At 39.7% G+C, this 72,089-nt stretch overlaps 1 protein-coding gene and 2 pseudogenes across 5 annotated transcripts; 1 reads left to right on the top strand and 2 right to left on the bottom strand.

Moving 5' to 3' along the window:
• Positions 1-13,508: 13,508 nt before the first annotated feature.
• Positions 13,509-51,515, top strand: LOC149232958 (2-alkenal reductase (NADP(+)-dependent)-like). 5 transcript variants are annotated; one of them, XM_089376616.1, is made up of 6 exons: positions 13,509-13,731; positions 31,176-31,325; positions 32,117-32,294; positions 47,327-47,493; positions 48,849-48,931; positions 50,969-51,515. In XM_089376616.1, exons 2-6 carry the CDS (start codon positions 31,191-31,193, stop codon positions 51,345-51,347), a joined length of 942 nt encoding a protein of 313 aa, XP_089232742.1. In that variant the 5' UTR covers positions 13,509-13,731; positions 31,176-31,190; the 3' UTR covers positions 51,348-51,515. The 5 variants fall into 5 exon arrangements, with proteins under 5 accessions (XP_089232742.1, XP_089232738.1, XP_089232740.1 ...); XM_089376612.1 differs by having other exon boundaries at positions 31,176-31,418; XM_089376614.1 differs by lacking the exon at positions 13,509-13,731 and adding an exon at positions 14,174-14,411 and having other exon boundaries at positions 31,176-31,418.
• LOC149232959 (U4 spliceosomal RNA) lies at positions 33,459-33,586 on the bottom strand (annotated as a pseudogene).
• A 1,303-nt stretch (positions 51,516-52,818) lies between the features above and the next one.
• On the bottom strand, positions 52,819-53,148 carry LOC149232957 (large ribosomal subunit protein uL22 pseudogene; annotated as a pseudogene).
• Positions 53,149-72,089: the final 18,941 nt, after the last annotated feature.

Raw genomic sequence — 72,089 nt, 5'->3', positions numbered from 1 at the left:
ACTTGTCAGTTCTGTCCGAAATCTAGACAAAGTACGAGCGATAGAATGAGGTATGGGATCCATAGATTGATCTATTGCGTAATTGTTTGATCCAGATCAAAAAAATATCCTCGGGAAAAAAGTAAAAGGTTTGTTCAAAATGGGTGAGACGGAGCATAAGGAGATCATTCCAAATCATTTATATTTGGACCAATTATCTATTCATTTTTTTCATCTTCTTCTTTTTTAGAAGAATAACTTGAAGTAACATAAGTCTTATTCATTGCCAAGATCCTTTGAATCCTGATCACTAGATCCTTTACGAATATTTCCCCAGTTATCTCCAAAGATGACAAATGCTCTTGAAAAATGAGAGAACGACAAAAAGTCATAATTGGATCGTGATGAGAGGAAAAAAGCGTTTTAGTTTTAGGGAAACTGGACCACTCTAGTAATTGTTTTTGATACATCATATTCATCTACTGGTACCAGTTCTATTTTAACTTATTGTTTTTTCTATATTACCTCTTTCTATACTATTTCATAAAAATAGTATATTGTTCGTAAAGATCCTATATCGTTCCATTTTCATACAATGAAATTTCAATAAATATTTCATTGTATGAAAATGGAATATTTATTGAAATTTCCTGATTGGATATTTATTCATGTTCCTTTATCCTCGACATATATTCAAATGTTTTTACATTTGAATGTATGTCGAGGATAAAGACACCCCCGATTTCAAAACCCTTCAATGGATACACGCAAGAAACGGGCTGATTCAGCGGCTTTCTGTTCGATCTCCCTTAGGTTCACATTATCACCAGTACGAGTTAAAGGAATGTCTTGTTGGCCCTTTATTTCCATATAAAGAACACGACGAGGGGAAATACCTTCTTGAATTTCCATTTTGATCATCTGAATATCCTTCATAAGAAATCGTGGGAAAATACGACGATTTATTCCGGGAAATCCCCAACGAAAAAGACATACAATTCCTTTTTTTTTTATCGAACTTATTATAGCCACTACCCACATTGAACAAAATTGTGCACCACAGATAAGAGCTAATGAACAGACCTGCAATACCATAAAAACACATTACAATTCCTTGTGGAACAAAGAGTATTTGCTGAGATGACAATAGGGGTATCAGGTTCTCACCAAAATAACTCGAGATATCGACTAGGAAAAATCCTAGTTAACCCAGAAAGAGGATACAAGCCCAAAAGAAATTACTTCATTTTCGAGACCCTATTATAGGTTCTATCCAGAGCCATTTGGATCGACGATTCATAAAAAATTGTATTCAATTCCATCCTATTGAAGTTGAGGGAATAGCCAACTTTTTTATCCTTTGGTTCCCAAACTCTTATGAACTATCTATATAGATAGATAAATTTTCAGTTAAGTCAGCCAAGTTTGTCTTCTTGTCCATTCTTACCATCCATTTCAAATGGTTCCTTCCCTAATTTCTCAATTTTAGAAACAACATTGGATCAGTGGAGTATAAATATCTCCTGGAATAGATATCTATACCGTATGAAAAAAGAAAACCAACCACATTAACATATTGACCCATACCTATTTATTGACATATGTGTAGATCCTATCTGTATATGTATATGAATATGAATATGAATAAATATCCATATTCATATATATATAATTTGGATATTTATACCTATTTTGTGTCTATAAGAGTTCTATCTTATATCATCTAAAATAGATATAGATATCCTATCTGTTCTGCAATTGAAAGATCTAAACCCATTTATTAAATCTGATTTGATTAGATTCATAAAATCTCGTCATTCTGAATATACAGATGAGAAAGAACCATTGTAATTGCCGGAAGTAATAAGCCGACTAAAGGCACCAAAATAGAGGGTAGGATAGGGAGTAGGTTAGGAATTATCATAGAATGAGAACCTTACTTAATCAATGCAATGTTTATCCATATTACAAAGAATAATTATAAGGTCAAATAAGTGATGGGACCAAATAAGTGGTCCCATTCGTCCTTCTTCATAGAAGGGTATCATCCACAAATTGTTGGTGTGTTAATGTTGGAGCATAGGCATGGGGCTAGAGACCAAATAGCTTATTATCATGCAGGGCAGCAGAGATAGAGCGGCTTATCCCTTCAGCGATAATGACAAAGAGGAAGGTAGAGATTGGATCCCCTTTCCTGATACCCCTAGAAGGATTAAAGAGCTGCGAAGGGGATCGATTCATGAGGATGGAGAAAAAAGCTCCCAACACCATAGCCATGATCCACTTGATGCTTTCTTTGTGGAACCCAAACGCTGCTAGGACCTGTCTCATATAGTTCTATCTAATTTTGTCAAAGGCTTTAAACATATCTAGCTGAATCATCACACCGAGTTTTTTTTAGGATTTAAGAGAGTGGATAAGCTCATGAGAGAGGATGATACTATCCATGATTTTCCTTCCTTCCACATAACCAGATTGTTAATGGGAGATGAGGAGAGGGAGGATGAATTTAATTCGATTGGCGAGAACTTTGGAGATTATTTTGTAGATGACATTGCAAAGGGTTATGGGCCTAAATTTGTCTGGGGAATCAGCAAAAATACCCATGGGAATCAGAGTTAGGAAGGTGGAGTTAAGGGCTTTAAGGACAGACTTCTGAATTTGAGATTCTTCCACAAGGGCATGCACTTCCAAATTGATAATAGGCCAAAAAGCTTTGTAAAAATCAATGGTGAAACCATTCGGACCTGGTGCTTTACCATTGGGCATTCCCATGACCACATCTTCCACTTCCTTAAGGGAGACTTTCCTTGGGAGTATTTTGCTATGGTTCTCCGTGAAGATTTTGGGGATATGCTTGGTGATTTTTTTTATGTCTTGATCCTAGTCATTCCTTGGCTCTGTGAGAAGAGAGCTGAAATAGTGATTGAGCTAGGTTTCCAACTCCTCTTGAGAGTGAATGAGATGACCATCTTGGTTCTTCAAAGCCAGAATTATGTTGTTTCTCTTATGCTGTATCATTGTTTTATGGAAAAAAATCGTGTTCCTTTCCCCACATTTCAACCAATTTATTATGGATTTTTGTTGCAACAACTTTTATTCCTAGATGGCTCTTTCCTCCCAGCTTTGTTGTAGTCGTTGTTCCTTTTGCTTACTATTCTTCGTTAGCCCTTCTTCAATTATGTTTTGTTGGAGAAGTTCTAGTTGATGCTCCAAGTTTTTTTTATCTGTGATGATGTTGCCAAATGTTTCTCTATTCCATTTTTTGATTTCCTCTTTGATATGTTTTAACTTTTGTTGGAAAGTGTACATTTTGTTTCCAGTTCTGATGTGAGTGTAAGTCCACCATTGTTTCATTTTTTCCATGAAGTCTTGGTGATCCAACCAGAATGCCTCGAATATGAAAGGATTATTTTTCAGACCATTGGAAATTTATATCTTGAGGGAGATTGGCCAATGATTAGAGCTTGCTTGCGGTAGGATTCTCACCTCTGTTTCCCAGCAGGTGAGATAAGTTGCCTCGGATAAAAGGAAGCAGTCTAAATGGGAGGCAATTTGACGGTCTCCTCCTCTTTTGTTATTCCAGGTGAAAATACCATTGTTGGTGGGAATGTCGATGAGGTTGAGGTTTTCAATGGTGGTGAGGAAAGCCTCAGAGTCCTTATCAAGCTACCTTCTTTCTTCTCAGACAAGTTATGATCCGGATTTAAACAGGAACGCAACAATTTACAGAGATAACCATATACACAAAGATGCAGCGGAAATAATACTTCATTTCATTAATGGAAAATACTGAAATATGCTTACAACCAGAAATGGAAATAAACCAGCTAAGGCGATGGTAGCTTATCTCTGAGAAGAGATGTGGTGGCTACATGCCTCTGAACTGTGTTACAATGAGGCTCGAAGGCCTATTTATTGTTGAGAAACAATGGAAAACCCTTAACATTCCAAAACCTAACCCTAGGAGATGAAACGCCAAACTGTGGGCCCCGTTTGGGGTAAATTGGTACATCAACTTCCCGGGGTCGTAACTTTGGCATACGATCTCCGTTTGACACGTACAATAGCTCGTTAGAAAGATCTATCCGAGCACTACCATTGTTGGAACGGGCAACATCGGTCCATTCCTGGACCCTTGTTGCCCCCGAATTCCCCAAAAAACGTCGTTTAGGGCCTCAAAACGGCTCCGGAAGTTCAGGACCCGAAAAACTGCTAAAAATAGTAAGTTGTGCTATAATTAAGGAAACTGAAAATGCTGAGAAAGACAATGGTGGGGGTCCAGGTGGACTTGGCAGGTGGCCACCAATATCCACCTGGATCATTCCTCCCCCCTTAGGAAGCAATGGTCCCCATTGCGTTGAGCTCCTCCATGAGATGAGGAAACTTTTGCTGAACTTGTTCCCTGGTGAGCCACTTGCCCTGCTGAAGGAGTTGGCCTGCTTTGACAACTCGATACAGTTGGATATTCTGTTGGCGAGTGTTCTTGATCTGTGTGTCCATGATCCGATCAGTTGCAGCTTGTTCCATGCAATCTGGATTTAATTCTGTGGGTTTGAGCTGTTCTGCAATGTCGGATGTGTCTAGCAATGGTGGAAAGTATGGCCAAAGGCGGTCCACATTGAACACTGGGTGCAGGCCAAGGAATGGAGGAATGCTAAGCTCAAATGCATTGTCTCCCATAGCCTTAGTAATGGTGTAAGGACCATATCGGAGTGGTCTCAATTTCCGATAGGCTCCAGTAAGGCGTTCCTTTTACAAATGCAACCAGACTTTGTCGCCCACCTGAAACTTGTGTGGCACCCGATGTTGATCATGTTGCTGCTTGTACTTGGCATTTGATTTCTCAAGAATGTCATGGACCTGCTGGCGAATATGTTGGATGCGCTCAATGAAGCTGGTGGCCTTATCTGTTTCGGACTGGACATGAGCTGAATTTATGTGAGTAGCTGCAAGTGGCATGGCCACATCAATGGGGCATAGTGGCTGGAATCCCAAACCCACCTGAAAAGGACTATGGCCAGTGGAGCTGTGAAGAGCTCGGTTGTAGCTGTGCTGAACATAGGGGAGGCTCTCGTCCCATGTGCGTGGATGCTTTGAGTTATACATGCGCAGAATGTGCACAATCATCCTATTGACAACCTCTGTCTGGCCATCAGTTTGAGGATGGAAGGCAGTGGACTTCGTGAGTTTGGTGTCCAGCATTGACCAGAGACTAGACCAAAATGTGCTGAGAAACCGACTGTCCCGATCTGAGATGATAGACTGTGGGATCCCAAAGTGCACCCACACTCGTTCAAAGAAGAGTTTAGCAGTGGCTTCTGCTGTGATATTCTTCTTGCAGGCCACCATAATGGCCATCTTCGAGAACCTGTCGACTACCACAAAAACACAGTCATTTCCATGCTTAGTGGAAGGAAGGCCTGACATGTAATCCATGGAGATGGATTCCCAAGGTCGACTAGGGGTAGGCAACGGGGTATAGAGGCCGTGCTTCTTAATGATCGGTTTGGCAATGGCACAGGCAGTACATGATCTGATGTACTTCCCAACATCCTGTCGAAGATTCGGCCAATAGAAATAATTTTGCAGTACTGCCACTGTTTTCTCAACCCCGAAATGCCCAGCAGCCCGACTGTAGTGTGCTTCCCAAATCATCTTGGCACGCTCGCTTGAAGGAACACAAAGGTGACCGAGGTGGCAAAATAGGGCATCCTAGAGGTGAAAATCTGGAACATGTCGACCCTCCAAGAGTGTCTGGTATGTGTGGCCGAATTCTGGCTCGCTTTTGTAGAGAAGTGGCCAATCAAAAGTCTCGTGCCCACAAGAGTTGAGCACAGTGGTTAACGCCATGATCGGTGGTCGACTGAGGCAATCTGCAACATTATTGGTGCTGCCCTTCTTATACTTGATATTCAAGTGGAACTGTTGCAGGTATGTAGACCACTTCTGATGGCGATCATTCTGCAATTTCCCTTGGGTCTGTATGAACTGCAAGGGTCGGTGGTCTGTGTGGATGACCGTTTCCTTCCCCAAAATGTAATGCTTCCATTGTCGGTAGGCCTGTACAATGGAATACATCTCTTTATCATAAGTGGGGTACTTCCGGACTGTGTCTGAAAGTGTTTCACTGTGATATGCCACTGGATGTCCATGTTGAGTAAGGACTGCCCCAATAGCATAGTCAGAGGCATCTGTCTCGACCTCAAATGGTTGTTGTAAATTTGGTAACGCGAGCACTGGTGCCGTGCAGAGGCGATCCTTCAACTCCATGAATGCCTTCTGTTGAGATTCAGACCAAAAGAATTTTGCTTTCGCCCCTCCCTTGGTGACTTGACTCAAGGGCCAAGAAATATGAGAAAACCCCAACACAAACCTGCGGTAGAAGTTGGCAAGACCTAGAAAGCTGCGGAGCTCTGTTAGAGTGGTTGGAGAGGGCCAATCCCGAATGACTTGGATCTTGGCTGGATCGACATGCACCCCCTGTTCATCAATGATGTATCCCAGATACTGAACCTGGGTCATACCAAAAGTGCATTTCTCCAAATTGGCACATAGCTTGTGTTGCTGCAGTGTTTGGAGAACCTGTCGGATGTGGTGGAGGTGCTCTTCCCAACTCTGGCTGAAGATCAGAATGTCATCCAAGTATACTACTACAAAGGAGTTGGTGAATGGCCGCAAGATGTCATCCATTAGCCTCATGAAGGTTGCAGGAGCATTCGTCAATCCGAAAGGCATAACCAACCATTCGAAAAGGCCCTCCTTGGATTTGAAGGCAGTCTTCCACACATCAGAGGGTTCGATTGGTACCTGGTGATATCCTGACTTCAGATCGATCTTGCTGAAATATTTCGCCCCCTTTAGTTGGTCTAGGAGGTCATCAATCCGCGGGATCGGGTACCTATTACGGACAGTGATCTTGTTCAGCGCCCGATAGTCAATACAGAGTCTCCACGTCCCATCCTTCTCCTGTACCAACACGATCGGGCTCCCACAAGGCGATGAACTCGGACGGATGTGACCTTTTTGCAGGAGCTCCTGAATCTGCCTCTTGATTTCATTGTTCTCCAGAACGGAGCGCCGATAAATTGGTCCATTAGGTAGCGGCGCACCTGGGGTCAGATCGATGGAGTGCTTGACTTGACAGTGCAGAGGAACCCCTGCAGGGGAGGTGAAGATGTCCTCGTACTCCTCCACAACCTTGTCCATCTGTAGTTGTCGTGCAGAGGGACCCCGTCTGGATGCCGCGGCCACTGTCTTCTTCTTTCCTTTAGGGCGTATCATCAGGAAAACAAATTTCCTGGTTTTGGAAATGATCTTACTGCATTGTTTTGCAGTAATCAAAGAGATGGCGGAAAGTATGGCCGAAGGTGGTCCACATTGAACATTGGGTGCAGGCCAAGGAATGGAGGAATGCTGAGCTCAAATGCATTGTCTCCCATAGCCTTAGTAATGGTGTAAGGACCATATTGGAGTGGTCTCAATTTCCGATAGGCTCCAGTAAGGCGTTCCTTTTGCAAATGCAACCAGACTTTGTCGCCCACCTGAAACTTGTGTGGCACCCGATGTTGATCATGTCGCTGCTTGTACTTGGCATTTGATTTCTCAAGAATGTCATGGACCTGCTGGCGAATATGTTGTAGCTACTCACATAAATTCAACTCATGTCCAGTCCGAAACAGATAAGGCCACCAGCTTCATTGAGCGCATCCACTGATCTGGATTTAAACAGGAACGCAACAAATTACAGAGATAACCATATATACAAAGATGCAGCGGAAATAATACTTCATTTCATTAATGGAAAATACTGAAATATGCTTACAACCAGAAATGGAAACAAACCAGCTAGGGCGATGGTAGCTTAACTCTGAGAAGAGATGTGGTGGCTACATGCCTCTGAACTGTGTTACAATGAGGCTCGAAGGCCTATTTATTGTTGAGAAACAATGGAAAACCCTTAACATTCCAAAACCTAACCCTAGGAGATGAAACGCCAAACTGTGGGCCCCGTTTGGGGTAAATTGGTACATCAACTTCCCGGGGTCGTAACTTTGGCATACGATCTCCGTTTGACGCGTATAATAGCTCGTTAGAAAGATCTATCCGAGCACTACCATTGTTGGAACGGGCAACATCGGTCCATTCCATGGACCCTTGTTGCCCCCGGATTCCCCAAAAAACGTCGTTTAGGGCCTCAAAACGGCTCCGGAAGTTCAGGACCCGAAAAACTGCTAAAAATAGTAAGTTGTGCTATAATTAAGGAAATTGAAAATGCTGAGAAAGACAATGGTGGGGGTCCAGGTGGACTTGGCAGGTGGCCACCAATATCCACCTGGATCAAGTTATTTATCATATTAAAATCACCTGCTATGATTTTGAGAGGATAGTGAAGAGGGTCAAGGAGATTGGAGATGTTTTGGAGCATTTTGATACGGTCTGTCACCTTGTGCGAGGCATAAATATTAGTTATGAAAATGCTCTCGTTGGTACCTATGATTCTCAGGATCACTGTTATGGAATGATGAGTGGCTAGAGAGGATATGAGGTTGAATTTGGAGTTTTTCCAAAAGGTCATTATGCCCCCCGCCGTACCTGTAGCCAAGTTGGCCAAGGAGCTGTATGGCTTGAAGCAAGAGTTGAGAAGGAGGGAGGGGGGTGAGTCGAATCAAGTTTAGTTTCTTGAATTAGCAGGATGTCAGGATGACCAGACAAGATTCTGTTTTTTAAGATACATTTCTTCCTAGGATTGTTCAGTCCTATAATATTCCAAGAGATGCAATTCATTGAGATGGACATGGGTATAAAGCCAGATCCTTTACCTTTCCTTTGTTGATTGATTTGGCGCCCAGTTCTTGGAGGAGCTAATTGGTGGTATTTCGACCTCGGATTCAGCTTGATCCTTTGAGGTTGAGTCCTTCTACTGGAATACTTGCTAATATGCCCTTTGAAACAGTGCTTTTTCTTGTGCTGTATGGTGAGATTTGAGTTTTAGTTATTCCTAGAGGAGATAAGCTTCTTCAATTTTTTGTAATTTTTTTTCTGATATGGCTTTTATTCCTTTCTGTTTCCATTCCTCTGCAATTGTTGCAAGGTCTACCCCCTCCAGAGCTTCCTCTTTGGCATTTTCCTCTAGTGTTTCCTCTATTTCTATTTGCTCCATTTTTGTATCCTCTTGCGCATGCTCCTTTCCTATGTTGGTATAACCTGTATCCCTATCATCGTGTTCGATGTCTACTGGGATCATTTTTTCCTCTCCTGCTTCATCTCCTATCAGTTTGTTAGGATCCATTTGCTCTTGGGTACTGTTCAATATATTGAACTGGTTCTGGCCTACTTCTTTAAATTGGGTCTTCTTGGGGATAACCTTTTTCCTGTTGTTCTTATTCCTGGAGATGACTTTAGTAAATCCTTCGCTATATTTTCATTTACTTGCTTGCTCTTGCGATTGAGGGGTTTTATTCATTGGACAATCTCGAAAGAGATGCCCATGCTCATGACACTTCCTGCATTAGAAGGGCATGTGTTCATAGTCTATACTTTGCAGCCAGACTTCATCCCTGAAGATTAATTTAATTGCTTTTGGCAGGGCACCAGAGACGTCTATATATACACAAATTCGGGCGTAGGAAACATATTGACCCGTTCTGGTGCCTTTAGAAATTTTGATGTACTCCCCCAGCTAGTCTCCTATACCTTTTAAGGCTAAAGGAGCCTAATAATTTGTTGGTAAGGAGTAGAGGCGTACCCAGATTGGAACCCTCGTAAAATCCTCTTTTTCTTTTGTGGAGTTCTCCCTCCAAAATCTCACGGATAAACTGCCTGAATTGTAGAAACAGGGTCCTCCTTCAAATATTATGTCTCTATCTCCTAGGAGGTCAAATATTATTGTGAAGAATCCTTTGGAGCCCAACTGAAGTCTGATCTCCCCTTTGGGTGTCCATTTGCTTTGAATCCACTAGTTCAGGGCTTTTTTAGTTGGCAAAATGCCCATGAACTTGCATATCACTGCATGTTCTTGCATGTATTCTTTGTATACTGCTACCCCGGGGTCCTGGATTTCTAGTTCTGGGATTTTCTTGGCTTTGGGGTTGTAGTTATTCTTAGTCTTTTTCCCCTAATCCTACAGTTGCTCCTGAGTTTTTGAAGGATTTACGTTAGCAGGGAAGGGTGTGTCTGCAGCCTTACCTTTTTCTGCCTGAGTATCCTTGGTTATCCTTTTCGTTGTGTCTTTGTTCCTCTTCAACAACTCTTTTGTTGTGGATGTGTTGTTTCTTCTTTGTCAGATTTTCCTCCTGGTGGCGTACATAAGGCAGAATTGGAGGCAAACTTGGTGAAGAATGAAGCCTAGTCTGGCGGTTGACCACAGGTCATATCCTTGAAGGAGTGAGTGCCCAGATGTTGTTGCGGATCCGCCATGGCAGACAAGGCTCCAAAGCCCTGAACCAGAGGCGCGAGGGGAGGCCATAGAGAGTGCTCAAACCCTAACCTCAAGTCAAACAAAAAAATCAAATCACGCACTATCCACATTATCTTTTTTATATCAGTAGTCAGTAATATTAAATATAATATTCGAGCACATAAGCGTCCCAAAAGTAGCCATCAAATAGTACTATTTTGCTACACAAAAGTAGCCATCAAATAGTACTCTTTTGCCACTACTTATGAGAATAAGATGCATTATAAATAGAATATCTGAGCACATAAGCGTCCCAAAAGTAGCCATCAAATAGTACTCTTTTGCCACACAAAAGTAGCCATCAAATAGTACTCTTTTGCCACTGCTTATGAGAATAAGATGCATTATGGTTGGTATTTGTTTTGAAATTAAATTAATAATGGTTTATAGTAAATGAATGATATTTTTAATGTCCATAAGACTACAAATAATTTATGGGACTAAAACTTGTTTTATATAGTTTTTCTCACAATTTTATCTAAATAGAGCATTTTTTGAGAGATTTGAACCCTCCACGATGAGAAACACAATATATTTCTACTACCGCTTGAAACACAATATATTCCTACTACAGCTTGAGCTCAACTCCTTAGACAAATAAACACAAATTTAGTCATCAAATAGTTTACAAAAATGGTGTAAAATTAATTAAACTTAAACCCAATTTTTTTTTTTCTCGGTAAAACTATACTAATATATTATATACAGAAGTCAAAATTTACGTCAGATCAAAACAGAAAGAACCAGGCACCTGATGTGTCAACCTGGAACAGCTGAGACTGCAAGGTCCAAAGGACTAGACCATTCAAAAGTGCTAGCCCTCGCAGGGGCGCCAACCAAAAATCCAAATTATCCCGCACAGGGGAGACTGACATAACCCAGACCATCAACAAAGTTTCTTGAACACAAACAAAAAGCACAGATGATGAAACTAAGCTAATACAGACAGCATTAGAGACCAAAAGACCAGACAAAAGAGCCATGTAGACCTTGAGCTAGGGCGTCTCTATTCTTCCAGTTGCACCTCCTCTACCCGGCACCATCCGTAAGCCTCCCTCTCCACAGCAGTGGGGGCAGTGTCCATATGGATGTCTTCTGTTTCGCTGGTCCTCGCCTTCTGATCCAGCATGCTTTTCGAGACATTCTCCAGGTCTGTGGCAGGATCCTTTATTTCTTTCTCTGGGCCTGCAGCAGGATCCTTTGTTTCTTTCACTGTGCTGTCAGCATTCTCTTGCCCACGATCGTCCAGAGAGTCATTGTCTTCCTGGGGAGTTTCAATGAACAGAACCGAAACGTGCGCACTGATCTGGGGGCTGTTCATAGAACTACTGAAGTTAAAAATAACAGAGCCAAAGGCGGGCAAGGAAGCTGAGCTCGAAGCACCAGCATCCATGAACTGACTAGATTGAAGGGGATTAGCTCTAGTAGAGTGAATGCCATGGCAATGACAACAGTGGGCGGAAGTATCAGCAACGGGAGTGCGTGAAGTTCCTCCCCTGGAGGTGCCTCGACGACTAAACATGCACTGTCGAGGCCTGACCATTCTCGCAGGGACCGAAGGGATGAGACCCAGCTCCCGAGCGTGATACAACTCCTTTCTATGAGGAGAGTGAACAGACTGCGGAATAACCCAGACAGACAGCGTGAGGACCCCGACGGAGACGGAGAGGCAGGGCATCTGAGGTTACAGAGAGCTGCTTGAAGGAAAAACCAGAAACATTCCCTGACCCGACACAGTGACATGGTTTATAACCTCAGCGACCTCACCTTGGAATGCGCCCGCCATAATTGCAACCTCCAAGCGAGCCGAATAGCCGTGCAGGGCATTAACTCTGCTCTGCTGAATGACCTTATACCAGCTTCCCCTTATGCATGTACAAGCTTGAGCCCCAACGTTTGCCACGTGATGGCACATGGCCGGCATGTGGGCAGCGGCATACTCCCGTCCCATCCTAACTATCACCCACATCCGGGGAACTTAAACCCAATTAAAGTATATTATATAATATATTTATTTAAATTTTCATCAATTTACAAAAATGGTAGAAGAAGAAGAATAAATTATTTTAACGTCCACGAGGCTAATGCTAGCTTATGGGACAGATTGCATCTTCATCTGCTTGATGTATTCAGCCATTTTTCTGTGAAGCTTCAAAATAAATGCTCCCAGCTTCTCGACAAACCCCTCACTAAATAGATTATCCCAAGAGCTCGCTGCTAGCGTATCTACATAACTTTCCCTAGCGTATCTACATAACTTTCCCTATTGTCTTTGAAAGCCTCGCATTCTAAAATGAAATGTTTTTCTATTTCCACTTTTCTGGAAGAACAAAAAATACATGTTCTTTCCTCCCACACTTCCTTTGGCCTTTTCCAGCGCCCTGTTTCACAACACAGTTGATGAGAATTAATCATTAATTGAGCAATACGAATTTTGGCTCTCTAAGAGATATTGGCCTCTATGTATGCTTTTGGTTGATGACTATGAGTGAGATTAAACACTTCAATATAGTAATTTTTCTTTCTTCCTAGCTCCTTATCCCAAGTACACTTGTGGAACTTTTCCATAACAAAAGTTTTTATCTCTTTGTTGTTTATGGGACACATGTTCAAGCAAATACCCCATTTACTAAACCATTTGTTATTTCGCTGCATCCAAGTTTTTTTGCTCTTGCACAATCTATCATTGAAGACAACCTTATGTCATCTACCTTCTTCCATTTGCTCAATTTTTTTTAAATACCTTATGACTCGCACCATAGCAATTGCTTCAATACGAGCAGTCCCTGTTTCACTTAGCAATTGATTCAATAAAAACAGTCCCTCTTTCACTTAACAAGATATCATAAGAAACTGCACTTTTAATCTTAAATTTATTTGTAATCAAATGTTTACATGAATCAATCTAATTTGATTATATCAAATATTTTTTAAAATTAAATGATCAAATCCAACTGGTCTCTATTTTTCGAAATTTTAACTGACCTGACAATGTGTGTACAATTTATAACGAAAAGTCCATAACACGCTCTCTGGACCCGTTCTCTCAGGTCAAGAAACACGAATTGTGGACAATTGGCCAAGAATATCGAAAACTGAATATTATAAAACGAAAATAATTGCGCAACCGACGGCTCACTGACAACCATGTAAGGATTTTTGTGGCAGAAGAAGAGCACAGCCTACAAACAGAGAAACATACACTCTGTTGTTCAAACAATTTCGCGTGAATATTGCGGTGGGAAGCTTCAATTTCATTGCAGACCAGGCTTCTCCTCTGTCTCTGTGTTATAGTATGTCCTGCTGTTTCACATTTGCTTAATATTTGAAAAATGGTAGACGGGAGTTAATTTTTTTTGGGGGTAGTGGCAAGAATTGCAGCAATTTGCATAACTATATGAATATTTATACTGAAAATAACGACGCAGCGTTGATTTAAATGCAAATTTAGTACCCAGATCATTGCAACTTCTTCCCTGATATTGAGTTGATATTAGCATTTAGGCAGTACTTTTTCCTCTTTGCTTATAGTCAATATAGTAATTAGAGAATATGATTTTAGTTTAGTGGAAGTTCTGTCATTAGCTTGTTTTTATATGGTTTATTGTAATAATATTGTTTTTATATGGTTTATTGTAATAATATTGGAAAAGAAGACAACTATCCACCCCACTCTTAACTGCCATTAACTGCCCTGAGGTTTAAACTCCACTGAGTTACCCTTCACGCTTCGCGTATTTCATTCCTAAGACATAACAAGCAGATCCCCACATCTGCAACGCTCAGGACGCAGACGATGCAAAGTTGCAGACGCTACAGTATTCCTCTCAGAAACAATTACGCCGATTAGAGTACCAAAAATATCACTAGAATGGATCCGCGGGAACGAACATCTGAGAGTTCACCAGCTGTTGCAAAGGAGAAAGGAAGAATCTTTTTTTGCCTGAAGATTATTTTTTCAGTAACATAAACGGTAGGAAAATGAACAGAGATACCTGGAGGTAACTTAATGTTTAAGATGTATTTTCTTGGAACCGTTTTTAGAGAACAAACTTTTGTTGGCACAATAAGAAATTATAAAAGGGAAACAGTCCAGTCTACACCCAAAAATGAAAAAGATAGACCTGAAACTTAATTCTTTTCAAAATGAGGGGTACCCGATTCTTTTAAGTTGGGAAAATCGCAACTATTATCGTATCAAGTTGGGAGAATCGTAACTGTATTGTATCATACCTTTTTGTTTGGGAAAGAAGTAACTGTTGTAATGTCAGGCTTTCCATACTTGATGGAACCATTCCCGCCAGAAATTCAAGATTTTTTGATTATGTGAGATGATCCACTTACAAAAACAAAACAATGACGGCCTTCAGAAGCATTGCTGAGGCCTGCATCTATATTGGTATACTTCGATGCATGGCAAGAGTTTATGCCAAAGAAAGCCATCGAAAGTCCTGAATTGCCCAGGAATCATCAATGTACTACAGTTACTGGATTAACTGGAATGATAGCTGCACGGGTTGCTTTATAGTCACCCCATCTCTTAGTTTTTTCACCCCCAATGCCTGGTTTTGGACTCTTTGTGACGCAGAGCCGAGAGGAACAATGTTTTTTTAACAAGATCGGCTATTGTGTTTTCTATTCCAAAAGAAAATTGGAGCAAGCTCCCATTACATATAGAATATTGGAGATTGTCTCACTATTGGAAAAAGTAGAGGAAGCGCAGTCCCGATTACCCCGGGCATTGAAGCCAAAATAGCCTGAGCTTCCAACTACATTCTGTTTGGAGAGGAAAAATTTAATAAACAAACAATTCATTAATTAAATTCTCTCCAAAAACTTGAGTTTGCAATTACATGGCTATTTATTCTGAAGGAGCAATTACATGGCTATTTATTCTGAAGGAGGAAAACTCTAGAATTTCTCAAAGAGATAACTCCTTCCTAGGAAATTGAGAAAAATCCTCTCAATTTTAGGAATCTATCCTAACTACTTAATCTCTAGCAATTTCTAGAAGTCTCCACCAAATTTAAAATTTTCTAAAATTCTCTAAATTAAATACAAAATAGAAGATGCTCCTGCATCACTTTGCCAGCATCCCGTTAATTCTTTCGCATGATATGAATAAAATTGATAAACTTGAAGGAGAGCGCGCGGTCCTTTTCTCTCCTTATAACCTCTGTCAGCCCCAGATTCCTAACTTCTGCTGACCCTTTCATCCACGAAATGACCGACTGAGAGTCCCGAACAAGTGTGAACGTTGAGCCCCCAAATTCTAAAGCAAGTGCCATCAGAAGGTAAACTTCTCTGGATTCTGCTAAGTAGTTAAATCCTATCCGTTCCACATCCAAAAATCAACCTATGACTTTCCACAATAACGATGGTGCTACCTTCTTCTCTGGTCCCTAGATTGTCCCTTGAAGCACTGTCAAAAAATTCCAAAAAGAACAGATCAATCAAGATCCAGAGTGGACAGAGCCCTTCTTGACTTCTCCTTGGAATTTTTCTTTAAGACGGGATGAGCATTTTGAACCCTGAACGGCATGTCTAATGGTGTGCACAGTTTATCATTAAAGATGTCCTTTTTTCTACTAGTCTAGCTAACCCATAAGACAAAGATTGGAAAGGAATTGTGTGCACTGTATATTTCTTATTTCATTATTCTGCAACCAAATTTGCAGGGCTTCATCAATAAAATCCCCTTCCAACCGCCTCTCCTTTCCTTGAATCTTTTTGTAGCTGCCCAGACTTCCTTAGTGATATGCCACTTGAAGAACAAGTGATTTTCTAATTCACTGCTTTCCTTATATAGGTAGCATAGACCTGACCCTTGTCACCCGCACTTCTTAAGATCCAAAGTATGACCTTGTTTGTCAAGATAAGCCACAATAAGATTCCGGCTTTATGAGGGCCTTTCAATTTCCACAGTATCTTGAACCACCACCTACGGTCATTTTTCTGTGCTTGCAGAAAAGTGACAACATAACCCTTCTTCACTGTATACACTCTTGTTTGCTGTGCATACCGATGTATCCCTTCCGTCCCTTAACTATAGAGGCTCTTCACTGTGTAGATTCCTGTTTTCTGCCCTTACCAATGTGTCTCTTTCAAACTTTAACCCTAGATTCTCTGATAAGCTGAACCCTGCAAAGACTTCGCTTATCTGCAGCTGCCCCTCCCAATCCCAAGTGATCAACAATTATTCACCCACAAGTGGAAAATAATTTACGAGGAAAATTGTCATATCAGAAGAGCATAGCCTCTATGCAGAGAGATTGATACCCTTTGCTGTTTGGCTGTGGTTTATTGATTAGGATGAGGTGCTGCCATGCAAATAGCCCAGGTTCAAACCTCGGTCAGCGGTGAGTGTAGATTCCGTGTGTGTGTGAGGAGGATGGTGTTTGACCTCCCAGAGTTGGTTTTAACTTTTCTCATTGTCATCAAAGGGCCTTAACACATGTGTGACGGGCCAAATCAAGGGGATGTTTTTTTTTTACAGAAACGGGTAGTGGATATATTAGATACTTGGCCTTAATGCCAAAAAGCGGATTACAAAAGGAGAGCCTAATGCCACGAGTACCGCACAACCTTGCAAGGCCGTGTTATTTATGCTTAGCTCATATCTCTTTTTAGTTGCTACTATGTGGTCAATTTCAGAGATTTTCCCAAGTTTGTGGATACATACATACTGATTTAACAATAGGCAGTAAAACATAACAGCTCTCTAAATTAAGGAATTGGTTCCCATGTTTCCTGTCCGCCTCTGAGCAAAGCTCCAGCCGTAAGAAGGGCTGCTTTGTTGGCTTCAATGTCTGCCTCCTTGTTATTAGCTCTCAACACGTGGTAGAAATTCAATTTCTGAAATGAGTCTCCGAGATCTGTTATTCTGAAAATCAGCCTTGCAAGCCTTAGGTCCGTTGGCTTAGCATGTGTCACCATAGTGTTAATGATAACCTGAGAATCCCCAATTACATTAGCCTCCCTGATGTTCAGCACTTTCAAAAGCTTGAGCCCTTGGAAAAGAGCCAAAGCCTCAGCTTGAATGCTAGAAGCGATGCCCAGACCCCAGGCGAAACTGTGGATCCTTATGCCATCTGGATTCAATATTACACCTCCAGCGCCAGCTCTTCTAGGATTGCCCTTTGCAGCCCCATCAAAAAATAGAGAGTGTGATTTGTAATCCATCGCTGAAACTCTTTTGCTGTAACTCTTATTTGCCAATCTTTGGGGAGGGAGATACTATTTGCAATTTTTTGGAACTGAAGATCAAGAGAAGAGCCCCAATTTATATCTTGTTGGCTTAGGCTTAAATCGTCTTTATACTCTCTCAGGCACTCTTTTAACTGGCATTTAATCTTAACTACCACGAGCTTGGCATCCTGTTCGTGGTTTCTGAAGATCCTTTTATTTTGCTCAAGCCAAACCTGCCAACAGATAATTTTAGGGAGAATAGACCAAGCAGCTCTGATAGTTTTATTTTTTGGAGGGGGACCGGGATACCTTTGCAGCCATTTAGCAAAAAGATCAGGAATGGAGGAAGGCAAAGCGAAGTTGGAACTCAAAGATCCCAGCAGCTCGGTCCAAATATGCATTGTGAAAGTGCATTCAAGCATCAGGTGAGTTACGCTTTCCTGGTTTTCCTTGCAAAGGCAACACCTTGAAGGGCCATGGAATCCTCGCTTCTGAAGATTATCATCAGTCAAAATTTTGGAGTGGCATAGCAGCCAGTTGAAGAAGTCGATTTTTGGCAAGGAGGGATTATGCCATATCCCTTTCCACGGTTCTGGGTTCGTGGCCACATGAGGGTGCTCACACAGCTTGGCGTAACCATGAGATACTGTGTATCCACCAGCCTGCGCACCCCATCCTCTTGAGTCACGATTTCGTGCCAGCGTTGGAGCCAATCCGTGGAGCTTGGATAACAGGATCTCGCGCTCCATAAACAATTCTGGGGGCGTTTGAAGATTCCAGCCAGCCCAGCGTGAATCTTGCCAGACGGAAATGTCCCACAGGGAACGCATTCCTGTCTCGTTCATCCATCTGCGCAGCGCTTGGAGTGAGCTACAGTCTCCCAGCGGCTCATTGTTCATTATCCTGTCTGTCCAGAGGTTGATCCTTTTTCCATTACCGGGAATCCAGTAGGCATGAGCATTGATGAGAGGGCAGGTTTTGAAACAGAGCTTCAGAAAGGGCGTATTTGGATGCGTCTGAGGGTGGTCTAGGCAGTAGGAGTGCTGGCCTTTGAAATATTTTTTCCAAAGAGCTAATTGCGCCCAGCCAGGGTTAGGAGCAATAATTCTCCAGATTAATTTAGCTCCCATTGCAATATTATGGATGCCAAGATTTTTGAAATTCAAGCCTCCTTCCAATAGAGGTTTGGAGATGGATTCCCAGTTGACTAGCGGAATCTTTTTCTCATTCTGCTTACCCCCCTTCCAAATTTTTTTTCGAATGATCTCCTCCATTTTTCCGAGAATGCTAGTGGGAGCAAGAAGGACAGAAAACTGAAATAAGGGAAGGTTGTTAAGAACATATTTTATGAGAACAGACTTACCAGCAATGTTAAGCCAGGAAAAGCCCCAGGCAAGCAATTTGATCTTGAATTTCTCCAATTGGGGGAGCCAATCTCTGCTGTAGGCTCTTTTGAGAAAAACAGGGAGGCCCAAGTACTTGAAGGAAGTCCAATTTGAGGAAGCTGCGAAGCCAAAGGTTCTGGAAATGGAGTTGAGCAAGCTGGGAGTGGTGTTCCAACAATAGATATGACATTTTCCATAGTTTAGACTGCTTCCCGAGACCATACAAAACTCATCCAGAACTCCTTTAAATTTGGAGGCCATGAGCACAGAAGCAGCTCCCAATAACAAGGTGTCATCTGCAAAGAGGGCATGATTTATGTTTTTAACGCCTCTTGCTATGTAGAGCCCAGCGATTTCCTGATCCATCATTTTTTTGTCTAAATAAAAACTGAGGACTGAGGCTTGAAGAACAAATAGAAGTGGTGAGAGAGGGCACCCCTGCCTGAGCCCTCTTGTGGCTTTGAAAAAATCAGCAGCTCTGCCATTTACTAACAGGGCAATCCAAGGCTCCGAAATGCAAGCCCAAATCCAGTTTATAAATTTCTCACCAAATCCAAGCTTATGTAAGACTTTCAGTAGAAAACTATGCCTAACTCGATCAAATGCATTTGCTAAATCAAGTTTGACAACCATACCTTTTTCATTGCGGCTCAGACTTGAGTGGATTGCCTCTTGGACTAGAATGAAATTGTCCACAATCTGTCTACCTTGAATGAAGCCTCCTTGGCTTTCCGGAATGATTTTGGGGAGGATGAGCTTCAATCTATTAGCGATAACTTTGGTAATCAATTTATAACCAATATTACAAAGCGAGATTGGGCGAAACCTGCTGAAGGAGTTGGCTCCTTTCTCTTTGGGGATGAGAGCAAGAAAAGCGGAGTTCATGCTGCCTCCGATTTTCTGGCAAACTTGGGACTTTAGAACCATTTTGTAAAGATATTTTTCCACAATCGACCAGCAAATTTGGAGGAATCTGGCTGAGAATCCATCCGGCCCAGGGGCTTTGTCTGGGTCCATGGCAAAGAGGGCATCCTTGACTTCATTCTTGGTGACTTTAGCTTCGAGGAGATGGTTCATTTCAACAGTAATCAAGGAGGGGACCACATCCATCATATCAGAGTTTTGGTCCAGATTTATATCTTCACTATACAGACTTTTAAAATGAAAGGAGGCTGCTTTTTTGATGTTTGTATTATCCTTGTGGATGGTAGTGCCATCTTTGATTTCGGAGATGGAGTTGGTACATTTCCTTGCCTGAGCTTGTTTGTGAAAGAAGGAAGAGTTCCTGTCCCCTGCTTTAAGCCAGAGGCTACGTGACTTAAGCCTCCAGTATTCTTCCTCAGCTAGACAAGCCTTGTGATAGTTTTGCTGGAGCTGGGCTTCTTTATCTAGAATCTCTTTTGTTATATCAGCTTTTTCAGCCTAGAGATGGTGAATTTCCAGTGTGCGTTGAATTTTTTTTCTTTCGTTGGCTGGATTGGGCAGAGATTTGGCCCAACTTTTCAAAGCCCTTTTCACTCTTCTAAGCTTCTCCTCCCAGACGAAAAAGGGGGAGCCTTTGACCTGTTGCAACCAAATGTCCTTAACTAATTGCATGAAGCCAGATTCCTTAGCCCAGAGCGGGCTAAATTTGAAGGGAATAGGACCGAGATCAAGCTGAGACACGAGTTCCAGCTTGATGGGTTTATGATCAGAAGTGCTGCATGGGAGAATGTGGACTCTAGCCTCTAATCCAAGCAGAAGAAAAGAGCTTTGAAGAAAGAATCTGTCCAACCTGGCAGCGATGTGACCGGGTCCAATTCTTTTATTAGTCCAAGTGTACTTGCCAGAAATTGGCTTAATGTCCAGCAGATCCCAGTCCTGCATAAGGTCCTCTACCCATTCCCTTGCCAGGTCGCGAACAATGCTGCCTCCTCTCTTGTCAGCTGACAGGAGAGTGAGATTAAGATCTCCGGCAATGATGGTGTTCTCAAGATTAACGAGGTCTTCTTGGTTTCTTATGGATTCCCAGCAGGCCTTTTTTTCCCCAGCGTTAGGGACATACACATTGAAGAGACTAAAAATCTCTTTTGAGTCTAAGTGCTGCAATTTTAAGAACAACCAGTGAGTATTGAGGGTCTTAGAAATGACTGAGAATTTACTTGCGTTCCAGAGGGTGCCCAACCCACCGGAAGCCCCTCAGGCTGAGATTGCTTTCACCTCACATTTATTCCAGAGTTTCTTACTTACCTGAAGGAAGACAGAGTCCTCCAGTTTGGTCTCCTGGATGAGGAGTATGTTAGGAGCTCCTGTCCTTATTAAACTTCTGATGACTTCTTTGATTCTGCTCCCCATACCTCTACAGTTCCAGGAGACAATCTTCATCATTTGTATTTCTGGTTGGCTCCCTTGGAGCCTTGGGGCTGGTTTCTCACCATCTTTGGTTTTGACGCTAATAGCTTTTCGAGAGTTGGCTGGTTGCCTTGGAGCTTATCTTTGAAAGTTTCCTGCTCTCTTTTTTCCCAATCTGTTTTGCAGCCTCTTGTGGATCTCCTTACCGAAGCTTGGGATTCTCCTATTTCGCCTTCTTCCTCCGAGCCTTCAGATTCTTGCTCAGCTTCCTCGACTTCTACAGTGTTTCCTTTGGAGCTCTCAGCAAGGCTTGCCCCCTTGGGAGAAGAGGGGGTACCTTTTGCGAGGGGGGATGATTTTTGGGTATCTGCTTCCTGTGTTTCCTCTATTTGCAAGCTTAGAGGGGCGAATTTATTTTCTTGCTCCATTCTGGAAGGGGGTTGCTGAGGAGGGGCCTGCTGGGGGCCTCTTTCGTTTGGACCAACATTCTTTTGGGTTTTCTTGGCTCGCTTGACCTGGTTCCAACCTTCTTCTTTACCCTTATCTGATTCAGCATTGGATGGGCATCCTTTGGCGAAGTGTCCATAGACATGGCATTTTCGGCATTTGAAGGGCAACTGCTCATAATCTAGCTTCTGCAAGTGGGTCCAGCTTCCTACTTTGATTTTGATGGCTTCCGGAAGTCCCACCTCTAGATCTACTTCTACGTAGATTTGGGCACAGTCATATTGATCTTTGTTATTTGCCCTATCTATGAATTTCCCGAGGGCGTTGCCGATGTGTTTCAGCAAGTCCCAGTTCCAGCAATGCACTGGAAGGTTTGGAAGCCTGACCCACACCGGGACAGTCGTGGGAACGTCGACTGCAGGGTCGAAATCCGATGTCCATTTGTTGAGATAGAGACCCTGGGGGCCCATGAAATAGGGGCCATTCTGGAAGATCAGATCCTTGTTGTCCTTAGAGGTGAATTCGAAGAGGAAAAACCCTCGTCCTAAGAAATAAGAAGTGACGCTATTCTTGATCAAAGGTGCCCAGTTCTTATTGACCCAGATCTCAGTGGACTTAGGAGAAGGCCATAGACCGGTGAACTGGCCAACGAGGGCTCGCTCAGCCAAGGACAGGGCGACTTGGATCGGGGTTTCTGGCGGCAGGGAAATTTCAGGAATATCCTCGAGCCTCTTGACAAACTTGGCTGCTTCATTCTTTTTCTTCGGTGGCAAACCGACCAAGAGCCGAGAGAAGGCTTCGGCAGATGGAGGCGGTGAGGGGGGGAGGTGGCCTGCCTGGGGTGAGCCCGGGGCCTCCATGGGGGCGAACCCTAGCTTACAAGCCCCTCTCAGCAGCAAACGAGCCTAACAGGCAAGCTCTCAACCTCAGGGATAGTCGCAGCAAGGCAGAGGGCCCAGGGCCGCGGGGCCGCAGGGCAGGAGGACCTAGGGTGCAGAAGAGGCGCCGAAGCGCAGGCAGAAGACTAGGTCTTCATGGGCTGCACCATCGCTCCAGGTCGTGAAAAAACTATGTTAATACCTATATCGAAATCAAGGGGATGTTAATATAGTACTTTATCCTTTTATTTTTATTACATTGTGCATATGTTCAGTTGACACAGGGAGTGTTTGAGAAAATGTTGTGTGAGTTATGCAGTGAAGCTTCACTTTCAAGTGCAGAGTGTCATCTTGCTGTGTATTGTTCTTGCTTTCTGTCTGTCTCTGTGTGTTGAAGGTATGTCCTGCATGCTTTGCATTTGCTTAATATTTGAAAATGGTAGACAAGAACTGTGATACGTGCTATTTATTCATGTGTTGTCCTGATGTGTGCTTATACCTACAACAACTGTAGTTTCGTGAAGCTCTGAAAATTCCCCAGAAAAGTTGCATTTCTGTTCACAATAAGTTCAATTCTGCTGGATTTTAGATCAAAATCAGGATCGGGATATTTGATCCCAAGCAACTTGACAACAAGCTGATATAAAGCTTTCTATTACAGTCCAAGATGAATGATATTCCAAAAACATGCTCAGATTATAGTTTTCTCTAACAGACAAGGCTTCAATGCAAGGGTAACTCCATGAGATGTGTCCAATGCTCGTCCTCTAAGCCTCTAAGTACTCCAATGTTCTTCTTAAGCTATGTGCTCCACTGGATCTAGTCCCCTTGTGTGAACACTGTCACAACCCAAGTGTCCCCAAGTCAAGTCCATGATTCCATGTGAGCATCCAAGCTACCCCATGTTGTCTAGGGCTTAACGCTCTTCTCCAGAATACGAAATGCTCCTCCTTCAATGCAGGGTGTTATCTAAACAAGGAATCTCATCAATGTTGCCAACATATAAAATGTAACAATGCTGTTTGAAGATCTCGAATGTTAGACTAAGTCTTAATGTTATGCAAGCATCCAATTGAGGTCACCGAGTAAGCCGTCTCCAATTTATAAATCCATATACCATGCACCCCAAATCTCATGAAGCACCCACAAACATGGTATAACTATAAACACCTTCAGAGTAACCCCAAAAGCTAACAATAACCACATTCCCGAAGCCATGAAGTGCTTGGTTATCATGCTAAGTATTGATGACTTAGCAAATGTAAGTTTTGTCACATTCTTGATATCATATCTTTCAAACCCTCCTTGCTAGGTGGAACCCCATTATAAGAAGAACTTTTGTGAAGATTGATAGACAAATTTTGTTAAACTGTCCACAAGACCATAGGTCACATGAGACAGAAAAAATATGATTACAGCTTGTGTGACTTGTAAATTAAGCACTAGAAAACAACAAATGAAGAAAAGAAAACATGTATGTACCCATGGGACAGAAAAAATATGGTTACAGCTTGTGTGACTTGTAAATTAAGCACTAGAAAACAACAAATGAAGAAAAGAAAGCATGTATGTACCCACCAACGGTTACCTTAATTGACAGAAAGCAGCAAAGAAAACAAGAAGGAAACCGTGATGGGCAGTGCATAATTACAATGCAAAACTATGAGAAAATTATGGATACAGTGTAGGTTTTGATTGCTCTATTAGAATCTTCTTTAACAACCCTTTTCTTGCCCACATATATATCCCAAATTCCAATCAGCCTTGCAGTGGCCATTTACTTGATCGTTTTGGAATGTTGCTTCGCGGTGCTTGGCATGGCTTTTGGCCCCTTATCTGATGTGCAACTATGTGGTGCAGCGAAGAAGGAAGTGTTGCTTTGTTTCAACTTCATTGTTCCTACATATACTACACAACCTTTCCTTCCACAATTCTCCAAATTGCTCCCATCTTCTTGTTTCACACCATACCCTGTAGGAACTGGTTCTTACTTGAGCCATTGCTTGTTTTTCCCACCATGATATATTTAGTTTCAAATAGTCTTGCATTTTGATTCCCCCCTGCTTGTTGAAGTTTTATTGGCATGTTTCTTCCATTTCCTCTTGCTGTAGCATTTTTGGATATGAGTTTTCAGTTTTTTTTTCCCTTAATTTGTGGGACAGCTGCCCTCTTCTATTCTCCAATCTTTAAGCCAAATTCAACAATAGAGGTCCCATGATTTCTTCCGTCTTCTTTAACTACACTTAGGTGATTTTGGCTGAAAGCCTCTCATTGTTCATGGTTGGCATTTTCTGCCTATATAAAATAAGCTTTTTAGGCATCTCCAACTCTATTGGATGCAATCTTGATTCTTCAAGGAGTATCTCATACTCTGTGCTGTTTTTCATTTCTGTGCTGGCCATTATTATATATGTTGGAAATTCTGAGGGGGGGGGGGGTGAATCAATATTTCTTTTACAATTGTTACTTTACTAGTTTAGATCACTTATAAACAGAACACAAAATGAACAATATAGAATAAATAATTTTATTAATCAGAAATAACGAGGACTCCAATCCTCTTCTTTACAATAAATCAAGTACAATAATGTTTAGTGCTCCAACCCTAGATGAAGACACCAATCTTTCAGACTTAATTGAGCCACAGAACTGATTGTCTCATAGTTAAGATTTTGACCTTCTTTTTCATTTCTTTGCTCTGCTCTGCACCTTGCACCTTATTTACCTCAGATCCGAACTGTTATTCATTCTTCTTGACCGCAGATATATGGCTAAAAAGGACGAGCTCAGATGGGTATTTATACTTGTTTGAATGTTTGATGAAGGGTCATGTCGGTTGGAAAGGTGTATTGAGCCTACATAAGTCGGCTTGCATAGGCTGGCAAATATATATATATATATATATATTTTTTCAAAGAACAATTTCTCCTTAATCACAAGGAGTTAGGGGGCATATGAATATTCATTGGAATGGATTTTAAGCCCTCTACAAGCTGATGTAATCAGCTTATCAAGACATTGTGTCTAATGTCAAAAACATATTTTTTTCTTTCATAAAAATATATTTTTATGACAGACTTTTAGGGTTATGAACATTTGGAATGTGGATAGGGCTTTAGGGTAATGGATAAGATTTAATTTATTTATGCTAGGATGTAATTATTAGGGATTTTATGGTATTAGGATTAGGGTTTCAACAGGACTAGGGAGCTAGGACTTTTCAATAAAGAGCTAGTCTACAAGAAGGCTAGAAATGATATCATGGGTCATGAACTAGAGTGCTAAGGTTTTTCATCAAGGCTAGATTTGAAGGGTTTTATCATCTTAATGGACCTAGGACAACTTTTTAATCATAGACCAAGGACTTCAACAATGTTAGGGCATATGTCATCACTTCATATGTCATCATGTGTCAAGGAGGATTTCATGGAAGGGGCTCCTTCATTTAGTCATTATTAGGCCATGCTTCAACAAACTAAGGCTTGCCATTATATAGATAGGGATATATAGCTAGGGTTTCATGTAGAGCAAGAATTTCTAGGGTTTGCATCAACAAGGGTTTACACATGGGTTTTTTCCAAATGTTTGCTTCAACAATGCACCTGTCATATTGACATCAATGACAACTTTATCCAACAATCTCCCCCTTTGTCATTGATGGCAATATTCTCGCCCTTTCAGCATTCTCTCCCCCTTTGACATCAATGGCAAATGGGCTGTCTCGACAACGCCTTTTTCCAACAAGTGCTTCCCCTATCATGTTTCTTCTTGTTACGTTGCTCCCCCTGTCATCCTACTTTCCTTCTTTTGGCAATATGGTACAAGAGATATCTTTGCGTTTCTTCATGATAAACTAGCTCCCCTTGCCTGCATAAGCTCCTCTTGTTCTTATTTTTGCTTATGGAACCCAAGAGAAGAAAGGTTGCTGCCTTTTGATCAAGTGGAAGGCATCTTCAACAATGGTCCATCGAATGTGTAGTGAATACACAATATCATGCTTTTCTTCAATAGAATTGCTCCCCCTAAGCTTCACATGCATGGAAAGGAATGAAGTAGATGAAGATTTTCTTCAAAATTATCTGAGAGATGATCCATCAAGAGATATATGTATGTTTCTCATAGCATGATTGTCCATGTGTGATACGTCAAGGGTTTGGCTTATCAAGGAAGCATCTTGTAAGAATGGTCAAATTGTCACAAGCTCCCCCTAACAATATGATGATATCCTTTGCCTCTTGCATCCTTGACACCTTCTGCATACCTTCTTGGAGTAGGGTTTCCTTTAAGGTTATCTTGATTAATCTTCTTGCTTTTGTTGGAACTAGGGGCATCAACATCTATTTCAAGCTTCTCCACATCCTTGTTGCTTGATGCATTAGAGTTTGCATCATTTTTGCTTGAGGGTTCACCTGCATAACCAAGACCTGATTTATCAAGGGGAGAACTTTGATGACTTAGAATGTCATCTAGGGTTTGAGAGCTCTTTAGACTCTTGTTCAACTGATCAACTTCTTTCCTTAGGAGATTAATTTCTTCTTTCATCATCTTACATTCTTCATCCTTCTTTGCTAGATGGTTCTCCATTTCTTCCTTCATCCTTGTTGCTTCACATGATTGGGCCTAGAGTGAGGTGACATCTAATTTTAATTTGGAGATATCTTCATCCTTTTCTTCTAGTTGGCATGTCACGGTATTTCTTTCCTTTTCTGCTTCATCAACTTGTCCTTCCATGAGGGCCAAAACTTCCATCACCTTTTCAACTCCTTGTGCTTGTTTCTTCACTTCTTCCAGTTGAGATTTAAGGTAGGAGACCTCTTCCTTGTATTAACCAATTTTTGCTTCAAGTTTATTCAAGTCCTTATGTCTTTGTTCAAGATGACCTGATAAAATGTCTTCCCTTTCCTTTGCTTTATCCAACTAATTTGTCATGGATATGACCTCTTCATGATGTCTTTTCTTGTTTTGATGCAATTCCTTCTTAATCTTGGTGAGCTTCTTATCTCTTTCTTGTACTTGAAGCTTGAAAAGGTCAACTTCCTTCCTTGTCTTGTCAAGGTCATTGTCACCATCTTGTGCTTGCTTCTTGAGCTCCTCATTTTCCTTTTTCAAACTACTTAGCTCTTCTAGGGCAACTACAAGTTTTGCCTTGAGATCTTTGAGATTTTCTTCATCTTCTTTATCTTCTAGGTCTTCCTTGCTCTTGGTGTCTTCAACTTTGCTCTCAACTTGTCTTTTCTAGTTCTGGATCATCCTTGTGCTCTTGGCTTTCATCATTTGAGGTTATGAGCAAATGTCCTTTTGAATGAAGATCTTGAAGATTTTCCCAAAGCTCTTTTGCTAATGAACATTTCTCTATTTTGGCCTTTATAGGATTTGGAAGGCCACTCAAGATTGCCTTAATTTCTCTTGCATTAAATTCCTTGGACTCTTCTTCCATTGTGCTTCCAGTAATCACTGATTCCCAAACTTCAAAACCTTGAGCCATCAAAAAGAATTTCATTCTACCCGTCCATACTTCAAAATCTGATTCCCAAACTTCAAAACCTTGAGCCATCAAAAAGAATTTCATTCTACCTGTCCATACTTCAAAATTTGTTCCTTTCAACACAGGGGCTTTGTCAACCTGGTTTTCATTTGAATTCTTGACTGAGGAAGAGAAATCTTCAAACGGTTTGGAGCCTTTCTTCCTTGATCTTGCCATTTGTGTTCTAAGGATCTACCTTCTAGTTGTTACGCTGTGAGAGAAGGTATTGGCTCTAATACCAATTGTTGGAAATACTGAGACTGGGGTGGGGGGGGTGAATCAACATTTCTTTTACAATTGTTACTTTACCAGTTTAGATCACTTATAAACAAAACACAAAATGAACAATATAGAATAAATAATTTTATTAATCAGAAATAACAAGGACTCTAAAACTCTTCTTTACAATAAATCAATTATAATAATGTTTAGTGCTCCAACCCTAGATGAAGACACCAATATTTCAATCACCAGGCTCCAACCTGTACTTTGCCAAGCACCAACTTGGACTTCACGAGGCTTCAACCTTTAGGGCTCCAACCCTATCTTCCACAAGGCTCCAACCTTGTCGTTATGAGGCTCCAACCTCTAGGGCTCCAACCCTCTTCATTGGCACATGCTCCAACTTGAACTTCTTGAGGACTCCCATCCTCTAGGGCTCCAACCCTCTGCTGCAACTCTTTTAGTACAATGGTTCTTCTAGACTTCGTATGTCTTCTGCAACAATCCCTGATCGTCTTCTTCAACGGCTTCCACCTGATTTTGCATACACTTGGGCCTCAAACTTTGCAGACATGCAGTAGCACCTGTGTAAGGAGGATTTGGAAGAGGGAATGCCATGTCATCCAATCCCATATCTCCATTAACTATATTTTGGAGTAGAAAGAGGGCTTTTCAATCCCTTTGGATTATTTTACTTGTACATGTATGCCAACTCAATTTTGGAATTCAGTAGTCTAAAAAGGCGACCTTTTGGCCTTTTTCTAGGTTGATTTTCTGATTGATTTTTACCTGAAATATGGTCAGAAATTGGGAAAATCATAATTTGAAATTTTGAAGTTGTTTAGTCTGCATAATTCAAATGTTTCAGAGGTTTTCCTGGGTGCTGAATTCATTTCTGCATTCAAAAATGCAATTAAAACATCAGAACATTGTGATTTCACCAACAATCATGTTGCCGAATTCTGGAAAAAAAAGCCCAAAAAATTGCTGTGTTAAACTACACCTTTTGAAATAGAAGAGCTCCTTCAAATATGGATCTGCGAAAATGGCATGGGCCCACCACAGATTCTCCCGATTCCAAGAGCCGTCTATTGTTGGGCCATAATTATTTGGTTACTTTGATTTGAATCGGTAGGAGGGATATCGAAAGGCTTTTCAAAAGATTTCCCCAAGATTCTTGATGTCCTTGTTTTGAATGGTTTATGCCCCTTTCAACGTATATTTGGGGTATAGGCGGAAGAATTTACAGTCAACAATGGTCGATAAGCATGTTCTTGATGTCCAGATATTAGGCAAATGTTCCATATGGCTTCAACAACCACGTTGCTACAACCCATTTTTCTTTCATAATGGAAATTCCTTTTCCTTTATGCTGTTCCGTATGGCTTCAACTACCATATTGCTACAACCCATATTTCTTTCACAATTTAAATTCCTTTTCCTTTATGCTTGGTTTGTGTATGCAACCCTTTGTGCTCATCGTGGTGGTTAGTTTCATAATGCTTAGCATTCCAATAATGCTAACAGTCCAAGCTGCAAGTAAGCAATTGATGATACAGATAAACTAAGTGAGATAACCTTGGGTGATTCGCTGCTAGATGCAAGGGAAAAATGTGGTTAAACTGGAATCAGGCCAATGAGGTTGGAAATATAACTCTTTTTCTTCCTAATTGTAGTTACTGCGATGGAGTTGGGTCATAATACTTTTTGATTTGTTGTATATTACTTATTGAGTTTACTGTATGTCAATGTCTGGAAATCTGATTTAAATGTAAGAAAATAATCTTTTCCATAACATGTCCTTCTGGATATAAAGGCACCATATTCTGAGAATGCTAACAGTGCAAGCTGCAAGAAAGCAGCTGATGGTAGATAAGCAAGGCAACAGTAGACTGTAGCTTTGACGAGGAAATGCTTTTTATTTTCATTTTTAACCCTTTTTGGGATGGGCCGTTACAAAAAAAAGTAAATGGACTAGTAAGAGGAGCGTTACCTTGTCTCTCTGCCTCTTTGCGATTATTTGATTGCTGATTATATTTTCCTATCCAGTGATACTTTTTCTGGATGCTATCAATCGTTTCAAATATTACACACTGAACTTGCTTGAATTGAATTTTCCTTCCTATTATATCTCTATATCTCTAGTAATCTTTCATGATAGAATCTTGGCTTCAAGTCGATTCTCTATTTGTACTCTTATTTCATGTTAGCCCTATTTTAGTCATATCTCAGTTTTATTAGCTTTGGAGTTGCATTTGCACTCCCACATGTCTTGCATTTACACTGGATGTATCCTTTAGTCCAATTGACCTACTTTTGTGGTCACCCGAGGACGTTAATAAAATTTTCTTATCTTATTATCGAGTGTTTTAGAGATTGCTTCTTTTGTGTTCGAAATATCACTACTGGGGGATATCAAGACCTGCTTTTTCTGGACTCCAAAAAGTTATTTTTAAGGTAATTTTATGCTTATGTGCTAGACATCTATTGCATATTTATTGGCTATCATGCTAGCAAGTAATATACATAATAAATGATCTGCAGTCTGACATTTTTCAGATTTTACTCGTACAGTGTTTTTATATAAATGACAGTCTTCTAGTTTGGCTTACTTGAAACTTGATTTTCCTGTAAACTAAATTTTTGTAAGAATGTTTATTGAAAAGATTGTTGGGTTAGTTTTTTTTAAGGATGATACTTCCTCATGTTATTGGAAGGATGATTGTAATGACAATTTCTATATGTGGACCAAATTTTTGCAGGGCTTCTCTACTGAAATGGCATCGAGTGAAGTGAATAATAAGCAAGTTGTCTTAAAGGATTACATTACTGGAATGCCGAAGGCGTCTCATATGTCATTAAAATCTACAAAACTTCCCTTGCAACTGAAAGATGGATCACAAGATGTGCTTGTAAAGAATTTGTATCTATCATGTGATCCTTACATGGGAGGCTGCATGAGAAACTTTCCTTCTTATTTTACACCTATTTTTACGCCTGGATTGGTGTGATGTGGTTGCCTTTGTTTTAAATTTATTCTGTTACTTGAATTAAATTATTTTATGTGCAAAGTTGCAAACGTGTCCTTTTCTTCTGTTCTCTTTTGTATGTAAGTTTGCATGCTTAGTACATCTCTTGGGAAAACATTGAAAAACAGTGGGTTCAAGTAAGCAGTTTGGAACCTGATTCATGAATTTTGAGGGACCCCGATTTCTTTTGAGTTTTTTTGGTAGGATTTTTAAGTTTTTCAATGTACTGTCAATCTTAGTTGTTTTATGTCTTCTAAGTTGCTTGCAATTGACATATATTATAACTAAATCAAATAAATTACTTTAGGTACTTTAATTTTTAGTAGTTTCTTTCACGTACCACTTGACATCAAACTTGATATTTTAGAAAATGATGGATTTTTTTAAATCTAAATCTGTTTGCTCTCTAGTTAAAAGATTCAACCAAATCACATCAAATACTTCAGCAGAAAAAAATAATAAATTTATGTCATTCTATTTTAACTTAGAATTCTATCGTTCTATTCTATTGCTTTCATTACCCGTTTGCAATAAATGAAGGACGTGTCCTTTTTCTTGTTCTAGATCAGGATAGAGTCCAATGCAATTCAAAAGATGTAACCAAAACTAATTCCATTGTAGGATTAGTATCAAAGCTTGCATAACATTATCCAGTATATAAATTCAATGTGCAGGTGATAAATGGCTATGGTGTTGCAAAGGTTGTTATTTCAAATCATCCAGACTTCAAAGAAGATGATTTGGTAATGGGTATTACTGGATGGGAAGAATACAGCATAATACCTGGGGGCAATCAATTGCAGAAGATCAAATATACGGACATACCTCTTTCGTATTATTTGGGAATTTTAGGTAATTGCTTGATTGGAAGACTTTAATTTAGGTAATTGCTTGATTGGAAGACTTTAATTTTCAAACCATTTAAACAGATTCATTATGGTCCAGATTTGTTCTTTTAAGTTTTACTACTAAAAGTTTTTGTTTTGTTTTGTTTTGTTTTTTTTTAATTTATAAAATATTTTCTAAATTTCAGCATCTGTCTTCATTTCAGTGGATGATACCTTTAAAGTAATTATATCATAGATATTTATTATCCATTCTCATAGACTAGGGAATGCTTTTTTATTATTTAAATAAACATATATCGGAAGAGAGATTACTCTGATGTTATATCTGTCATCAGGTATCTATAATTCTAAAATAATCACACATCCCCAGAACTTAGCAACACCGCGAGGATCACATTAACCATGGTTGAAATGCATTGACAAAAGGAATTAATGTCATAGTTGAAAGGAATTCAGTGTGTGTTTCCCCACTTGGATTCCATTGTGTTTTTCTAATACATTATTCTTCACATACCTTTTGTGACCTATGTTGCACGAAACTTCTAGGAACCTGACATTTCGGGATGTACCTGTACCTGAAACTCTAAAACTCAGTCGGAACTTGGTCGAAACTCGGCCATTATGTAATCCTCTATGAGAGTTAATATAGACTTCGTTTTCCTTCTGAATTGTCATCTTATTAGAATAAATGCTATTTTAGTGATTAATGCTCATTCGGATAAGATCGTCTGTGAGCTTATTAGCAATTTCTTCTTAGAAACTTGCTGTTTCTATTTCCTAGTAGAAACTTGCTGTTTCTATTTCTATAAATACATTTGTATTATTTATTAAGCTTCATTGCTCATTGTAAATCAATTCAATCCATTCATTGATTATGGTAGCAGAGCTCGGGTCTAATTCTATTCTGGAAGAGGCTAAGTAGGAGGGTTTCTCCATCGATTCACAGAATTCCTCACTCTTTTCTCTGTGGAGAGAGAAAATAGATCTGCCATTCTGTGCAGAGAAAAAATGTTCTTCAGATAGCGATTCTGGTGAGTCGAATCAATCGTGTAAACATGAGGGTTTCTAGTCCTTCGGATATGGTTATCCTTGTGTCCGCATGTCTTGACACATCTCGATTTGTCACAGTTTCTGAGCCGCAGTAGCACAATAGTTAGGTTTATTTGGAGCTCGAGCCAAATGCGAGCCCTCCAAAAATTCTCGAACGCCAAGGCGTAGCCTAGGCCAAAAAGGGGGACTGGAAATATTTTTCAACCAGCAATTGACCTGCCTTGGTTTTACCTCACTAGAGAGTCCGAACTTGTTCGTCGTCGAGGAGTACTGAACACGGGACCTCCATAATCGATACTGTGGATGGCACTGTCGAGCTGCAAAATTGATTTTTTTCCTTGAAGAAGTTTCGTTTCTGAAGGTGTCCACCCAGGAGGCCGCGTATCTCAATGTTGAAGAAGTCCGACAAAGGACGTGCGTGATCATTATGCAGGGATAATCAGGGTGCTGCACTTCGTTTTGGCTGTAGCCTTGTGTCCCTCTCCGGGATGTGCAGTTCTTCCTATATTACTCGCACTCAGTCTTCACGTTTAGTCTTCGTCTTCTGCTTGTAAGCCATTTTGAACCTGAGTTACTTTGCCTACGAGCGGCACCGGGATTTGCATGTCCCCACCTTTCTGGCGCAGGAAGTCAATCCTGGTGGACTATCGGGGCACAATTTTTTTATTATTATTCATGCCCATCGAATTGGTAGCGGAAACCACGTTTTTTTTAGCATAAGAATTACGCTAAAACAGTCGGCGTGGCGTTGGTATTCTGCTTAATCATTCTATTTGAGCGGTTTCAGCATGGAACTTTAGTCGAAACGCTTGGTGAGTGTCATTTCTCGAATTAATTGTTGGCTGCACAAATTAAGTCAACGTAAATTCTCCAGATTGCATAATCGGTGGGGGCCGAGGGCATTTCCTTTTCAGCCTTTTTAGAAGTCGGTGATTGGACGTGTATTTTCAGTGCATGCAAATTTATGCAGGCGTAATTATTAAGCGTGGGGAATTTTTGCACTTGTCAGATTTTGTTCGGATAAGCCAGCGTCTGCATTGAAATCTGTTCCGGAGTGTTGTTTTCTGTGTCTTGGGAAATGTGCAGATGGCCTCGCTAAGCAACCTGATGTTGGAAGGCAGTTAGCGTTTTTAATGGCACCAATTATAACATCTGGAAACAGAGAATGTTGACCATTTTTGAATATAGGTGTCTTGACCAGCTTGTTTTGGGCAAAGAGCTCAGTCCTGGTACAGCTGGTGCCAATCAAGATAAGTTTGATGATCGAAATCAAGAGGCTGTTATGCTTCTCAAACTCTCTGTGATTGATGATCAGTTACCAAAGATTCCTTCTGGCAAGACAACTGCTGAAATCTGGCAATAGTGGAGGGAACTGCACGAGACATCCGACAAGAGCAGAGCTTTCTTTCTAAAGAATCAGTTGTTCTCCATCATGATGGACGAACGTATGTATTTACAGGAACTTCTTAACAAGATTAAAGACATTCGAGATCAGCGAGAAGCCATTGGTCGGACCATGGAAGAAGAAGATATGGTAGTAATCACTCTGAAAAGTCTACCAAAACCTTATGAGCACTTCATAGAAACACTCAACATTACCTCCACTAATGTTGATCTGAAGTTTCCGGAGTTATGCACCAAAATTCTGCAGCAGGATCGTTGGAAACAACAATTTGGTAGTGGTGCTTCATCGGCCTCCTCAGAAAATGCTTTTGCTGCCAAATATCAGTCCTCTTAGTCCTTTCAGCAGAAAGGTTCTTCTCAGTCTTCTGATCCTGCTAAGAAGAAAAATGTGTAGTGTAATTACTATCACAAATTCGGCCACATGAAGAAAGATTGCCGACAGAGGATTGCTTCAGAACAGAAGAAGCAGGGAGGGTCTCATCAGAAAGCAAATGTTGTAGAACATTCCGAGCAGAAGGAATCTGCCTTTTATGCTTTTATGGCTAAGAGGTTCTTAGATCATGCCCCGTCTTTTGCCTGGTACATTGACTCTGGTGCATTACGTCATTTCTCTCACAGGCGTGACTGGTTTACTGACTTCTCATCTTTCAGTTATTCTATGGTATTCGACGGAGGTGAGGAGTACACAGTGGTTGGCAGAGGTACAGTTCAGATCCAGTCTGATGGACACACACTCATTTTCCTGAATGTGTACTATGTTCCTAGCATGGAATTTAATCTGTTGTCTGTCAGCCAGATTATGAGGAACTCTCCTCAGCTCGATGTGGTGTTCAGTGCGCACAAGTGCTCCATTATTGACAGGGAAACTTGTCTTACAGTTGCTGTTGGCCCAGAGGATCATGGCTTATACAGGGTTCTTGACACTGGTGATTCTCTAGAAGTGGCTCTAGCAGTTCGTGTTTCTCCCATCAGCACTCTGTGGCATCAACGGTATGGGCATCTAAATATTCAATATCTCTCTCAGCTATCTCGGGAGGGACTTGTGTTAGGGTTACCTGATATTTAGACTCAGCAGTTGGGAGTGTGCGGTGCCTGTCAAGCTGGCAAGCAACATCGGTCTTCATTCAAGGATGGAGAATCTTGGCGCGCATCTAAGGTACTCCAGTTAATTCATGTTGATATTTGTGGTCCTATGAATACATCTTCAGTTACTGGTTGTAAATATTTTTTGCTTATTGTAGATGATTTTAGTAGAAAGTGTGGGTGTACTTTCTAAAACATAAATCTGATGTATTTAGTATCTTTCAGAAGTTTAAGTCCTTAGTTGAAAACGAGTCTGGCTGTAATATCATAACTCTTAGGACCGATAATAGGGGGGAGTTTTGTTCTTCTGCTTTCTCCAACTTCTATGATACCCATGGCATCAAACGCCAGTTAACTACACCCTACACTCCTTAGCAGAACAGTGTTGTCGAACGTCACAACCGTATGATTGTTGAAATGGCTCGTTCCATGTTACAACATAGGAGTGTTCCGAACAAATTTTGGGCTGAAGTAGTGTTTACTGCTGTCTATCTTCTTAACCGATCACCTACTCAGGCTGTTAAGGGGAAGACTCCAGAAGAGGTTTGGTCTGGCCGTAAGCCTAAGATCAGTCACCTCAAAGTGTTTGGCTCGGTTGCATATGTTTGTATTCCGGTTGCTAAGCGCTCTAAGTTGGATTCCAAAAGCCAGAATCTCATGATGATAGGGTACAGTGATCACCACAAGGCCTATAGGCTTATAGATTTAGACACTGATCGTCTTATCTTCAGTCGGGATGTAGTATTTGATGAAGACAAAGGGTTCTTTCAGTCCCCTCCTTCTGAGCAGTGTTCTGAGGATCAACCTCACAATGTTCTTCTTCCTTAGGTTCACCTGATGGGAGGGATGATGCAGCATCAGTATTTGATGATGCACTACCTGAGTTTCCTCAGGAAAATAATCCTCCTCTCGCTACCCCTGTTGTTCTTGAGCCTCCTCCACCTACTCCAAATATTGGTTCTTCTACTCTTTGGCCTAAATGGTGGGCTAAAACTATTGGTGATCTCCAGGATAATGAGCTCCTTGAAGGTAGAACTTCTAGAAATAAGAGCAAACAACAGCCTACAGTAAATTTTGCTCTTATGGCTAACCTACATAGTGTTTTTGAGCCTCAAACCTATTCAGAGGCTAAGGGTATACCTGAGTGGGAACAGGCTATGGAAGCTGAATTCCAGAGTCTTCAGAAGAATCACACTTGGACCCTTTCTGATCTTCCTGCAGGGAAGAAGCCCATTAGCTGCAAATGGGTGTATAAAGTGAAATACAAAGTTGACGGAACCCTAGACAAGTATAAGGCTCGCCTTGTTGCTCGAGGGTTCTCACAGAAGGAAGGCATAGACTATGAGGAGACCTTTGCTCCTACAACCAAGATGAGTACCATACGGCTCGTCCTTGCCTTAGCAGCTCAGTTCAGTTGGAAAGTCCATCAGATGGATGTAAAGAGTGCTTTTCTGAATGGTGACTTACAGGAAGAAGTCTACATGATGCGGCCTTCAGGATTCAAGGTTATCGGTCAAGAACATAAAGTCTATAGATTAGTCAAAGCACTCTATGGTCTGAAACAAGCCCCTCGGGGTTGGTATATGAAAATTGATAAGTACCTAACAGATCATGGCTTTCAGCGGAGTCCATTTGATGCAAACCTGTATATCAAACATAATGGTGATTATATTTTGTTTGTGGTTGTCTATGTGGATGGCCTTATCATTACTGGCAGTTCAGCACCTTTGATCCATGGGATCAAACAGGATTTGTGCAACACTTTTGATATGACAGATTTGGGACTTCTTCATTACTGTTTGGGGGTTGAAGTCTGGCAGACTGAGAACAACATCTTTCTCTCTCAGTCCAAGTATGCCAGAAGTCTTGTGGACAGGTTCAGAATGCAGGATTGCAAACCTGCCATGACTCCTATGGAACCAGGGCTCAAACTTTCAGCTCAGTCATCCTCACCACTTGTGGATGAATCTTTATTCAGGCAATTAGTGGGCAGCCTCATCTACCTTACTGCCACTAGACCTGATATCAGTTTTGTAGTGAGCTACATTTCAACCTTCGTGTCAGCTCCTAAGGTTGATCATTGGATAGCAGCGAAGCGTGTGCTGCGTTATGTGAGTGGCACTCCTGATTATGGACTTCTGTACAATCAGAGTTCAGATACTACACTCAGTGGTTATACAGATTTCGACTGGGCAGGTTCGGTTGATGACTGTAAATCTACAGCTGCGTATGTGTCTAGTCTGGGATCCGGTGTTGTCACATGGACTAGTAAGAAGCAGCAGGCAGTGGTTCTCTCCTCGACAGAAGCAGAGTATCGAGGAGCAGTTAAGGCATATTGTGAGGCATTTTGGCTTCGACGTATGCTTGCGGATATGCATGTTTCCCAGGCAGGTCCTACTCCCTTGTTTTGTGATAATCAAGGAGTGCTCAAACTTGCCAAGAATCCAGTCTGCCATGAACGAACTAAGCATGTGGAAACCCATTGTCACTACATTCGACAACTTGTTGAAGACGGATCCATTCAGTTGCTGTATGTTCCCACAACGGAGCAGCCAGCAGACATTTTCACCAAGCCCCTTGGTCCTGATAAGTTTGTAAAATTTAGAGGGTCTATAGGTGTTGTAAATAGATTGAGCATTAAGGGAGGGTATTAGAATAAATGCTATTTTAGTGATTAATGCTCATTCGGATAAGATCGTTTGTGATCTTATTAGCAGTTTCTTCTTAGAAACTTGTTGTTTCTATTTCTTAGTAGAAACTTGTTGTTTCTATTTCTTAGTAGAAACTTGTTGTTTCTATTTCTGTAAATACATTTGTATTATTTATTGAGCTTCATTGCTCATTGTAAATCAATTCAATCCATTCATTGATTACATCTATGGGTCTTATTCCCTTTTTTCTTGAAAGATAATGTGTTATTCATTTATTTATAAATTTCTTTATATATATATAAACATATATGATGTTTCAACCAACATTTTAGCTGACGTTTTCATTATTGGGAGGTGACATTCCTAAACATACCCATTTCGGAAACTCTGAAATATTTCGGCGTTTTGTGCAACTTAGATTTTGACCCTATTACATCCTTGGACACTATCATATATTAAAGCTTGTGTTCTCTTTAGGTTTGGAAGCATTTGTCAACACATACATATCCATGAACAATATTTCCTTTTCATTATGGGAAAATTTTGCCTGACACGCCTTTAACGCATTTACTAATCATCCTCCATAATACTATGGAGAAAGTCCCCTATCCTCATAACACTGCTAAGCTCCTAACCTTTGCACATTAGGAACATCCATTGACAATTAGTCTGAGAATATCTTCATCCTTTACATTAAGTATTGGAAACATCTGTCTCGTTGGGGTAACTGAGTGGTTGGCACAATGGGATGTTATCCTCTCCACCTGGTTTCAAATCCCACGGGGGACATTTTTGGCCCTTTGTGATAAGTCTCAAGGAGTAGGCTCCCTCACCCTCATGGAGTCTTGACTCTTGCTAAGTCATAAATTCCTGGTATATCTGGCTTATGCGATGTTGGGTATACTTTTGGTGTTATAGTGGCAGCTGCTAGATTTGATCTTGGGCCTTGCCCAAATTACTCCAATGAGGTACCAATTCACCATAGTAAAAAAAGAAGAAGGATTGGAAACATCTTCAAGAAGTTTCATGCATGTTTTTGCTTTTTGAGATGAACTCCTATGCTGTATGGGCCCTCAAAACATAGTTGGCAATTGTTGGATCATTGTCCTTGACCTTGGATAAAGAAGCTAAAATTCCTCAGAGAAAGTAGCGAATGTAGTGTTAGGAAGATAAAACTTGAAGTGAGGCCTTTCATAGTGTGGGAAACATTATATGATTATTCATGTTTAAAATCCTATGCTGTATGGGCCCTCAAAACATAGTTGGCAATTGCTGGATCATTGTCCTCGACCTTGGATAAGAAGCTAAAATGCTTCAAAAAAAGTAGCAAATGAGTGTTAGGAGGATAAAACCTGAAGTGAGGCCTTTCGTAGTTTGGCAAACATTATTCATGTTTAAAATACAACCTAAATTCACAAGAGCTTTACTTCGTCCATAAATCATTATTTGAGTTACTAAAGATTACAATAAAGCCAGCGATTCAGACTTTGCAATGATAGTGAAAGAAAAATGGAGAATCAACTTGACAACGATTTGACATAATTCAACAGTAAGTGTAGCAAAACATTACAATAAATAGACTAGTTTCCTAACACTTTGATGAGTACTGCAAACTCTAAGTTTATAAAAATCACAAAATATTTAGGTTGACTAAGTTAAATTTTCATGACATGGTAAGCCGATCTATGGTAGAAATACAAATTTAACCTAGGAATACAAACATTGATGAGCTCCTCCCAAAATATTGAAATCTGAATGCTAGATCTACAAACACGTAAGTCAAAAACTATGAACATCAAGTATGAATGTTAAAATTGGCAACTAGGGCCAAACTCCATGTGGATCACCTTATTTGTGACTATTGATATTTTTCCTAGATTCCTCTCATCGAGAGGTGTAGGATTGATCTAAAGATCATCCGATTCCGATAAGTATTTATGGAGATATGAATTTATTTTGATTATGGAAAAATTATCAAAGTTGGCCAACAACTTATGTAGGCTCAGAAGCCCAACAGTCATGTCTATTCAACCTCAACATTTTACTATAAAAAGAAAAGGTCTTCAAGTCATTTAGACACACACTCTTCATGTGATCTCCTCCTCTCCACGTCTTTGGGTTTTGGTGGAGGAGAGACACTAAGAGTATACGCTGGCCTAAGTAAAGATGATGCCCTAGCCGCAGTAATGAGGGTTCTATATGCAACTAGAGGAAACTTCTATCTGAAGCATTTAAGGGTGCCCTAGCCGTAGCATTTAAAGGTGCCCTTGACCGTAGTCAATGATGATCTGAGGCAGCAAGGGGAGGCACTTATACGCAGTCTAGAAGAGACTTAATTCCGCAGAGAAAGGAGGTTCTAAATGCAGCTATAAGATGCCCTAAGTCACAGTTAAAGGGAGGCTCAATACACAGTCCATGAAGGTCCTTAATTACGCAGTAATTAGATTCTCATACGCTGTTTAAGGAGAGCTACAATCCACTGTCCTAGAAGGCTCCTATACTCAGTCCTAGAGGAGAGTAAGACGCAGTCATCTAAAGGTCACTAATCCGCTGTAAAGAAGAAGATAACTGCAGTTGAAGGAGAGCCCTATCAACAGTAAATCTAGCTGCAATAGTGGGGAAATTTGACCGCATTCAAAGGAGGCCTAAATGCAGCAAAGAGAGGCCAGATCCATAGCCCAGAGGAGCTCCTATCTGCTGTCTGAAAGAAGCTCTGATCCACAGTCTATAGAGACCTAGCCACAACAAAATAAAGACCTGTAATCTACAGCAAGAAGGAGCCTAGACAACGTGGGATTTGACTGTGCTTAATAAGGCTGATCTAAGGTCTAGTGCAGCCTCAAAGAGAAGGTCAAACAAGTCTGTCTAAAATGATCTCTCTGGATAAGATTGGAAGACACACTGCTGTTCAAAGGTAGTAATATTTGGGTGCTGTGTGTAAACCTATCTTGCTGCTGAGCTAGGCCACAGGCCATAGCCAGCAACATAGAACTTTAAGGGCTGAACTAATCAGTGGCAGTGCTGGAACCTCTCTTGGTCTTTGAGTTGTTGACTGTTTCAAGGACTAACATGATGTAGGTGACATCAATGATGTTGAGAACAGCTCAGTGATATTTGGGTGTAGCACCAAGACAATGAAGTACAACATGATAGTGAGGTGCAGCATGATGATGAGTTGCAGCATGGTGATGGGAGCAGCACAGTGACGAGATGCAACACTATGATAGGTGAAGCAGTCACCTTGGAGAATCAGTTGAAGCAACATGTCTTCAACTGATCTCATGTAGATATAGAAAGTCAAAGTGTTGACATCTGTTGTAAATGTACTATCTCTATCTCTCTCTCTATCTGCTGAACTATTGAAGAACATAAAATATGAATTGATCAAGGGTTTCCCCACATTGGGGTTTGTCCCTGGCTAGCCACATCTTGTGTTCTCTTGTCTTGGCTTGTCTTCTGCGATTTATGTTTATGTTCTATCTGCAGTTTATTTTAATGCTGATGTGATTGCTAATTTGGAAAAGATATTGAGCTACTTGTGAAAATTGAAATAAATTGCTCTATGCATAGAACATACCTAAAATTAACAATGAACAATTGTGGTCCACCTTGCTGAAGTTTTTGTAGCCTTGGAAGGTCTTCTACATAGGCTTGGTGTCTTAGCATGCAGAAGATATTTGATTGCCTCTTTAGGTGCTTGCTTGGTGGAGTAAGTGATATTATGATTTATTTCCTAAGGTTAACTTAAGAAAAATACAATAAGTAATCTAATTAATTATTGTGGACTGTTGGGATATAATATCAACTATTGATCTCAAGTGAGGCTTAGGATTTAATCATATTTATTGATCACTTAGGAGATTAGGGTTAGGGATTTTGGATTAATGAAATTATAAAATAAGCCTAAGGGAGAGGTGAACACACACAGTTGTGGAGGAAGTGATTTTCTCTAGAGCGAGAGGTTCGATTACACTGAAGAGAAGTGAAGAGTGTTAGTTTTTGGTAGCATCGGATGTGCTCTAGCCTTGAAAATTGGTGGAGAGGCTAAGGCACATGAGTTCTAAAGAACCCAGAAATCGTTTGGTGAAATTCCACATGGATTGTATTTTATTAAAATAATTAATATTTTTAATAGGGTTCCTAAGTCTAAACTTAGGAAAATTAAAGTATTAATGGGTATTAATCAAAATATGGGTGAGAATGTTCTAGAAAGCGGATCAAGTCAAGTTTTAATCTTAGCTGTTGATTAGAGACTTAATCTCGGCCGTTGAAGTCTCAACGAGAAAAGTATAAGAAGGAGGCTTGGGGTTCATTTAGAAACACACACAGAGAGAACAAATTGATCTGGAGTTTGATTTCTGGGGCTAGGAAGCTGAGAAATTCGAACTGAGTGATCATTCTGCAGCAGAGGGGCAGGGATAGTTCGGGAATACTGGGCAGAGAGGCACTAGTGGAGGTAGTGCAACATCTAGAGGGATTGATGTTGGGCCAATCTGAGTCCACGCAGTCTTGACGTAGAGCCAAAAGGGCCAACGCAGAGCAAAAGTTTCTCTAACGCAAAAAGTCGGAAACTGTCAGAACAGTCAGGAGAGGTTGACGCAGAAGCTCTAGGAGGTAGAAGAGACAATGCAGAAGCTGACGCAGAGCCTGTAACGCTGACACAGGGCCAACACAGAGATAGCCGGGGTTAACCAGTTCTACTGTCGGATCAGCGGGAAATTGCCGGGTGAAGTGAGGTAATCTCACATAGTTTGCTGCCATTATATTTTCTCTGTCACTGGATTGCCGGGAGGGCAACCAACATTGTATTCAGAACTACTGCTTAATAATAGATAACCCTCAGAGTTGTTGCACTGGTTTTCCCGCATTGGGTTTTTTCGGGGACTATTTTGTCCAAAAATAACTGTGTCGTATGTATCTTATTCTTTGCTCGGTTTCTTGTTTCATGTAATCAAATTAAATTGGTGTAGGCTGCAGAAGTAATTTGCTTCAGTATTATTCAGAGAAGTAATTTGCTTCATAAGTCCTGATGATGGATCCCAGTTGGGATTTGAAACGTTGGCATAAAAATGGTTCATACTGTGGATTCTCCGGTAACTAAGTCAAAAAAAATAAATAAAAAAAATTGATAATATATATTAAAATCAAGTAGGTGAAGTGAATTCAGTTTTGCAGCAGTAGGGGTTCCTTGAGGATAAGAATTTTCCCAAGGAGAAGTGCATCAGGGAATTCACATAGAAATTCAAGGAGGCTGAGTTCAAGAAAGAGGGAGGCCTAGTTGCTCAAGAAGAGGGCCAAACTGTGGAGGAGGTCGAATTATCAAGGGAGACCAATACTCTAGTGCACAGGGCCTGTACAAGATAGGGAGAAAGGGAGTCTGATTCCCTGGTTAAACAAGTTAATTTTTTAGGGCCGATTTGCTTCAGGTGTTTCGATTTTTCAGAGCCTGAATTCCTTGAGGCCGATTTTCCCATCGGGGCTGAGTTTCCAAGTTCCTAGCAACTGTATTTTTCATTGTATTCTTTGTGAGTCTAACCTAGAATTTTCTCAAGAAATTTAATGAAGGAAGATTGTGTTGGGTGTAAATTAGCTGTCATGGTTTGATTGATCTCTTCATTTTATTTCCGCTGCATCTTTAAGTTAATATACCAGTGTTTATTTTCCTGCAAATTCAGAAATATTTGAGATAAATATTTTCTGGGGCTTTAACAAATTGTTGAAGTAAAATAAATCAGATCTGGTATGAGCAAAGTCCCTTTTTATAAAATAAGAGAGAAGCGGAAATACACTTAATGTAGACATGGATGTGATATTCCTCGAGGGAAAACTACCTTGAATAGAGTGCTCCTTGAAGTGAATTACGTGCATGAACTCATACACCAACTCGCCTAGGGATCTTTGTGCTCCAAAGATAGTCGACCTTCCACATGCACTGCACTATCCTCACATAGGGATATTTGCCATGTGAAGATACAGCATGCATGTACCCTCATGCACTCATTGTGCCTACATAAAATTATATATACAATGCTCTCACACACCTCACTGTGCCTCCATAAATACTGCGTCTTCAAGATATCCTTTAGTGCATGCACCTCTCTCTTCCATTATGCCTGTGTGAGTATCAAGAAACTATGATTGCTTTGGATCTATTGAAGTGTGCCTCTACTGAGAAGAACGGCTGGGAGCAATTGGTAAGAAAACTAACACTCTTTGTAAGGAAGCTGTTCTCCACTAGACCAAATCTCTTCCTTAATATCTTAAATTTCCCCTTTGCGAGATCAACATTTCTGCAAGCTAAAACTATGAAGGAACATACTCAAAGACCATTGCTCCATTCTAAACTCTTATCTCCATGAAAACTGTACCTGATATCTATGTGTTTGGAGCAATCATGAAACATTGGATTCTCGAAGAGCTTGATGCAACTTTGATTGTCATGGTACATAACTGTAGTCTCCAACCTCTGATCGGTCACTTCTGGTATCAACTTGAGGAGCCATATATCCTTGTAACTAGTAGAAGTTACCATATACTTTGCCTCTAATGAACTTAATGCCACTCTGACTTGCTTCCTGTTGAACCAGGATATCATACCTCTCCGCAAGCTGAAATAAATACCTAAAGTGATCTTCCTAGCACTGACATCAGCTGTCGAGTCTGAATCCACAAAACCATGCAATACCAGATCTCTACTGTGTCCTGTCAGCATTTGAGGACATGCTTCCAGTCGGCCAATAAATTTGCCTCAATGCAACCATGAACTGAAAATGTGTTCATTGCAAAGCAAATACTAGGTCAGGTATTCACCATGTTCACAAGGAACCCAATCATCTACCAATACATTGAAGGATCCAGCAAATCTGAATCAAATCAGCAGGCCTCTTTAGATTTAGTACCATTTGAAACCACTTCAAAATATCCACTGTGTGCTTCCGTTGCCAAAGGAAGACTTCTCTTGCACCCTGCCACATCTCCAGACCCAGAAAATTGTGAATAAGGCCTATGTCCTTCATCTGAAATTCGAAAGTCAACCCCTCCTTGCACCATGCTATGAGCTTCTCACTACTAGCTGTAAGGATTGAATCATCTACCTATAAGACCAAAACAAGCATATCAGATTATCAAACAAGTAAAAAAAGGTTGGGATTTGTAGTAGTTTTGATCTAAGTCACATGACAGAAAGACACGGATGACATGGAAGTATGAGTGTCTAAGATACATAGGATATGTTGACCCTGAAAATATATATACAAAGAAAATAAATAATATATTCAGAAAAACTATAATATTAAAATAATTACAAATTACTAATGCAAACATAGACAAAAACTTTTTTTCAGAAAACGGAACATTAACAAAACACTCGGAATCGTTGAAATCTTATTTTAACCCTTCACTTGCACAATGAGAGATAGTAAGAGCTCTATTTATACAGCTGAAAGTGAGAAAATAACAATGAAAAATGTTTTTTTTAGTGTCACAGTTAGGGCATGTCTAGGGAACATGTTTGACATTTGTCCTCGTGTGTTAGTGTCTGACAGATAGGATACGGACATGGCACCTTTGGGGGATGTGTCCTGTTACTTAGGTTTTGATGAAGCCTAAATTCAACAAGTACTTGTCAATCCATGAGTACCAAGCATGTAGTGCCCACTTCAACCTACTTAGGGTCTTTTTCAACTGCATACATGGGTATCCGACCCATGCACCTCAAACCCTCTGGGCTAATTGATTTACACTTCCTCCTCTATCATCCCATTTAGAAATGCAGTTTTTACATCCATTTGATATAAGAACCAACTGAAATAAGATACAAGATATGTCACTACATTGATAGAAATGTACTCATGCGACATACTTCTAAACACCTGAATATAAGAAACATTGAGTTTCTCTCTAGTGAAGGCTTCCATTGGAGTTTTGTTCTTCAACACACCGTGAAGACACCTGTTTAGAATGTAAGCGTCAAAACTAAAACCTCTGCCCAAAGACACATGGGAAGATCTGGATGATGATGGATCATTGCCTTCTTTGCCTCTATGACGAACCTGTTTTTTCTCTCTGCAATCCCATTCAAGACTCTACCCTGGGTTGTAAGGTATAGTCAACTCCTTCTCGATTCCCACATCCCAACAAAAGGAATCAAAATCCTTAGAGTTATACTCACCTTCATTCTCAAACTGGAACAATTTAATCTTTCCAGTTGTGTAAATTTCCACAAGTGCTTTGAATTCTTGGAACTTGTCTTGGGCAATGTGTTCATCAATGGTTTGCTGCAAAAATATCTATTAAAAAAGATTCTATAACACTACTCGGGTCATGATATCCAATTGAATGATTTACATTATTGTTTATATATAACAGAAGTTGTCAAGTGAAATGGGTCATGCTATCTAATTGAATGGTTGACATTAATGTCTATATATAGCAGAAGTGGTGAAGTGAAACATGTCTGTAGGTTATTGGCTCTCTTTTGTCTTGTTTTGTTCACGGGGCTGTTGAAATCCCAACTGCTTACTTTTGTTATTAGCTTAAATATGCTTCTTTTCTGCCCTTATTTTGTCTTTTCTAAGTTGCCTTGGCTTTGCTGTAATATTCTTCATCTAAATTATCCACTAGCCTTCAATCAATAATCTAAGTTATAAACATTCCCACTGAACACCTGACAATAGGCTTCAAAACTAGATGAGGCACTGTATCAGCTATAGTTCTCTTGTTTTAGTTTTCTATGAGAGTTGCTTTTGATTTTATTCTTCGTACTTATTCATATAATTGGTGACATTTTCAGATAATTTGGACCATTAACAACCGGTATTCTTCATTGTTAACGCTAAACATGTTGTAGGAATGCCTCGTCTGACGGCGTATGTTGGTTTTTATGACTTGACCTCCCCTAAAGTAGGGGAAAAGGTTTTTATCTCCGCAGCTTCTGGCGCAGTTGGACAGCTTGTTGGGCAGTTTGCAAAGATGCATGGATGTTATGTTGTTGGGAGTGCTGGAAGCAAAGAAAAGGTGATGTTTTACTAATTCTCACCAAATTTTGTGTCCTTACATTGTTCAAAATTTAATGGCCACATCATTCCATGCTGGACACAATTATTGATATTTTATTATTTCCAAATATCCATAATTAAACCATATGCATTTGTGGTAAACTTCATTACAAGATTCATTCACATTACATCAACTTGGCACATCAAACATATGAGGCCATAGCTATCATTATTTTCTGCAAGAAGCAGCCTTAGTAAGTACATCCATAGACCTTTTCTTTGAAATACCACAATGATAACTTCATTTAGATTGGGAAACAACCACTTCGAATTCATAGGCTCAATAACAATAGGACGAAGGCTCCATTGGATGAAGACTTCATAAATTTTCCTTCATAGATCTAAATGGTACAAAATCCCAAGTAACCCTAAAAATGAAGGGGCTGGCCTTAAAGAAGGGTGAAAAGTGCAAAGAACACCCTAGAATGAAGGTGCATTCCTAAATCAGGATTATATATGTGGAACTCCTAGAGAACCCTTAGAAGCAATGATCTAAGAAAAACCTAGTTCTGCACTATATCAAAGATGCCACTAGCCAATATTGTTTTGATCAACCAGAAGAATTGAGTGATTAAGGTTCAAAACTGCTTTGATACCATGTTGAGATTCATAAATGAAATTAGTGAATTAAATGAAATAAAAAACAGAACCAAATTTTGTAGTAATTCAATCACATGTGTGCTAGAGAAAGATAACCCTAGTGCACTAGAGAGAGAAAGAAATATGCCCAAGTAGAAGTATGTTATAGAAGAAATGCACAAGTACTCATAAAAGAAAGAGCCAATGATTTAGGTGCCCTTAGGCGTAAAACACTTTATAAGAGAGATCAAGATCATAAGATGAGATCATACAAAATGAGTATTTGAGTTGTGTATTTATAATTTTATATAACTCAAGTGGTGTCTTTTCAATAGGGGTCATGGATCCACATAACAAGGGCACACATCCTAAGAAGGTATTTAGCCTGCATATCAAGTTTGATTAGGTTGACCTTAACCTTAGGCCTAGTATATGATAAATGAAATAATCTAGACTTTTGCCATGCTTACAAGTAAATAATGATTGGGATATGAATGGGAAATGGTCACACGTATATGTTACACCAGGAATTTTAACACCATTAGTTATTGTGGCCCAAGGAATCACAAGTTGAAATGTCCATGACCAAGTAGACATTATTGAGTAGTAAACTAAATTATAAGTCTATAAGATTAGATTTACATTGTGTTGGCTAAGTATTTAACATGTTACATAAGGCAAATTCAATCCTGATATGCACAGTATACTAACACTACATATGTTGTTGTCATACAGGTGGAGGTGCTGAAAAATAGACTAGGTTTTGATGATGCATTTAATTACAAGGAGGAATCAAACTTGCATGCTACCCTTAAGAGGTCATACATTCTCAAAGTGTTTCTCCTTATTGTTGAATTTCCATACTTATAAGTTAATCGAAAGGGGTGGCTAACTTCTCTGTTTCTTTGACAGAGATTGATATCGGTTAGACAACCGACTTGTTTTCTTGCTTTCACTCCAAAATTTTTCTTTTACTGGGGAAGCTAGAAATGTTCAATGTTTGTAGGACTAGGCATTTAGTTTTGTTTTCAAATAATAATAAAAATGAGATAATGTACCTAAGAAAATACATGAGATATTAGCTATTAAATTGTGAAAATTACTATATCATCTACAGCAATGAAAGAAACTTACCTGGCAAGATGATCAACATTTGAATTTAAAATGGTATATATGTGCATTTGAATTTAAATTAAATTGCTATATATGTCCATGTATAGTCATGATTGTTCATGGGCGTGAAATTTTACCAAGTTTGGTTTGCACTATTTGGGTGCACCACTTATAATCGATAGACAATGTATGCATTTGGTACACTCTTCACGTATTGTGTATATATAGAGGTATACAAGTGCTGGAGAGTAATAATGTTTGAAAAAGTATCCTAGGGTTACAGTACAATACACATATTTAGGTGGATGATCAAGTTTCTTCTCAAACCTGTAAATCCACTACCTAAACTTAGAGATGTGCTAAATCGGTAGTATATATCCATTAGTTAATCAAACCAACATAATGGTCCTACGTACAATATTTTTCCAATCTTCCTCATCCACATGTGCATCTCGTGGATAACTATTTTTAGTTGCAATTTTTTCTTGTTCAAGCATTTCCTGTGACCTATAGCTCCTTGCAAGATCACTAGTGATTCCAGATACTCTCAGGACTCAAGTGTTGCCCAGCCCCTGTCATACCATATGCTAGAACAACGTGTCTTTGTCAATGCACTTGCTACTCAACAATGCTAACATGCTCAACACCAACAGAGTTTCCAACCCCAAATGGGGCAAACTATGATGAGCATATTCCTAGATCTAATAACTGGATTCCAATGATGGTAAATCATAAAAGATTGAAAAATAAGATTGTTTTAGGGTTTGGAGGGAAATGGAGAGCGGGTTGGTGGGGTGAGGGTTGTTATGGAATATTGTTTTAGGGTTTGGAGGGGAAGTGTTTTTTTGTACTTTTATTAAAAAACTTGCGCTCATCTGTAGGCGACCAGTTTGGAATGGAACTGATCAGTTATACTGGTTCCATACTGAACCAACTGGTTTGAAGGTGGATTCACCTCCCAAAGGCACTAAATTAGTCAAGTTGACCAAGAGTTTGATTTGACCAATTTCTACAACACTCGTTTGTACACACTTGTCCTATTAGAGTTATCAAATTTGATATGTATATATATATTGTTATAACATTGCAAACGGTTGAATCTTTTACCACTGGCACACGATTAAGTTTTATTATGTCTCTAAAGTCATTCTCATTTATCAAATGGTGAAACTTTGTTTCCAAATTCAAAACTCGCTTGTTTGAGCCATGCAATATAAATCTGCTTCATCTCACCATTCATTTTATTTTCAATATTTGTTGAGTCTTCCTAAGCGACTCTCAACGCTATAACGGAATGAAAAGGGACAATGAAATCTTTGTGTTTCTTTTACTTTAATCAAAAGGTTACATGAAATTTCAAAACAAATTTTCAGAGGACAAGGCACAAGATGGCTAACCATTTAACATTTAGAATACTAGTTCCTTTTCAATTTTGCTTTTAATAAGCAATGACAACCATGCATTGTGCAACGAACTATTTTTTCTAATGGTTTGTGAGGCAAACTGGTCATTGCTGTAGGAGTTTTCAATTAAATATAATGGGCGTATTGGATGACTCTTGCTCACCAGGCATTGTCATTATTTCGATTGATATAGCATACCTGCATTTTTATTTCAGATGTATTCAAACCGATTGAGATTGACTGTTTGATAAGGAGATTTCCAAACAAGATCTCAGTTTTAACATATGATTTCATACACTAATGGGAACATTGATAAATATTTGTTTCACTTATTCCCAGGTACTTTCCGAACGGGATTGATATCTATTTTGAAAATGTGGGTGGTGAGATGCTTGAAGCAGTTCTTGAAAATATGAATCTCCATGGCCGTATTGCTGCTTGTGGGATGATGTCAGAATTGAATCGGGAGGAAGGCCAAGGCATAAGAAACATAGGTCGTGTGATAAGCAAGCGCATAAATATACAAGGTTTCATCATATATGATTACTGGGAGAGGTACCCTCAGTTTGTGGAGAAGGTAAGAGGCTACATAAAAGAAAGAAAAATAGTATATGTTGAAGCTATCGCTGATGGCTTGGAGAATGCACCAGCTGCCCTTGCTGGTTTATTTGAAGGCAAAAACATTGGAAAGCAGGTTGTGCGCATTTGTGATGAATAATGAGTGCAATTATCAAGTATGAGTTGAGGATTTAAGTGAGGTGGTATAGGTGGAGATGACTCTGGAAGGAGAAACCTTTATTTAAGAAGAGTATGTTAAGTAAATTAAAATTTTCCCTACAGATTTTGGTATTTATTGGATTTTTTTGCTCCGAACAATTAAATTTTCCCCAGTATAAATTGTTTGTTTGTTTTCAATCAATATGATTTTTTTATTTATTTAATAATTGATGTTGATGTATTATTTGTTTTGGATGTCAATTTAAACTATATAATAATAGAGTAGGAATAAAGATGATATATGTATTTTGATATGTGATACTGGTGTTAAATGTTATTTTATGTTGACACCTAATCCTCAATGGATGGGTGAACTGGAACGTGAACAGTCATCAAGAAGATGAACTGTTCCGTCTCCTTCTTGTATATAATCAATAGTTCTCTAATGAAATTAGACATCAGTTTTTCTTCCGCTCATTCTGGAGTTACCCTGGCCTGACATGGTATCAGAGCACAGGTCCCAGGTTCTAAAAATAGTCGCCCTCTGTCCTGAGACTGCGCACTGTCCTGAGACTGCGCCCTCTGTCCTGAGACTGCGTGCCTCTGTCCTGAGACTGCGCCCTCTGTCCTGAGACTGCGTGCCTCTGTCCTGAGACTGCGCCCTCTGTCCTGAGCGCCTCTGTCCTGAGACTGCGCACTGTCCATAGTTATGCACTGTTGAATGTGCGTTTTTTTTGATATTGAATACGCACTGTCCGGGCCAGAGAGGGACTCAGTGGTAACAACTCTGAATTTGCCCGTTCCTCCAACTACAGCATACTCGCGCTGTGTCTGATCAAACCCATCAGTTCCGTGGACCTCCAGCGTGCTTCCGTTGTACTCCATATTGTTGAATATTACTGTGAATGTTATGCCCAAGAACATTCATCTCCATTGAGACAGGTAACATGCATCTATCATTATACGAGCCACGACCTTCTTGTCTTTGAAGCGGATAGCCAAAACCAACTCTCCAATCTGTTGTTTTAAAGCTTCAAAAGAATTCTCTCCTTCAATTTGAATATCAAACTGATCCTGTCCCTTAGCTGTAAGCCAAAATCCTGTGCGAACAAATACAGCCAATTGACAGATCCGATACAGTAAAATGCTGCCTTATATCGTTGCAGAGCAATCTTGGAAGGTGTTCTCCACGTAGTTCTGCGGAACGAATTGGGATCCCTGGTCGTGCATGTAGTACTCGGCCTGAGAAGTCGATGCTGTGCCGGAATTTCTGCTTCATCTGTTAAAATCGAAGGCTTAGCGGAATCGGCTCTTCGCGACTTTTAAGCTGCTGGACGGACTACATTGTGGTGAATTCTACAGTAATCTATTAAATTATGTTATTAGTTAACTTGGAACCTGCTATAGATGTCCGTTCAAGTGAACATTACAAGCAATTGGACGGACTGCATTAGCGTTTGGTATCGATTTACTTAGTGATTTAAAAAAAATCCATTTATATTGCATGCATTCTTTAGCAGTTGTAACAGAAACTGAACAGACTTGACAGGCCAGCGGCCCTGGCCATTTGAATGCCGAGACTTTGCTTGGGCGGTACGTCCTACCCCGCCACAAAAGCGACGGAAAGGTATTGCTTGCTTGTGGGAAAGCACATCCTCAAGATAGGCTTTAGCCTTAGCCAAAGGTAACTTCTTCACAGCTTGAGCTGTTTCCCGAGTATTCTTAAAATGGACACGTAGGTCTGACCCCCGAGCCTTGCATGATTTGGTAGGATTACCAGGCTTGCTTGAATACTTAACCATTGTGTTCTGATTTTGGTATCGAATCCTGCACGAATTCATCATTTTCTTTATCTCTGGATTTTAACGAGCATACATATCGAGCCGAAATTGGCACTAATTTTTTGTACACCCTCTGTAATTGAACTCTCAAATACTGCGCTGCTTTCAAAATAGTATTGCAGTGATATATTGATATGTATTGAAGAGATATATTGAAGTGATCTTTCAAAAACATAGTAGTATTGCAGAGATATAAGAAATGCTGATGCTTCTATTAAACGTTAGAAGAAAATAAAGTGCATAAGGCTGTGGCATAAGGATATTTTTTTTCAGCAGAAGAATTTTTACAGAATGCATTCAATCATTTCTATGGTCGGGATAGTTCTTACTGGCAAGGAGAACTATTCTGAATGGTCTCGGATGGTAAAACACACCCTCATCTACAATGAGTTGTGGAAAGGAGTGTGTGTCGGAGAAGAAGACAAAGACCCTGTGCAGCCTACATCAGATAAAGAACTTGTCATTTGGGAAAACAAGAACAACAAAGCCTATGCATTGATCGCAGCTTCTGTAAATGAAGAAGTAAGTCGTCATATTTCATCCTATTACACTGCCTTTGAAGCTTTACAAAAGCTGAAAGAACTCTATGATTTACATTCTGCACTTGAAGTTGTTCAGCTCATGATTAAACTCTTCACTCTTGAACTGAAAAATAATGATCCCCTTGCTCTTGCATCTGAAATAAAGTCTATAATGCATGATATTAAATCCACTAAGGTTGAGCTGGATATCTCTCTTATTGCCTTTCTCAAAGCACTCTATCCTACCTACTCCAATTATCTCGAGTCTTTACAAGCAAATGGAAATCTTAAAGACATAACCTTTGAGTCTCTTGTGAAAAAGTTTGTTGAAAGAGAGAAAGCCTTTGGAAAGAAAACAGTCCCTGAATATTCTGAAGAGACAGTTTGCCTTGCTCATAAAGAAAAGCATCCTTCTCAAGATTCTACAAGAGGAAGAGGTGGACGAAGAGGAAGATACTTCAGAGGCAGGGGGGGCAGACATTCTCAAGCAGAAAAGGCAGATCTGCATTGCATTCGCTGCAAACGAAATGGATCACATGATGCTTCTACATGCAAGCTACCATGGGACAAAATTGAGCAGAGAAGAAATCAACAGAAAGGTAAAACCGATGACACAGACAAAGGTAAAGCACCTGAATCCGCTCACTATATTGAGGCACAATGTAACATTGGAGTAAATGAAGATTTGTTTAATGCTTCACTTGCTTCTTCGAAAAATGACTGGTTGCTTGATTCAGGAGCAACCTGTCATATGAATCATAGGAAAGATTTTTTTGAAGATTTCACTGACAATGTTGATGGAGCAGTATACTTTGCAGATCAGTCAAAAATCAAGCCATCAGGGCTTGGCACAATCAAGCTTAAATTGCCTGGTCTTCCAGACTTTCTTCTGGACCATGTTCTATATCTCCCACAGCTCAAGAGAAACTTGCTGTCCCTAGTCCACACCCGCCAGCAAGGTCACTCCATTCATATGTTTGATGGCAAGCTTGAGGTAAGAAAGGCATCTGATCACTCACTTGTCATGAGGGGTATAGAAGAAGAAAGACTTCTTAAACTGCAAGGAACTTCTGCTCATGCACAACATTTCTCATATATTTCTCATCATGAAGAAGGTACACTTCCATCAAGTTTATTATGGCATGCTAGATTTGGACATTTAAACTATGACAGTCTCCGCTTATTAAAGAAAAATGGTGTTGCTGGTTTGCCTACAATTCCTAGAAAACATAAGCAATGTGATGCTTGCATTCTAGGAAAGCATAGCAAACAGTCTTTTCATGATTCACATTCAAGAGCACATAGGAAGCTTGAACTCATTCATTCAGATTTATGTGGTCCAATGCCTGTTCCTTCTGCAAATGGAAATAAATATATCATGACATTTATTGATGATTACACCAGAATGTGTTGAGTTTATTTATTGAAGAACAAATCTGATGCTTTTCAAACATTCAAGAATTTTCATAAATGGATTGAAAATGATGCACAATCTCATATTGGGTCTATTCGCATTGATAATGGAAAAGAATATACATCAAATGAATTTGAACACTATCTTCGCCAACATGGGATTAAACATCAAACAACTGTGCCTTATAATCCTCAACAGAATGGTGTAGCTGAAAGAATGAACCGAACAATCTTGAATATGGTACGATCCATGCTTTTTTTCAAAAATGTAAAGATAATGTTTTGGGCTGATGCTGTTCTATGTGCTGCATATATAAAGAATAGATGTCCATCTAGTGCTATAAGAAACAAGACTCCTTATGAATTGTGGTATGGACATGTTCCTTCGATAAAACATCTCAGGATTTTTGGTTCCACCTGTTATGCTTTAATACCAAAGGTACATAGAAACAAACTTGGTGCTAGAAGTCGTAAGTGTATCTTCCTGGGGTACTCAAACACCTCTAAAGCATACCATCTCTATGATGAAGTAAATAAAAAGTTTGTTGTATCTAGAGATGTCATTTTTCTTGAATCATCCAAATCTGACAGTGTTGTTGAGTGACAACTTGATCGCTTGGATAGATTCACAAAACCGAAATCATTTCAAGAGTTTGATAATCAGATTCCACATCTTGAAGGGGGGATTCCTATACTAGATCAACATGTGGAATCTTCTTCTTCTGAAGAACAATCTCCCCTGCATAACACTCCAACAACGGATGATGCTTTAAGTGATGTAATTGATAGAATTGGGAGACTTAATCTTGATTCAGGCCCAACTCAATCAACAGAGCAGCCTGGACCATCTTAGAAAGGTCCCCCAAAGTGGCTGACAAAGACACTTGAAAGTGTTCATCCTGATGAAATTGGAAAAACAGGAACCAGAAATACAAACCGACAAGAGGGAGGTGATGTAGATAACTCTAATTCACCTGTTGATATGGATGTTACTTATGATTGTGAATTGAACTTGTCTACAGATTTTGAACCAACTTCCTTCAAAGAAGCTGCTTCTCATGATGAATGGAAAGAAGCGATGCAGAAGGAGTATGATGCCCTCATAAAGAATGGCACTTGGAAGCTGGTTGATCCTCCATTTGGAACCAAACCAATTGGCTGCAAGTGGGTCTACAAGAACAAGTGCAAAGCTGATGGCTCACTTGACAAGCACAAAGCTAGGCTTGTGGCAAAAGGTTTTGCACAGAAGGAAGGGGTTGATTATGAGGAAACTTTTGCCCCCACAGCAAAATGGGCCACCATCCGGACACTCTTTGCACTAGCTGCTCAGAACGGTTGGAAAGTCCATCAAATGGATGTAAAAACTGCATTCTTGAATAGAGATCTAAAAGAGAATGTTTTTATGTCCCAGCCTGAAGGATTTGCTGTGAAAGGACATGAACACAAAGTATGCAAACTTGTGAAGTCCTTGTATGGCCTCAAACAAGCACCACGAGCCTGGTATGAAAAACTAACTGAGCATCTTCTGAAACTCAACTTCAAACATTTTGATCTTGATGATGCAACTTTATTTGTCAAGAAAGTTGGCAAAACAGTTGTATATCTTGTGGTATATGTAGATGATCTTTTAATGACAGGGAACAATGAAAGCTATATTGCATCCATAAAGAAAGAATTAGGAAAAAGTTTAGAAATGACTGATTTGGGCTATGTTCATTACTATCTTGGCATTGAAGTAACCCAACATCCAAAATCCATATTTCTTTCTCAAAAGAAATACATTGGAGATTTGTTAAACAGATTTGGCATGACAGAGTGCAATCCTCTTTCTACTCCAATGGAACAAAACTTGAAGCTCACATCTATTGAAGGAAAAGAATTTGAGGATGCAACAAAGTATAGACAGCTTGTAGGAAGTCTCATATACCTCACTACTACCAGACCAGACATTTCATTTTCTGTTGGAATCCTCTCCAGGTTTATGCAAAAGCCTTGTGAGTGACATTGGTCTGCTGCAAAAAGAGTTCTAAGGTACTTGAAGGGAACTCAAGACCTTGGAATCAAGTATACACAGGTGGACGACTTCAACTTGATTGGATACTCTGATTCAGACTTCGATGGAGACAAAGAAACTGGGGTATCTACTTCAGGATATGCTATGAGTCTTGGATCAGGAGCTGTCTCCTGGAGATCACGCAAATAATCAGTACCAGCAGATTCCACAACAGAAGCAGAATACGTGGCAGCAGCTGAAGCAACGAAAGAAATTGTGTGGCTCAGGAAAATTCTTGAAGATTTGCAGGTAAAACAAATACAATCAACTCCACTCATGATTGATAACACCTCTGCAATAAAGTTGGCCAAGAACCCAAAGTTCCATGATCGTATTAAGCACATCAATACTAAATATCATCTGATCCGACATCATGTTGAGGCCAAAACAATCCATCTCCGTCATTGTTCCACAAACGAGCAAATTGCAGACATCTTCACCAAAGCGCTTGGAAGAGAAAAGCTTGAAAGATTCAGAACGATGCTTGGACTCACCAACATCCCTTCAGATTAAGGGGGGGAATGTTGACACCTAATCCTCAACGGATGGGTGAACTGGAATGTGAACAGTCATCAAGAAGATGAACTGTTCCGTCTCCTTCTTGTATATAATCAATAGTTCTCTAATGAAATTAGACATCAGTTTTTCTTCCGCTCATTCTGGAGTTACCCTGGCTTGACATTTTAAAATTAGATTGATAAAATGTGAATAAAGTCAATATTTGTATTTTGATATTCTTATTAAAAATTCATTTTATTCATGAATGTGAATATATATGTTTTAGTCTTTCAAAGGACTCATAAAAAGAGGAGATTTGACTGAGATTTTTGACTATTATTACAAAAACAAGTTTTGCCTCAATTTTGGTATCTAACATTGTCTTATTGGTGCTTAGAACAACACTCCTTGCATACCAAAACATAACCTCTGATTTCACAAAAACTTTACAAAGATATCAAGAAAAGAAACTCCTATAGATAACTTTATTTTCAGCTGTTGAAAACAGGAACATGGATGAAACAAATACAAGGGGTCCTCTGCCTTAAAAATGTAACTCCATCTCTTCTATTTCCTAAATATCCATAAATTCGTAGGAGCTAAGACGCAGTGTCAAAGCTTCCTTAGATAACTCATCTGCATTTTGATTGAGTTCATGATAGATATGAGAGAATGGCGTTCAATGAAAAGATCCAAGGAAACTTTTGATGTCTTGCAAGAAGGGACCAAGTCAAACTTCACCACAATTTTATTCAAATCCTAGTTCATGATAGATATGAGAGAATGGTGTCCAATGAAAAGATCCGAGGAAACTTTTGATTTCTTGCAGGAAGGGACCAAGACAAACTTCACCACAATTTTATTCAAATCAATTACTATCTTCGAGTCCCCAAGTATTTGTAATTTTGATACTCCTTTTTTCAAAGCAAAGGAAATAAGAGTCTAAAGCGCAAAAAAATCTACCTTCATATTAGTGCTTATACCAAGAGTATCGAACGTGGAAGAAGTGATTCAAATTGTAAGTAAAGAATAGCTTCAACACCACATACTGGAATATCCCCTTGACTAGCATCATCAAGGAATCCCCATGGGATATCATAGTTAAACAAAAGCATGATGAGGGATCTAGTAATTTTTATTTGTGACTCCATCATATATTTTCTTGACAACGTCATTATCAAACCCGCTGTCACTTCAAAAGGAATTTCCTTATCCTAGAAAATTCTTGAATTACGAGCTTGCCATAAACTATATATAAACACACTAGGAAGTGCCCCAAGTTGTTTGACCTCTACATCCTAGAGCCATTCATGAAAGCATTATGCCAAGCTCTATTTCTACCATGACCTTATGCTTGAGATTGTGAGCCACTTGAGACCAAACCTAGCCTACATAAGGACGAAGAGATAAATAAGTGAGACAGATTCGACATTAAGTTTATAAAGTCCACATTTGTAGGGTCCATTCCAACCTCTTTTTAAACCATTATCCCATGTTAACAACTTACTATTTAAGGCTAGCCATAACACAATTTTGCGCTCAAGAGGTGCGTGAATATTCCATAGCACTTCCCACCATCATTGCTTATAACCTTTAAATTGGTACTCAATTTGAGCATTATATCCTATCTTGGTCGTGTAATTACCAGTGCTAGGATTTTTAAACCAACTAAGAACGTTCATACTCATTGGAGAGCCTCATGAAAGTACAACATAACTTGCCCACAAAGTTGTGCCATACGATAGTTAAGTCACCTTCTAAAACCATATTGGATTCGTCGATCCTCCCACTCCTTCCCTTGTTTTGAGAATTTTGCACATTTGCATCTGTCGGGAAGAAAATACGAGAATCATGAAGATGCGTGAAGAGTCCTTTGATGGGAAAAATTCTTCCACAACACCCACCGTGGGGTCTTCCCTAGGCCTTACTTTTTGTTCGTTTCCCACTTTCCATATAGTCCAATTTCCTACAAGAAGAAAAGCAAACACAAGTGCCTTCCAGACAATTGAGCTTTTCTTCGATTTCCTAGGGTTTCTATGCCACTCCATTGATTGAACATCCAAATACTTCAACCTGACGACCCTTAGACTCCTTGTAGCAAGAGATTCATTGAAGAAGGAGATAATTTTTCAAGCATCATCCCCCTAATTTTTTTGGTAAAGCTTTTGTCGACCATTTCACTGGGTGGATACCTTCAGAGGATCTATTCCACAACCAAAGAAAATGGAAATTGAGCTTTCTTATTTTTGTAAGAATGCCTTTAGGGAACATGTGATCCGCAACCAAAGAAAATGGAAATTGAGCTTTCTTATTTTTGTAAGAATGCCTTTAGGGAACATGTGATCCAAAAAACCGATATACTTTCTAAAACTGACTTGAGAAGCACCAAGTGCTCGCCTCGCCTCTAGACATAAATATTTTACCCAAATTGAGGTACAAGCTTGAATTTTCTTATAAAGCCAAAGCTAATCTACAATTATTTAGTCATTATGTTTAAAGAAAAACAAAACCTAAATACTTGAAACTTGGGTCAAACTCTTGACAATGAAACAAGAGGAGTATCCAATTATTTAGTCATTATGTTTAAAGAAAAGCAAAACCTAAATACTTGAAACTTGGGTCAAACTCTTGACAACGAAACCAGGGAAGAGTATCCATCTGACACGATAATTCTTTGGGAAGCATGTTATGTAGAAGATAGGATTGTTAGACTTAATTACCATTCTTGTGGTTTTACAATAATTTTCAATTATATGTTTAAGAGCTCAAGTATTTTGCCTTGAACTAGCTACCAAGATCAACACATCATCTACAAAAAGATGATGAGAAATAAATTCACTTGATGATACTTTTATCCCTTGCAACTCCCTTGTTTCCCTTGCATTAGCCATAAGCTTGCTCAAAACTTCAAACACTAATGGGAATGGGAAACAATAAAGGGGGAATTCTTGTATAAATCCCTTGAATGCTTGAAAGAAGTTGGAAGAAGCACCATTGATTAAAACTGCGAATACTACACATGTCCCATTATCTAGTTTACTGAGTTAAGATTCATCCCTAACTGAAGGCGAATTGTCCTCAGAAAAGTCTAGTTGATTGTATCGTATGCTTTTGACAGATCCAATTCTAGAACCACTCCAGGAATCTTATTTTTTTTTTTTTATTGAATGAATATCCTCCTTAGCTAAAGCCTCCGTGTCATGGCTTTTCCTATATTGGCAAAACCGAAATTGCTTTTTGAAACCATTTCACCAAGAATGGGATTTAACCTATGAGCAATCAACTTAGATACAACCTTGTAAATAATGTTGCAACACGAAATTGGATGAAAAACATCAAAAGAAACTACATCTTGCTTTGTGGGGATTAAGACAATGGAACTAGAGTTAAGAGCTCCTCTTCAAATCATAGAAGCCAACGTAGAATTCAACCATCAACCCATTTGGGCGCATGCTCTTTCTCTTATTTAAAGAGGACATGGTGTGTATTTCACCCCCTGCAATTTATGCTTCCATCACTTGCTCCTTTCCTCTAAGAATGATCTATAGATTTTGTTACGGGCTTGAAATATCTCTTAGATAAGGTATCTTGATTGTTCTCTAAAATGAGAGCTGAAATGTTGAACCTCGGCTTTGACTTTTTCTTTAAAAGATTGAACAAATTCTGCTTTGCATTTTAATTTCCCAAATTGTAACGAGATTTTTATAGTATCTAGTATAATGATGGAAAAGCTTGGTGTTGTTATCCCCTTGATATATCCACGTTTCTCCACTCTTAATTCTCCACACAATTTCTTCTTTATCCAACATGACTTGCCTTTTGGCTTCCAAGGATCTCAGGCATTGAACTCTCCTCCGAAAAGTGCAAGAATAGTTCTCTTCAAAAATACTTTTAATTTTGGACTCAATGTCCTTGAGCTAAGCTAGAATTTTTTATTAAAGAGGCACACCATTTCATAATAATGTTATTAACCCAAGCAATGTTGTCTACAAATTGGAGCATATAAGAGGAGTCGGGTTGAGGATGGAGATGCTCCCACAAATTTTCAATTATTTTTTACTAATCATCCTCAAGTAGCCAGACAAGGTTGAATTTTAATGGAGACTTGGGTTTATTTTATTCACGCTATATTTTGATGAGGATAGGGAGATGATTAGATAGACCCATCACTTTAACCAGGACTTCACAAGGAAAGGGCCATTAAACAATGTTTAAAAACAAAAAATTGTCTAATATTTTGGAGATAACATCTTCATTACTTCAAAAATTCCACGTAGGGACCATCTTCATATGTTCCATGTCCGCCAATTTGTGAGATTCAAAATAGGAAATAAAGAAAACACACATGGCATCTTGATAAGTATGGTTTCCCCAAACCTCATGTAAATATAAGGTAAAATTATAGTCTCCACCAAGGAGTGTATGATGGTGTTCTAACAAACTTGACTCCACTTTATCATCCTAGAAAGGTTTTGGTCAACATATGACTTGTATACATTGATCACCTTTAGAGGGATGCCCAACTCCTTCACAACCAAGTCTATCGAAATAACATAATCATGAAATGCCATCAAAACAACTTGAAGAGAAGGATTCCAAGCTAATTAGAGCAACACACACCCCCTCGCCCCAAATGAACTTTCACATTGCATGCATAGAAAGACCACCCTTTTGACCAATGTTTAAAAGCTTCTCAAGCTTTTGAATATGCAACCATAGTTTCTCTTTTTTTCCAAGGAAAAAGCATAATTTTCATTAAGATTGTTAAGAAAATTACATGTTGTATGCCAGCATTGTGTTATGCTTTCTCTACTGTCTGATGGTGGAGTTTAGTGTTACTTAAATTATTACAAAACCTTTAATGAGATGAAGGTCCAAAAACTGTGTACAAACTGTTTAGAGGACAATTCTGCAAGTATGAAGTCGAAACAAAATCAAGACAAAATAAACCGGGGACCCCACAAAAAGGACTGATCCTATCGATCAATCCCTAGCACCTGCTTCCACCTCTATGTACGGCTTGTGATAAAGTTGGAAGAAGTCACCATCCCTGTATTCTTGTATAATCCATTGTCCTCTATTCAGTTGTGCGGCCTCTTTGGAAAGAAGGTCAGCGACTTCATTCCTTTCCCTGTAAATGTGACAACAAACAAAAGATTCAAACTGTGATTTAAGCCCAATTGTTTCTTCCAGCAAATCTCTGAGTGTGTGCACGTGACAGTGGTTAGAACCATTTATCCAGTTTATGATGAGCTGAGAGTCCCAAAGATTAGGATCAAGAGGCAGTGTTTTTCCAGGGCAAAAAGCAGGAGGTGTCTAAGGTTGTTGAGTTCGGAAAAGTTATTTGTGCCCTTCTCTAACCCCACTTTCAATTTGAATTTTGTTGCCTCAGACAGGTGAAGAATGGCTCCTCCCCCACAACCTTCGACGTTAGCAAAGCCATGAAAATAAGCCCAAGGCTGGTTCTTGTCAATAGTTTTAGGGATAATAATTCGGGGGGGGGAGGGTCTTTCTCTTCGGGGAGAGAGTTGTAGATAGCAAGGATATTGTTGCATAGAGCTGCACCCAAAATATTTTTGTCTTGGAAAATTCTGGAGTTCCTGGTAATCCAGATACCCCAGCTGATGATAAGAGGCAAATTTTTTTGTCTCAGATTTGCTGATTTTGTTCACCAGGTCTCCCAGGCTTCTTTGATATTATTTCTAGTCCACTGACTGGGAAAGTTATGGCCTTGAGTGATTGAATTCCAGATCTCAATGGAAGTAGGACAGTGAAGGAAAAGGTGGTCCGAGTCCTCAGTGGCGGAGTTATAGAGGCTACATCTAGACGGCCCATGGAAGTTGCGTTTGGCTAGGTTGTGATCAGTGGGGATTTTGTTGGAGAGGATAGCCCAGAATATAAGTCTCATCTTGTGAGGGGCTTTCAGCTTCCAGAGAGAGCAACACCACCAATTAAGAGGGCCAGTAGCACGGGCTTCCATTAAGGAATCAAAACCAGCTTTAGGGGAATAGTTTCCTGTGGCAGCCTTAGCCCAGATAAGCCAGTCTTCTCTTTCTATGATCTTATCATTTTATTCCTCCAGGCCACCAATAAAACCAGCCCAGTCCTCCCTCCATCTTCCATTGATACCCAAGGTATTAAAATCCTTCCAACGCCTGTGTGGGGCTTCCTCCCAGCCAATCTCTTGAATGCGGGCCAGGAGAGTGTGACCCGAATATCTGAGCTCCCTTCTCATATCAAGTGGGAGGATGTGGACGTTCCCACTGCCAGCCCAAGGATTCGCCCCAATACGGATTTGTGTGCCATTCCCCACTTGCCAAGCCAGTCCAGATTTTATAATGTTCATTGAACGAATGACTGTCTTCTAGATAATAGAGGCCCCCGAATGATGGTGCTGTGTGCTACGGATCTAGTCGGTGGGGGACAGAGGAAAGATATACTTGTTGTAGATTACTTCGGTCCAAAGGTTGTTTGATGAGATAAGTTGCCATACCAGTTTTTCTCCCAGATCTTTAGCGAAATATTGAGGCTCCTTTAGGCCCCAACCTCCCCACTTCTTAGGCTTAGCTATCTGGTCCCAGTTAACCCAGGCGAAAATTTTGCCATCGGTGTGTCCCCTCCAAAGGAATCTGCAGCATATCTGTTTGATTCTGTGGAGGATGCCTTTGGGAATCCAGGCAAGAGACATCCAATAGACTGGTATGGCTTCAAGAACTGATTTAATAAGGGTGAGTCTCCTAGTCCTGGAAAGCCATCTTTGTTGCCAGATATTTATTCGACCTTAAATCTTTGCAATCAACCAAGCCTAGTCGGCAATGCAGTATCCATTAAGTTTGAGGCGAAACCCCAGGAATCTTAGACCAGCATCTGAATCATGTCGAACAAAAGCAAACTGCTGGGAGGCAAAGTGTTGCTCATTAGGACAACAGGAACTGAAGGTAATCGTTGATTTTGAGGAGTTTGGCTCCATTCCCGTGAATCCTACACCATCTTTGGAGCGAGCCCTAGTGCTCGGCGCCGCAGAGTGTAAGGAGTCGGGTCCCGGGAGACTGGATGGCGGAGGAGGTCGTCTGCTAGCAGCCCTATTCAGCTGAGACTACATGTTTGAGATCTCTGCCATGCCCAAATCCGTCTGAGAGGAAGCCGCAGCTATACTTTTTGGAGAGGATGGTCTATTCCCTGTGACCAGAGGGCACTCCTTGTAGAGATGGCCGACCTCATGGCATTTCCGGCACCTGAAGGGAATGCCTTCGTAGTCCAGCTCCTGCCAGCGCATTGTGGAACCCATGTGGAATTGATAGCTCTCCACCAGTCCATCCCTGGTATCCAAGTGAACTAAGATGTGGGTCATCGCCAGTATGCCTATCTCCATGTAGGATCTGTCATGGTCGAGGTAGGTACCCAAATCATCTCCGATGATCCTGAAGATTTCCTCCGACCAAAACTAAAGCGGGAGGCTAGGCAAATGAACCCATATCGACCCTACTCCTAAGCTTTCCTTTTTTGGGTCGAAGAGAGTGGACCATCATTTTAGGAGTACAGGGGTCATTTCTATATGCCAGAACTAGGTGAGAATCCAGTTGACGTCTGCGGGCTCGTCGAAAATAAGGGCAAACCATCCGCGAGAGAGTGCTAGCACTACGGGACGCTACAGCAAAACATTCCCCCACACTTCGATGGTCCATTTCTTTAGCCGTCCTGGGGAGTAGTTTCGACTGCGGACTCTCCCAACTAAAACAATGTTCTCGGTTAGGGTTGCCTTGTCCATGCTGATGCCTTCCCCAAATACCAGAGTTCTCCCTCGTTCCCGGGTTTTGGAGCGCTTAGAAGCCTTAACCTTTTTTTCTTTGGGGTTTGGGTGGTTCGGCTAGGTAATGTCTTCTCTGCACGGGTTGAGATCAGGGTTCGAGTCCCTTGCTTCTTCAATGTCCGGATCGTTATTAACAATACCTTCAAAGAACCCGGGAATTCCTTGGACTCACCTTGCTACGCACAGGCTTGTGAGCCTTCTGGGTGGTTATCCCGGATATTAGGGCCGCCGTGAACATTGTGGAGCTCCACTGCACCGAGGAACTGTTTGTCTTGAAACCCTAGGTAGAGGTCTTCGCCGCCTTGGAAAGCTTCAATGGCCTGGCGCTGGCTGTTCCATCTCAACCATAGTTTCTCTTATTAGGACAATGTGAAGATTAAAGCTTTTGACCAACCTTTTAAGCGCAATGACTTTTCGAGTGCCCTCAACCCCACATGCATTGACACAATGACACTTAATGGGAAGCCTTTCTCAAGCCTTTACTTGCTCTAAGGGGCCTTGTGATCGTATCTTGTTTACCTTTCTTAATATCCAATAAAGCCTTATGCTATGCTTTGATTAGGTGATATTTTCTTGTCATAAAGGAAACCAAAGGGGAATCCATCGCAAGACCACCCTAAAAAAATGATGCTTCTTTAAATCTTTGGACCTAAAATTATACCCTTTTTAGGGCTGAACATAATTGTGTTCTTCCTACAATCCCCTAAGGCATCACGTTCAGATCTAGAAGCATTTGACGAGTAGTTGTTACGGGCTCTGTCTGTTGGCTTCATGGAAAGGGTATAGAAGAAGAGTTTGACTCAGATTGCTTCTCAATCCTTTTAGGAGAAAGAGGAGGCCCATTAAGGGATCCACTTCAGCAAAGCCAAGCTAAGATGGAAAATCATGCTCCACTAGCCTACATACCTTATCATTCACTATCCACATAAAAGGAAAAAAAATGGGGTTGGTGTTAGGAAATGACTTACCTAGATCTACCACCTTCGTGTGTTTTGAAAAAGGAATTGAGCTTTTGATGAGTGGGTTGACAATGTTGGCTTGTGGATCCTTGAACCCTTCCATAACCACTAAATCTTGGAGACTACAAATTTGGCCTATTTTCTTTCCTGGCCCAAATTTTCTTTGGATGTTAGCTTAGATCAAGGGCCGTAGAAGAATGAACTTGTGTATGGCCAACCTTATGGCATGCATACCATATAAATGAAAACTTCCTAATCTATTTTCTAAAGCCAAGACCTTTATCCCAATACCAATTTGATTTCCTCCAAAAGGCCTCATGAATGTCCACTTCAACCTGAATCCATGCCTAATGTCAATCTATTTTGAATTCCCAATTTGGTTCTAAACTTAAAAAGGTACTGATCTTGTTTCATATGGATTCCAACATATCCTTTTGCCAAAATGCTACAGGTAAAGCTAAGAAAATTGATCATACCTTTAAAATAGAAGAAAAATTCTTCACCAAATTGAAATCCACACTCCACTTTTGCACGAGAAGACCATAAGGTCTTGAGCACCAATTAATACTCATAACTTTTTTTGCATCTGCAAGAGAATTCAAAATGAAGCATATCCACTCTATGGATAGGACATGGAAAACTAGGATATATCCTATGCATGGGTACCAATTAGTTTCAAGCTAATTTTTAAGCGACTTGGGGAAAACGAATTTTCCGCATAACTACCCCACCATTTATTTGTCAAGGAAGTTTAGAACTTGGTCCAATGACACATCCACCCCAACAATCATTTTCACCTTTTCTATTTTGGACCAAATACACCACCTCTTCGCCCAACTAGATGTATTGGTTGCCAAACCTTATTTCTCATAGCCTCTTTGGCATGTGAGGTCTAAGTGGGAGTATGGGTACTCTTTGGCTAGACTTGGGGCATTTGTATAGATCTATTTACATGTGGAGGCTTTGCTTAAGAACAACCTAGGCTTCCTTCACCACCTTGAGAATATAGCACATTTGCAAATATGTCAGTCGATGGATTGGATTACAGAGTCCTAGTTAAATTGATGTCCTTGTTAGGTGGTTCTTTGGAAATGAAGAGAATGTTCTAGATGGAATAATCAGATTGGTGATGAAAAATTTAAATAGGGTCTGGACAATAATCTATGTAATGAACAACATCCTCATTTAATATAATGCCCTATCGATGGACCTCCTAACAGATCGAGGCCATAAAAACCCACACAGTTTTATTTGAAAAGCATCCAACAATTGTCCAAAACTAACAAACCTCTGAATGGATAGAACCCCAAGACCAAAATAGGGAAGAATATGAGCTAGAAAAGAAATTCAAACATGGATCCTATGGTGGAACATTAAATTCTAACACGGGAAAATGATTAGCATGAGTGAAAACAAGCTCACATCTCTATTCAACAAAACCTTTGCCAAATATCTCTCCACCATGTCATAGATCACCTTTCTATGCCACAAAGTCCATCTCCCTTAGTTTCCCGTGATATTCTCATTACCTTCTTAATACTCTTTTGGAATTATATTTTTTATCATGAGAATAATATTAATACTTATGTAACATTTAAATATATTGAACCATGATAAGAGTTGATGCGAAAGAATATAGTTATAAGGATTTTTGGCTAAATAATGAAATTATGTCTTTATGTAACATCCAATCAACTAGGATGTGTTAGGGTCCCATATTTCATATGAGGAAGTGTATTTTCACCTGATGATTTCTAGATTTGTCAATGTAAATAATGTTTCAAGTTTGAAATATCTTTCCAAATATATATATATAGAAAAAATAGAAATTGTCTAAGAAAAGAAAAATATTGTAGGGGACATAAAAAATAGTACAAAGAAATAAAAAATGAAAAATAAAGAGGCATAAAATGAAGACGAAGAAGAATATGAAAAAGATATATAAAAAATTTGTCCCCCTAGGTGAGAAAATCTAAGTGCCACCAAAAGTAAAATAAAAAATACCATCAAAGTAGTCTTCCAATTTCATTTTTTTAAAAGAAATAAGTGTGCAACTTGTTTTAAGTGCCACTTTGAAAAGAAGACTAATATGAATAAAACATGCTAATTGAATTCTGTAATCGTGATTAAGCCTTTAGATAAAAATTAGCAGTAATCACAATCTTTAATTGTGATTTATTGACTTGGGAAATAAATGAAAAGGCATGCTAGTCTAAGTGCGCCTTAAAGCAATTGATCATGTTTATGATTAATTGGATTGTATATATTGTAGTAATTTGGCTTAAGACCTTTTGTTTGTACTATCCCCCCATCATAGCGTTCCCTCCCCTTTCACTTTACTCATCCTATTCACTCATTCCATCTCCCCTCATTATTGCCCATCAAATCACTTACATACCCCCCCCCCCTCATTTCCTCTCCCAAATTCACTCCACATTCCTTATTTCCCAAAGGAGAAATTGAGTAGCGCATCACAATAAAGAAAGTGAGAATGATTTTTACAGTTTCAAGCCCTCATCGTTGTTGATTGCGCAAAGATTGCGTAAAGTTTCCCCAACATCTTGGCACCTCATTTTTGCTCATTATGCCTTATCTTACAATTCCTTAGTTGATTAAGTGTATGCTCAAGATTGGCCATATCTTCCACCTCAGGATTCAAAACAATGACAAAGCCCAACAAGTAAGATGTCTACTTTAGAAAGAAAGAAAATAATAACAACAAAACCAATTAGAGTGGAATATAGAAGCAAAGAAATGTTGACAAGTGACCCATCCATTTGGTCAGCGTTTGAACACGTAGGGTGTACAAAGTTTTGTAAGAAATGTCAAGTTCATGGTTTTGATTCCCAAGTGGTAGAACAATTTGCACAAAACCTCAAAGGCAACATGGTAAAGGTGGGAAACATAGAGTTTGAAGTGTCAGAAGAGACTATTGCTTTGGCTAATGATATCCCATTGATAAGAGATTGTTGGTTTAAAAACATGGAGCTTGACCCAAGTTTGTACAAAACCTTCCTCAAACCTCAACACAAAAATAATTATTGAAGGTTTTTCCCAAGAAACTACCTCTTGAATCATTATGACAGACTTCTAAAGGCAATCCAAAGGTACTTTACTTGTGAGGGTAGATTGAGTAGGATCTATCAATACCATATTAGGCTGCTTATGCATTTCACTAGGAGAAAGAGACTTAATATGCCTTTCTATTTGTTTAGAAGTTTGGGTAAGATGACAAAAAAGGTGCAAACAAGAGGAGGGAAGCATGGTGCCAGCTTGTTTCATTTTTCCCTCATTAAGCTGTTGGTTTTGAAGGAGCTAGAAAATAGAGGTAGCACTTGGGAGGACTTCTAAGCAACATCAAATTTCATAAACGAGACTGACATGTCAAAGATTCAAGAGAAAAACCCCACACCTGTGACATCTTAGGACATACCAAAGAAAGATGATTCAGTTGAAGAGCCTATAGGACAAAGGATAACCACTAGATCATAGGCCAACAAGAGGAAAGAAAGTGAACTCCAAAGGGAAAAATGAGCTGCAGTTTTTGAGGAGATCAAGGTTCCACAAAGATCAAGAAGAAGAGGCACCACCAAGGAAGTAGCAAAATAAGTCATTCCCAAGCAAGATATTAGTTCTCTACAAGAACTTTGACACAACAATATGAAGATCAAGAGATTGGGGATGAAGGTCAAGAAGTCTAATTTGAAGAAGGGATTGATCTAGAAGAGGCTGATGTTCCCGAAACAAAGCCCCGGAGACCAAGGACCAGAGCAATGACCAGGAAACAACTAAGCATAGAGGACAGGCCTGTACCTCAATCACAACCTGCCATTGAAAACAAGATGTGGGCAGACCTTGAAGAGGATAAAGAGTAATGGCTGGAAAGAGTGAATGACCATTTAGAGAGGCTATTGCACAAGGCCAACATAGACATTAACCTCCAAAGAGACCTAACAAGGCATTACTATGCTAGAAATCTGAGTCTTAAAGCAAGGATAAGACTGATGAAGAAAAAACTCAAGTAAGACCAAGAAGCAACTGAGAAATATCAAGCAAGCAAAGACTGGATGGAGAGGAAGCGACCTTGACATTTTGGCTAAGGTAGCTGCTAATTAGTTTTTAACGAGATAGCCACTTGAAATGCCTTTCCCTGAGAGCTGCAATATGGATTTTTCACATAAAATGATAAGGGTTTTTGATGTTTTTTGAATCTAACTTGGTATCATAAGGATGTTGTGGAGGAAAAAGTACTAGCTGCAGCAAAGTTTGGTGCCTTGAAGGTAGTTAACATACAATTTTGACCATGACTGCGTTTTGACTACAAAAAGTATGAATGGTGTTTTTTTGCAATTTTATCAGTTTAGGTAAGAAAAATCACACCTCCTTCCATCCATGGATCTACAGCAATGATCAACATGCCTTTTCAAAAAACCAAATTTGACACTTGACTGCACTTTGACTATGCAAAAATATCAGACATTTCTCTGTTTGGGTCATCATTTTGAAAACTATTTTGTGGACCACCAGAGCTGAATTTTTGGAAACTGGAGGAGGTTTTGTTCCTAAGATGCGAAAGTACAATAACCTACTTCATATTTTACACAAGTATTACAGAGTGAGAGATCCATTCACATCTTCACAACCTATTGTTTCGACTGTGCAATTGCTTGTTTTAGTCATCTTTTTGCAAAGCATATTATGAAGAACTCGAGAAGAATGCTTGCAAACAAAAGGAGGTTTATCTCAAAAACATATTCATACTCAATAACCTCCTTCACGTTTTACGAAGAATTTTTACAAATGAAAGGAGGTTTATCTCAAAAACATATTCATACACAATAACGTCCTTCACGTTCTACACAAGTCATACAGTTTGAAAGTAAAGAGGGTAACTTGGAGACCCATTTTTACAGTTTTACAGGAAAAAAATGACATGACAGTCAGCATAGTCATTGTCAAGATTTCAAATTTTTTGAAAGAAAAGGTGGAATCTGAAGTAGTTGAGAGATGAAGGCATGTAATAGGATGTAGCAAGTGAATGTATTATCATTAAGTATCATCTATCTAGTCTTTTGAAATAGTTTCTGTTTAATAAATGCAGTCCAAAAACCCTATTTTTTTGGCATTTAGTTTTAGGTCACTGAATCTGTCCTTTGATATTTTGAAGAGAATTTCGGTCACTTTAGTGGTGATTTCGAATTCCTATTATATGTAAGAGTGAAAAAAAAATGGGGTTAGATATTAGATATTTTTGTTAGTCGAGATATTTTGTAAATATTCACCTATATATACTTCAAACTTTGAAGCATTATGGGTTGGAACTTTTTTGAGAAGAAAGACTCATTGATGTAAAGCAACTCACAGGGCCTCATTTGATCAAACTTCAGTAATATAGTTGCAACAATTATAGGATTATCACGTCACTCATGCTGGTGAAGTGCATTTACATTTGTATCTTTGTGTTCACTATTTTTCATATGTTATTCATTGATTCTGGATTATTCTAAGAAGTAAAACAGAATTTGCTGCAAAATACACTTTGCTTCCGACTTAGTTACAATCTCAATGTTTTCTACTTGATGATTAGTATCAGAATTCTTAACTGCTATGGTATAATCTGATTCCCTCATATTTTCTTCTAAATCACA

This window comes from Pinus tabuliformis, chromosome J (assembly GCF_031772625.1).
Source record: "Pinus tabuliformis cultivar Carrire ecotype Pingquan chromosome J, CPIR1, whole genome shotgun sequence".
Lineage (NCBI taxonomy): Eukaryota > Viridiplantae > Streptophyta > Pinopsida > Pinales > Pinaceae > Pinus > Pinus tabuliformis.
The sequence above is the reverse complement of the archived record's forward strand: the minus strand, read 5'-3'. Positions and strand labels throughout refer to the sequence as shown.

What these genes read in the sequence shown, in the direction of transcription:
- LOC149232958 (XM_089376612.1), top strand. Translation starts at nt 31,191, where the DNA reads ATGGCATCGAGTGAAGTGAATAATAAGCAAGTTGTCTTAAAGGATTAC. An exon ending in CTATTTTTACGCCTGGATTG is followed by an intron (nt 31,419 to 32,116) that starts GTGTGATGTGGT and finishes TTCAATGTGCAG; the next exon opens with GTGATAAATGGCTATGGTGT. An exon ending in GTGCTGGAAGCAAAGAAAAG is followed by an intron (nt 47,494 to 48,848) that starts GTGATGTTTTAC and finishes GTTGTCATACAG; the next exon opens with GTGGAGGTGCTGAAAAATAG.